General features: G+C 55.7%; 2 protein-coding genes and 1 long non-coding RNA gene across 8 annotated transcripts; 2 read left to right on the plus strand and 1 right to left on the minus strand.

Moving 5' to 3' along the window:
- Window positions 1–4,310: 4,310 nt before the first annotated feature.
- On the plus strand, window positions 4,311–53,078 carry TMEM184B (transmembrane protein 184B). Of its 5 annotated transcripts, none has more exons than XM_047786268.1 (11): window positions 4,336–4,461; window positions 28,271–28,518; window positions 29,628–29,732; window positions 30,216–30,381; window positions 42,252–42,342; window positions 42,925–43,000; window positions 45,988–46,079; window positions 46,912–47,081; window positions 47,514–47,708; window positions 49,776–49,796; window positions 50,705–53,078. In XM_047786268.1, exons 2-11 carry the CDS (start codon window positions 28,327–28,329, stop codon window positions 50,944–50,946), a joined length of 1,350 nt encoding a protein of 449 aa, XP_047642224.1. In that variant the 5' UTR covers window positions 4,336–4,461; window positions 28,271–28,326; the 3' UTR covers window positions 50,947–53,078. The 5 variants fall into 5 exon arrangements, with proteins under 5 accessions (XP_047642228.1, XP_047642224.1, XP_047642226.1 ...); XM_047786269.1 differs by lacking the exon at window positions 4,336–4,461 and adding an exon at window positions 10,237–10,260; XM_047786270.1 differs by lacking the exon at window positions 49,776–49,796.
- Window positions 30,388–32,444, plus strand: LOC125130665 (uncharacterized). Its single transcript, XR_007135763.1, has 2 exons — window positions 30,388–32,062; window positions 32,184–32,444. It is a non-coding gene; the product is annotated as an uncharacterized LOC125130665 (long non-coding RNA).
- A 1,454-nt stretch (window positions 53,079–54,532) lies between the features above and the next one.
- MAFF (MAF bZIP transcription factor F) lies at window positions 54,533–67,018 on the minus strand. 2 transcript variants are annotated; one of them, XM_047786273.1, is made up of 3 exons: window positions 66,942–67,018; window positions 56,975–57,040; window positions 54,533–56,387 (listed from the first exon to the last, which is right to left on the minus strand). In XM_047786273.1, exons 1-3 carry the CDS (start codon window positions 66,957–66,959, stop codon window positions 55,923–55,925), a joined length of 549 nt encoding a protein of 182 aa, XP_047642229.1. In that variant the 5' UTR covers window positions 66,960–67,018; the 3' UTR covers window positions 54,533–55,922. The 2 variants fall into 2 exon arrangements, with proteins under 2 accessions (XP_047642229.1, XP_047642230.1); XM_047786274.1 differs by lacking the exon at window positions 66,942–67,018 and adding an exon at window positions 66,718–66,935.
- Window positions 67,019–68,669: the final 1,651 nt, after the last annotated feature.

Genomic DNA, 68,669 nt, shown 5'->3' on the forward strand with positions numbered 1-68,669 from the left:
ATATATATATTTAAGTAAGGGCTGCACCTGCAGTATATGGAAATACCCAGGCAAGGGGTTGAATCAGAGCTGCACCACAGCCACAGCAACGCAGGATCCAGGCCGAACCTGCTACCTACAACACGGCTCACAGCAACGCCAAATCCTTAACCCACTGAGTGAGGCCAGGGATCGAACCCGCATCCTCATGGATCCTAGTCGGGTTCGTTAACCACTGAGCCATGACAGGAACTCCTCATTTAGTATTATTCCTAATTACTTGACTGTGTTATTTGAAATGTGTAAAGACGCTGTTTTTAAAATGAATTTATTTATATTTTTATTTTGGCTGCATCTGCGGCATGTGGAAGTTCTGGGTCGAACCCATGCAACTCAACCCGCAGCAGTGCCAACGCTGGACCCTTAACCTGCCATGCCACCAAGGGAACTCCAAGAGGCTGTTTTAATATACCATGGTATGGATCTACCATAATTTACTTAACTATTCTTTGATGAGCTTCTGATTATTCCTGATATTTTTAAGGGAGAAATTAATTAAAGCAGAATGGGGAGGGAAGAGTGGGGGAGGTGGGGATTAAGAAGGAACCAAAAAATTACATCTGATCTGGCCTTTGAAGGAAGAGTAGAATTCTTCCTTTAGTAACCAGTGAGCAGGGTAAAGCTGACTGGTGGTGGGAACTGTTATAATATTCCAGAAGGAAGGGGACCTGAACCAAGATGGTGGCCCTAGACATGCAAGGGAGAGGAGAGGGAGGTGAGTGGCATCTTCGAGCCAGTGTGAATGGGTATTTGCATGGAGCAGGGAGGCCATGGAAGGGGGTAAATGTTTATCTTCTAAATTAGCTTGGGGAGGAGTTCCTGTCATGGCTCAGTGGTTAATGAATCTGACTAGGAACCATGGGGTTGCAGGTTTGATCCCTGGCCTTGCTCAGTGGGTTAAGGATCTGGCATTGCCGTGAGCTGTGGTGTAGGTTGCAGACTTGGCTCGGATCCATCGTTGCTGTGTCTGTGGCATAGGCCGGCAGCTACAGCGCCAATTAGATCCCTAGCCTGGGAACCTCCATGTTCCGTGAGTGCGGCCCTAGAAAAGACAAAAAAAAAAAAGTTAGCCTGGGGACAGGATGAGGCAAGGCGGGAAGCCACCAACTCAGGCTCCTAGTGCCACCTGCTGCTTACCTGCCATGTCATTCAGGCCAGGTGACTTTCTGTCTTTGAGCCCCTTTCTGGCAACCCAAGCCTAAAAATTCCCACCACCTGCCCCTGCCCCTGCCCCTGCCAGCCTGGGGCCTCTGTAAGTTGAGACCCAAAGAATGCCCCTGTTGAACAGGGGCTGAGAACCGGCATTTGAGTGTGGCTTGGCCTGACTGCTCTGAATGTCAGATGGTGTCTGGTTTCCATGTAAGCATAAGATATGGTGAGATAAATGAGACCAGGACTTTGCCCTGGAGGGGTTCCTGTGTAGAGAGGAAGAGCTAGGAAGTCATGAACAAATGGTGATGATGCAATTGATGATAAGTCTTGTTTGTTCGCTGGGAAAGCCCTGAGCAACTTCCTACCTGGAGCTGGGAAGGAATTTTCCTATAGGACTCTTTCTGGAGGATCTTTATTCATGCTACAAATTTATTTTGAACATGTTCTCTATACTAGCCCTTATACTAAGTACTGCGATTATATCAGGAAAGAAAAAGGACAAAAATCTTTGTTCTTGTAGGGCTTATGTTTTACGGGAGGAAGCGAAATAGTAAATCAGGCAAACTCTGTTATGACAGCAATTAAATGACGTGGGGGACAGCTAGAGCTTGGAGAGGGGGCATCAGGACCGCATGTAGTGGCTTTGGCGATGTTACTCAGGTGATCAGGGCAAGCCTTGCTGAGTGGGGAATATGCGAGCAAACCCTTGCAGAAAGTGAGGGAGGGAGCATTCAGATACCTGAGGGAACAGCAATCCCAGCAGAGGGGACAGCCAATGCAAAGGACTTGAGGCCAACAGTGCTTCATTTGTTCTAGGAACAGCAAAGGGTCAGTGCAGGGGGAAAGAAGGGAAGAGATCAGACAAGGCTGGTTGGGTGGGTGGAATATTAGCTGAAGCAAGTTTCTGCAGGGATTTTTAAGGACCTTGGCTCTTACTTAATGTGAAATGGGCAGCTAGTGGAGGGTTTTGAGCAAAGCAGTGCCATGTTCTGATTTAGGTTTTAAAGTAATCCCTCTGGCTCCTGCATTAAAGTAGACTGGAACAGGGGGCAAGTTTGGAAAAAGGGAAAAAGGTTAGAACATTGCAATAATCCTGGGCCACTTGGGCTGCTAGAACAAATTACCATAGACTGGGTGGCTTATCAACAACAGCCTTTTTTTTTTTTTTTTTTTTTTAAAAGAGCTGTACCTGCGGCATATGGAGGTTCCCAGGCTAGGGGTTGAATTGGAACTGTAGCTGCCAGCCTACACCACAGCCACAGCAATGCCAGATCCGAGCCGCATCTGCAACCTACAGTGAAACTCAAGACAATATCAGATCCTTAACCCACTGAATGAGGCCAGGGATCAAACCCGCATCCTCATGGATATCAGTCAGGTTTCTTAACCTGCTGAGCCGCAAAAGGAACTCCAAAAATAGACGTTTATTTCCTGTTGTTCAGGAGGCTGAAAGTCCAAGATCAGGGTGGCTGTCAGCACGATCAGGTTCTGGTGAGGGCCCTTTTCTAGGTTACAGACTGCGATTCTTATTATATTCTCATGTGGCAGAAAGGCTAGAGTTCCCTGGTGTCTCTCTTTTAAAGACACCAGTCTCATCCATGAAGACTCCACCCATACGACCTAACCACCTCCTAAGGCCCTGACATTGGTGCTTAGGATTTCAACATATGAATGGGGGAAGGGGACACAAACATTCAGTCCCTAACGAGAATATTGCAATAATCATGGATGCGGGGTGATAGCAATGGAGATGAAGTGGAAGTGGTCAGAGTCTAGATCAATTTTGCTGGTAGAGCCAATATAATTTCCTGCTCCAGTGGGTAAGGGGGTGGGAGGAGAGATTCATGGATGACTTGGAGTTTCCTGGTGGCAGAGCTGGTTAAAAATCCAGTGTTGTCATTGCAACAGGTGGGTTCCATCCCTGGCTCAGGGAACTTTCACATGCCACAGGTGCAGCCAAAAGAAAAAGAAAAAACAAAAAACAATCAAAGAAGGAGTTCCCGTCGTGGCTCAGTGGTTAATGAATCCGACTAGGAACCATGAGGTTGTGGGTTCGATCCCTGGCCTTGCTCAGTGGGTTGAGGATCCGGCATTGCCGTGAGCTGAGGTGTAGGTGGTAGATGTGGCTCGGATCCCAAGGCTCTGTGGCTCTGGCGTAGGCTGGCTAGAGCTCTGACTAGACCCCTAGCCTGAGAATCTCCACATGCCGCTTGGGAATCTCCACATGCCTAGGGTGCGGCCCTAGAAAAGACTAAAAGACAAAAACAAACAAACAAACAACAGTCAAAGAAGACTGCAGGAGTTCTGGGCTGGGGCTGAAAGGATGGAGTTGCTAACTGCTGTTGTGAGGCTAAGCAGGTGCAGGTCTCTTCTGCCTTTGAAAGATGGTTCTACTGTGGGCATGTTGAGTAGGGCTTCAGTGGGCCTGTTGAGATCCTCTTGGACCTCAAGTATGAAGTGTTGAGTACACAGTTCGGGGGAGGAGCCTGGGCTAGGGGTAGAAATAAATTTGGGGATCTTGAACACATTAAAGCCAGAACTTGCTTGGATTTTGTCTTTCAGTTAAATCGAGTTGGGTGTGGACCTGGCAAACAGAAATGGGCTAGGTGACTAGAATGCTATCTGAAGAATTTTGCTAGTTAGGCCACCTAGAGCGAGATGGGGCAAGAAAAAGAGCTGCTAAGTGAAGGAGGAAGAAAAACCGCATCCTCAACTTCGCAGTTTCATCTCGCTTTACTGCCCACAGCACCTCTCTATACATTCAGTCCACAATTCCACATGCATCCTTCAGCCGACAACTTGCCGTTAGATCTTGCTTCATCTTCAAACGGGCCCAAATGGAGGCAACTAGCGTTAAAAGAAGTGTAGCGCCATACAGCCAGCGAGTGCCAGGGACAGAGATTGGAGCCCATGACTCTGTCCCTGCACTCCAAGAAGCTCAGGGGCGGGCAGGGTTGGAGGTCGGATGGAGGTGGGGAGGCGACTCTTGGCAGGTCTGGGAGCGGCGGGAGAACCGGGATCCATCCCAGCAGCGAGGGTAGGGGACAGCGGCTCCTTTAAGGCCGGGCGGGTGATCTCAGCCTCGGGTTTGCCGCCCCGCCCTCCCCGGCGGCGCGCTCAGTGCGCAGGCGCGCCGCGGCGGCACTCCGCTGGGCCCCGGACGCGCCGGCGGCGGCGAGACGCCGGGGCTGCGGTGCTGTCCGCTTGCCTCTCCCGCAGAGTCCAGCTGCCGAGCATCGCCCGCCCGCGCCGCCGCCATGGGCTCCTGAGGTACCCCTCCCGCTCGCCCTGCGCTGGAGGCCCTGAGGGGGGCGGCCGAGGGCTCCCGGGGCTGGGGGTGCTGCTCTGTTCTGGAGAGGCCCGTTCTGGGGGCGCCCGACGGGTCGCCTTGGCCGCGGGTCCCCGGTTGGGGAGGGGACTAAGGTGGCCGGCCTAGCCCCGGAAGGAGGGGGCGTCGGGCGGCCCCGCCAGGGCCGCTCTGCGCCCCCTGCTCGCCCTGCGAGGTCGCGGGGCCGCCCGTGGGTGTGCCCTGGCCCCCTCCTCGCCAACGTGGCGGGGCCCGCGCCTGGAGTGTAATCGGACCTGCCCGTGGGGGTGGCTGAGGGAGAGGGGAGGCGGATGGACAGGCCGTTTGCAAGTGGGATTGTGTGCGCCCGGTGGGTGTGCTGGCGCCTGGCACTGCCGAGCGAGCGGGGGAGTCAGCCTTGCCCTGTGCCGGTAGCTGTGATCTGGGATGGTGGCTGGCCTGGCCAGGCCTTTGGGGATGCATGCTTGAAGGTGTACACACGCCTTGTGTACAGGTGGGCAATCCGGAGGGTCCCCCACGGGAACCTGGGGCTCTAAAGATATTTGCTTGGAGAGGGACCACAGAGATGGTTCAGAGTGTGTGCCTCCACCTTGTACCTTTCCTTCCTGAGCACACTGCTGGGGGCTAGTGCTGGTCGACTCCAGGCCAAAGGCAAGGTGATGGGGTTGAGAGGTGGGCATGGGTATCTGTTCCCATCCCTTACCCCTCTGGGGTTGTGCAAGGCCAGACATTACACATGCACACACACCCAGGGAGCTGAGGGGCAAAGCAGGTGTTTGCATGTCTGATACCTGTGTGTGAGGTGAAGGCCATGTATTATTTATCTGACTGCCTGGTACCTTATGTAAGGAAAGAAGCAGCAATCTGTGCCCTGGAGGCCATTGTGCTGCCGAGGCCGCCAGGCAAACAAGCTCACGCACCTGCAGCCGAGGCGCAGGTCTCAGAGGTGTGACTCCTTCACAGGCTATGTATGTGTGCAGCATCCCTGCCTGTCGCCCTTCCTTTTCAGCGTGCTTGGTGGACCCTCTAGATTCTGCACATCAGGACATCTTGCCAGCGGGGGCTGTGTCCATCAGGATGGGGACGGTGGAGCGGGAAGGCCCCAGCAGTCAGACCTATGTGTCCATTTTATCAGGCTTTGGACACAAACCTCTCAGGTTGATGGGGGAATCAAACCTAGAAACAAGTAGTTACAGTGATGTGAAAGCCTATAAAATAGAGGGAATGCAGAGCGGGTTTGGCGCTGGGGAAGGGGGAACAGGGCCAGCAGAGAAGGCTCCAACAGGAGGGGAGAGCCGAGCTGGAGCTGGAAGGGTGACTAGCATTCCACCCAGGGGGAGCCCATGTCTCCTTGTCTGTGTACGTGGCAGGCCCGGATGGAGCTGTCGGTGAACCAGGACCTCTCTCTTGCTGCCCGATCTTACCACCTTGTAACTTACTGAGCATCTACTCCGTGCCAGATGCTCTAAAGATGAATGAGACCTTGTGCCCCGCCTCTGAGGGCTTCCAGTTTGCTGGGGAGATGGACATAGACAGTGACCCCAATCCAAAGATGAGACCCCGGTAGCCAGTATGATAGCCACTGTGCAGGAAAAGGCACTGTCCATCCCTCACCACTCCCCCCACCCCAGACTACAGGCATCCTGGTTCCTTTGTGCAGCCTTTGGGATTCTGGGTGTGTTGTAAGTTGCTTAAGGATTCTGGATGTGTTGGAAGTTGCTTGGGGATTCTGGATGTGTTGGAAGTTGCCCTCACGTGGTAGTGGGTTATACCAGGAAGTCCTTCTAAAGGTCTCCGGGTGGTGGGAAGGAGAGCTTCAAGGCACAGTGGGCGCAAGTGATCTTGTCCTAGTTCAGCGGTGTTGGCCGAGTTCTGTGTCTGGAGGCTGTTTTCTCCTCCTCTGCCTTTGAGGTTTCGCTCCTGGTTTCTGGCGGGGCCAGCCCAGCTCTCTCCCCGAGAGGAGCTCCGTGCTATTTCCAGTCCCTGCTGTGCTCATTTCTCCCGTAAATTCCCTCGAGTGGATGCAGCCTGGGAAGGCAGAGTACGGCTCTTTATTGTTTTGAAACCAAGTAACTGAAAGCCCTTCTCACTGCAGGGCCTGGAGACTGGGGATTGGGTGTGTGAGCAGCTGGGAAAGTCAGCAGCTGGGAGAGCTCTGGGGGGCCTGCCCCTGGACCTTCATGGGCAGTGAGCATTGGCTGAAGACCTACTGTGTGCCCAGCGCGGTGCTGTGTGGTGGGTGGTGTCTTCTCAGAGGCTGTGGTTGCCTGAGGCCGTTCACCATGTAACAGATAGGCCACAGACAGTGCTCTGCTTGTGGTGGAAACAGGGCCAGAGGACAATGGGAACAACAGCTCGTTTATTAAGCACTTACTGTGTGCCAGGCACAGTTCAAAGCACTTGCATGAATTACTGCGTTTCATCCTCCCACCACCCAGGGAGGTGGGGTGGTTACCTTCACCCTTTGCAGAGGCGGCAGCCTAGGAGGGTAGAGCCACGCTGGTCCATGGAGCTGACCTCGGAGCCCATGCTCTTCCCCACTAACCCTGGAGTGTGCCAGGCGTCATCCTAAAAGTGACACATCCTGCGCCGTGAAGGACAGGTCTGCGCTGCCCTGGAGGGAGAGGGCCTTCTGGGCAGAGGTGCGGGGGCCTGAAATACCTCCCGGACGCGGCCGAGGTGGGCCCGGGGCATGAAGACCTTTGAAGGTCCTGCTGAGGAATTTGAACTTGACTCTACTGCAGTCAACAGGGAGCACTGCGAGTTTCCCAAAGGAAGAGGCTCCCTGAGCCGGATGTTACAAGACAGCATGGCCGCGTCGTCTTCCTTTCTTCCCGCAAGTAGCTCCAGGAAGGCTGGGCCTCTCTCCCCTTTGCTTCCCCTCAGGTCACTGGCATCTTTTTTAGTCCCTGCTGCCTTTCCCTTTTATTCTTCCAGCAGCTTCTGGTCTTGACAGCCCTGCGTGACTCAGGGCAGGCCTCCGGAGCCCACTGCTGTAATGGTGTCTGCTCTACCCCAGCCCCGGGCTGGCTGTGGGGTGGCTCCCTGAGCTGGAACCGAGGTTCTTCCTGGCTGTCCTGGGTCTCGCAGGTCCTTGCCGCCTCCTCACACTGTGGATCTGGGTGGGCAGCTGCCTTGCCCAGGTGAGCACTGTTGAGCTTGTCCATCTCCCAGGCCCCTGTGCTCGTCAGTGCTGTAAACACAGGCAGAGGAGACTGGGGACATCGTGGGAACTGGGGCTCAGGGAGCCGGCTCTAACTGCCAGATCCCACATGCGGGGTCATGAAGGGGATGCCCGCCCCACCCGCCTGCTTTGCTGGGTGTTGAGCGGCCAGCTGAGCACCCCGGTTCCTCCTTCCCTGCAGGGCTGGAAGACTAGGGGTCTTCGCACAAGACATCTGTTGAGGCACAGCTGAGGGGGTCCATGTCAGCTGTGGGAGCCCATGGGTGTAGCACATGCGGGGAGGAATCAGAAGACTAATGAATTGGGTGCTTTAGGAGAGGAGGCTGAGAATTCAGGAAGGGGACAGAAGTGGTCATGGGGAGAGCGGGAGGTCAGCTGAGCATTCTAGAGAGAGAATTGGGACTGCGGTTGAAACTTCCCTCTCTTGTTAGCCCTGTGGCCTCGGACACGTTGCTTATCAGGTTCAAATTCCCATACTTTAAACATGGGGGGAGGAGTTCTCTGGTGGCTCAGTGGGTTAAGGATCCAGAGTTGTCACTGCTGGGTTCGAACCCTGGCCTGGGAACTTATGCATGCTCTGGGCCCAGAAAAAAAAAAAAAAAAGTAGCGGGAAGATGATGCCCTTTCCTTCATCTGTAAAAGGGGCGTAATAGTAATATAGCCATCGTGTGGCCGTCACGTCCTGATGTCTCCGTGGAGCTCAGCACAGCCCTGGGCACATAGGACATGCTCAGTAAACACTGGCTTTTGTTAATACCTTACAGCCTGTTTAATTCATTCAAGGAAGAGGTGTTGCCTGTGTGCCTGGGAGTGCAGAGAGCCGAGTCCAGCTGGGGAGGGAGCTGTTCCAGTTGTCCTGGGTGCTCTGAGGGAACACGGGGCTTTCCTTCCTGGGTAGGCACTTGGCTGTCAAGGTGACATTTAAGCTGTCACCGTGTGTAAGGAGAGGAAGCAGGTTCCAGGTAGGGGGAAGCTTTGCATGTGCAAAGCCAAGGGCTGCTGTTCTTTGTCTGCAGAATTGTTTGGCATCTGCGCTCAGCACATAGTAGACCTTGAGTAAATGTTAATTGGATATGATCTTCTCGGCCTCAAAGAGGACAGGAAGGGGGAGAAGTTTGGATGGTCCCCAAGTTTCAGGTTTTCTTTTTTGCCCTCCCCATCTTGTCTGCCGGGTGGGATACAGGGCAGGTACCTTAATGCAGTGCAGCTAAGCTGCCAGTGTTCTTATCAGGGACTTGGCCCCAGCTTTGCCTGAGCCTTGGGAGGGGAGGCGCTGGAATTAGCGTTTGTTCACATTCCTGTTTGCTGCTGTTTTAGTGCATCTGAAACCCTACACTTGGGTTAGAAGGATGACACGGGGCCTCTGTCTGATTGGTCGTTTTTCCAGTCCTGGGTTAATGGTGGCTCATTGTCTCGCATGATGCTATGCACCGAGTAGGTGCTGAAATAGCTTGCCATTTTTTCTTTTTTTTCTTTTTTTTTTTTTGCTTTTTGGGCCGCACTCGTGGCATATGGAGGTTCCCAGGCTAGGGGTCAAATCGGAGCTATAGCTGCCGGCCTACGCCACAGCCACAGCCACAGCCACACACAGCCACATCTGCAACCTACACCACAGCTCACGGCAGTGCTGGATCCTTAACCCACTGAGCAAGATCGAACCCACAACCTCATGGTTCCTAGTCAGATTGGTTTCCACTGTGCCACGTGGGAACTCCTGAAATAGCTTTTGATTAAACAAACTAATGGTTGGGTGGGTTAGTATCATTGCCACTCAGGATAAGGCTGGAATTATTCTTGAGAAGTGACAGGTCAGAGCAGAGTGGTTTACTAGAACTGAGTTTATATCAGGAGCTGACAGGTAAATTAAATGGCCTTGGGTCTGCCCAAGGGAAGGCTCCAGCCGATGGTCTGGAGTCTCAGGCCTGGGCTGGGAGGCAGGAAGCCCCAGGGTCACCTCCTTTCCCTTCTCCTCTGGGGCGGAAACCAGAGAGGGAAGATCCCACCCAGAAAACCTTTGTGCCTAACCTGCGTCACTTCCAGCTCCACCATGTTTAAAAAAAGTCACACACAACTAATTAAGTATTTCACGGAAAGTTTGCAGTGTTGATCTCAGTGTTTCAGCCTGTGAGAAACAGTAGACTTCTCTGCTTTTGAAAACAGTACTTTCTGATTAAATTTGGAACACAAAAGATTGAAGGGTAAGAATAACAATCACCCCAACTTCTAATAACCAAGAAATACTCACTGTTGAAGATTGAGCATCTTTTCCTTCTGGGCGTAACCCCGCATTATCCCATTGTTCACAGAAGGCCGAGTCAGAACCCATGACGCGGAAAAGCTAGCCGTAGATAGGGAAGAATGAGAGACTTCCTGAAACAGAACCCCTCGGGGCTTTATTTCAAGGTGTCCGTGGGAAAGATGTGGTCCCCCCCTGGATGGTGGATGGCACTGTGGCGTGAGGGCAGGCGGCGCGCCGCCCGGCGTCAGAGGGCCTGGTGATGCCCTTGGGCCAGGCACTCGCCCTCCAGTGGGGCTGCTCATCCCCCTCTGCCCACCTCCTGGCTGCCACAGGGCTCCGGTAAGGCTCCAGGGTGGAAAGCCCTGGCCCCTCAGGGGGGCCTGTTTCTTTTTGGAGGGAGAGCAGGTCTTTACAGTCAGGTGAAGACGGGATGGAGAAGGGTAAGTGTGTGTGTGTGTGTGTGTGTGTGTGTGTGTGTGTGTGTGTGTGTGTCCTTTTCCAGCCTGAAATCTGTTTGGTGATCCTCTGAAAGACTCCAGTCTCCTTACTGGGGAACCTTGGTCTGTGGACCCTATTGCTTCTGGCCCTGGGTTGTCCTGGGTGGCTGTCCTTCACCTCAGCAAAGGGGGTGGAGTGAGACCTCTAGAAGTTACCATCTCTGTCGCCCTGAAAGGGATTTTCAGATCAGATAGCCTTCCCATGCTGAGAGAAATGCGTGGAGTTTGGTACCTTTATCGCCCCCGTGCCCCCTGCCGTGGACAGCCTGCCCTCAGGGAGGCCCTGTCCTACTGGCAGGTGGCCGAGCACCTCCGCTCTGCTTTGGTGCCGTTCCCCAAAGCCGTCTGGGTCATCACTTACAGGAAAGCTCCGAGGGAAAGCTAACTAACCCCATGGCTGCTGCTGCTGCAGCCCCGGCAGAGGCTTCTCGTCTCCATCTCTAGCAGCTGTGTTTTTTTATTCCATCTAGAATGAACGGGAAATCTGGGATTCCATCAGCAGTCATTTTGGGTGCCTGCAGGTGCAATGATAGGTGTTGGTGAAGGGATATGTGTGAAAAAATTAATATTAATTAACATTAACATACTAATTAGTACTAATATGACTAATCCTCACCAGAATTGGTGTAGGACTTTGCAGTTTACAAATTACTTTTCACAAATACCGTTTCATTTTATCCTCCCAGTGGCCCTGGAATCTTGGAATTATTGCACCTCTTTCATAGATGGATAGACTGAATTTGCCTAAGATCCTGTGGAAGGAAGCACCTGGGTTTTCGATTTCAAATCCTGGGCCCTCGCTGCTGTGAGTGGCCCCTCCAGCACAGCCATGCCCCCAGGAGCCTGCAGCCCCACTGGGAAGCCCGGCAGGTGGAATTGCTGCTTAGGCGTGGAAAGCACGTTAATGGAGCACCAGGTCGAAGCAGTGGGGGCCCCAGGAGGCAGCAGTCTGTTCTGCTGAGGCTCCCTGGGGACAAGGCAGTTGAACTGGGGGCCCTGACGGTGGCGGGTGGCAGGTGCAGAAGTGGGGAGGCCTTCCAGGTAGTGGGGCCACCTGGAGCACACGCACGGGCAGGTCAGTGGAGGAGCGGAGGGGGCGAACTCCCCCAGAGCACTTGTCGTCAAGGCCTCGCCTCCAGGAAGAGAAGTGCATCTCTACACGAGTTTGTCAGTGGGTTTTAAACAAATAAGGTATGTGAAAATCTAGATGCTCCAAACAGTACATATTTGCTTTACAAAAAAAAAAAAAAAAAAAGGTTGAGGAGTTCCCGTCGTGGCACAGCGGAAATGAATCCAACTAGGAACCGTGATGTTGCAGGTTTGATCCCTAGCCTTACTCAGTAGGTTAAGGATCTGGGGTTGCTGTGGCTGTGGTGTAGGCTGGCAGCTGTAGCTCCGCTTAGACCCCTAGCCTGGGAACCTCCATATGCCACAGGTGCAGCCCTAAAAAAAACAAAAAAAAAGGTTGATACAGGAGTTCCCTTCATGGGGAGTGGAAACAAATCCGACTAGTGTCCACGAGGATGCAGGTTCAATCCCTGCCCTCGCTTAGTGGGTTAAGGAGCCGTGAGCTGTGGTGGAGGCTGCAGATGTGGCTGGGATCTGATGTTGCTGTGGCTGTGACGTAGGCCAGCAGCTACAGCTCTGATTCAATCCCTAGCCTGGGTGCAGCCCTAAAAAGCCCCCCCCCCCCAAAAAATTGAAGCACTGTGCAGTGGTGACAAAAATGTTGGTAGCAGTAAACTCAGTGCACTCGAGTATGCTTTCACTTACAGGAGTTCTTGGCCGTCCAGTGTGCTGGAGCAGGGCACAGGAAATGGGCAGGTTGGCGAGGGGTCTTCCTCTCCCGTGCCGGTTGGTGTGCCAAGAGGTAGCCCCCACTCCACTGGGGGCAGAGGACCGTTTCTTCCATTTGCAGTTTGTGGAGCTGTGTGGGGGTGGGAGGAAGCCGGTCCCTGCCCTGCGGCGTTTGCCCGGCTGTCCTCACTCACAGCGCGGACACCAGGAACCCAGAGGCACGCCTCTGTCCTCTGCCAGCTGCCCGCTTGGTGAGTGACGAGTGAGGTTTAGGTGGCCCTTGCTGTTACGTAACAGGTCCGTGAGGGACACGGCGGTGAGTGTCACGGAGCCTGAGTGTGTCTTGCGTGGCTGTGGTGCCCCTCCAGCTCGTGCAGGGGAAGTGCCAAGAGATGCTTATCGCTCATGCAGGATGGCCAGACTCTACTCCCACCCCCTCCCCGCCAGGCCTGCCTCTAGTGCACAGTCCTGGCCTGTCTGCTCCTCCCCTGGCGCCAGTGCCCAGGGAGACCAATTAAGGCTGGGTGTCATGGAAACTGTAGTCACCGTCCACCCTTCCACCTGCCCTGGGACCAGGGCACCAGAGCCTCTGTGTGCTGGGAAGGGCCAAGGGGCCAAGCAGGCCTGGCCCTTCGTTCACAGGTGAGGAAATGTGAGTTCGTGGACCAGGGCACTGGGCACCTTAGGGCTGATCCAGGTTCAGAGCCATCTCCTGCCCTGTGCTCTCTTAGTCTGCTGAAAATGAGGTTTTCTCTACTGTTTCTTCATCTGGCATCCTTGGAACCACACATTGTCAGTAATTTCCCCAATAATTAAGCTTATTTTTTTTGGATGAGTGATTAAAATGTATCCTGCCTCTTTGGCAACATTTTCAAAATTACAGATGCCTGAAGGCTTTTACCCAGCAGTTGCACTTCTAGGAATTTATCTGACAGAGGAGTTACTGCATATGCAAAATAACTGATTTGCAAGGTTAGTCATTGCCGCCTCATTTTTTAAATGTTTCTGACCACGCCCCCCCCCAAATTCTCCGGGCCACGTTATCAAGCCTGTGCCACAGCAGTGACCTGAGCCACAGCAGTGGCAACACCGATCCTTAACTGCTAGGCCACTGGGGAATTGTGCTGCCTCATTTTTCATAGCAAAAGGTTGGGCGCAACCTGAAGGTCCATCAGCAGGGGGCCAGGAGCCAGTGCAAACCACAGAATACTCTGCTGCCATAAGAAATAAGATGGAGACCCCATGCACAGATACAGAGCCATTGCCAAGATAGACCGCCGTGAAAGAAGTGGGCACGGGGCCGTGCGTCCGTGTGAAAGTGAAGGGAAGTAGTAAGTGCCTTTGCTTCTGCATGTGCTCGGAGCCCCTGGGGAGTCGCAAGAAGCTGGCAATTGGGTGCCCCTGGGTTGGGGCTGGTGCCAGGAGACTGTTCACTGGAGACCCTTCATATCTTTTGAGTGCTGATTCATGTGAATATGTGACTTTTTAAAAAAATTAAAATGTATAAAATCAAGTAAACATGAACCCTAAGGAATGTATCGTCACCTCTTGTCCAATGAAGGAAAGTCAAGGCCACCCCTTCAAGGGCTGGCCATCCTCACTTAGGCCCCTGACCACCAGCTAATCAAAAAACAGGCTTGGGAGTTTCCGTTGTGACTCAGAGGGTTAAGAATCCAACTGGTATCCATGAGGATGCAGGTTTGATCCCTGGCCTCCCTCAGTGGGTTAAGGATCCAGCATTGCTACAAGCTGTGCCAAAGGTCACAGATGCAGCTTGGATCTGGTGTTGCCATGGCTGTGGCTGTGGCCAGCAGCTGCAGTTCTGAATCAACCCTAGCCTGGGAACTTCCATGTGCCACTGGAGTGGCCTTAAAAAAAAAATGCAGGCTTGGGTTTCACAAATGTGGACCAGATGTGGGAGTTTGGGTGTTTCTTGGGAAATCCGGCTCCTAGCCCTGGCCCTGGAGAAATGCAGTCCCCTCCCGTTGGCCCCTCTGAAACACTGCTGTTGTCTGACTCGTCATTTTAAATCCTTGCTCTGATATGCTTATTTCCTGACCCCGGAAGCCTTCAGAGCCTTCCCCACTGACATAAACAAAGCCCTGTCTCAGGCCCTGTTTACCCGGCCTCCCTTGTTGAGCCGCAGTTGACTGGTCTCTTTTTCCTCCCTCTACCTCCTCACCTTCCCACCTCTGTGCCTTTGCTCATGCTCTTCCCTCTGCCTGCTTGCCTTTCCTTCCCTTCATCTCCACGTGCCCACATCCTGTCTGCCTCTCAAGGCCCAGCTCAGTTTCCACCTCTGCACAGCCCTCTGTCCTCCTCTGCTCTTTCTCTGTTCCTCTCCGCTGGCACTTAAGCCTTTTACCTTGGGTCTCAGGTGTCTGACTGGGCTGCAGGCGCCTTTAGGGCAGAGTCCACGTAATGCTCACAGCCCTGGATGTTCCGTGTTCGCTGAGTGGGTGAGTGGTAGCTGCCCTCTTCATGGTGGGGTTGGGAGCCCTGGGGGAGGGGGCAAGGCCTGTTTCACATCCGCCAGCCCCGGTGCCTGGCACGGGGCGGACCCAGCCCCGCCGCAGGAATCACACAGCTCCTGCCCGGGTGCTCGTGTATATTCTTTCCCGCATCTGCACAAGAACTGTCAAGTGCGGTGGCTGTGGGTCACTGTACGGATAAAGGAGCAGAGCAAACATCGTGTCCAGGTCACAGTGAGAAGCAGGATTTGGACACAGATCTGGCTGCCACCCGACTCCTGCATTTGATCGGTTTATTCTCCCCCCTCCCCTAAGTCGTCATACTGATCCCTCAGGGCACTCATTCCCTGTCCCACTGGCCCCGGCAACCTTGTATTTGAGTGTATTTTCTTCCCCACTGGGCTGTAAACTCTTACGGCTTAGAGTCTTGCCTGAGTCTCTTGCCCTTGGACTTGGCACACAGAAGGTGCCCAAAGGCCTACGTATATTAACTTACTACAGTAAAGTACACACACAGATGTGCAGTGCGATGGATTTTTACATCTGTAGATACTCATGTAATCCACTGTCCAGATCAAGCCGCACAATATCCCCAGCCCTCCCTGGAGTTCCCTGGGGGCTCCCTAGGTCCTCCTCCAGGTCACGAACCTCCAAGGTAACCACTTCTCAAACCTCATCACGATGGACTTGTTTTGACCTTGCAAATGGAATCACAGGAAATCCTCTAGTGAGAGCCACTCGGGTTGTGTAGCACAGTCCTTGTCCACCGTGGCATAGAGGTCCTCTGTTTAAACATACGGTTGACCCTCGAACAACATGGCTTTGAGCTGCTGGGTCCGTTTATACATGGGGTTTTTTCAATGAATACATGCAGTACTGCATGACCTACAGCTGGTTGAACCCCGAGATGTGGAATCGCAGCTACAGAGGGCCGACTTTAAGTCATACCTGGATTCTCAACCACTGAGGGTTGGCACCGCTAAGCCAACTGTTTTTCAAGGGTCAGCCACCACTATGTAGTCATTCTGAGAATGGGCATTTGGGTTGTGTCCAGGCTTTTGCTGTCATAAACAGGGCTGCTCTGGGGTCCCAGGGTCAGGGCAGGGTCGGGGGTCTCCGCTTAGCCAGCCTGCTCCCATGGCCAGTGGGACTCTTGAGGTTCAAGGTTTCGCATCCAAAGGGGAGCCGTTTGCCTGGGGAGGGGGGTGTTAGCTGGCTGGGAAGGTTGTCCCATTAGAGGGACACAGCGTCCAGTTAGAAAGGCCGAGCCCTGGCCCATCTGTTCTCAGTTTGGGAGAAAACTGTAAGAATCAAGATTTGGCCTGCTATGGATTGAAAAAAAACAAAAAACAAAAAACGACAGGGCTGCATTAAGCCCTCGCTGAAGGATTTTGGATTACTTTCTTGTTCTCACTTGTGTCAGCACCTACCCTCCACCCAACACCAAGTGAAAGATAGACACAATTGGATGATTTTTCTTTCCTGGTTGAGAGATGCATGGGAATGTGGCCCCGGGAGAAGAGGGACAGATGCCACTAGAGTGGCCACGGCTTGTCTGTGTTGATTGAAGGGGAGCGGAACTAGGAGCCAGGACCCTGCCCCCTCGTGAGGGCATGTGGTCCTCTTTCCAAAGGCCAGCGGGCAGAGCTGCCCAGCCCCTGGCTGCTCTTTGCCTCTGATCCCCTCTGGAGAAGGGCCAGGCTGGGGGTTGCTGACCTGCTCTGATGTGGGTCAACTCCCCCCTCCCCCACCAAAAAAAGCAGCCACCCAGAAGTTCCCAGAGCAGACAGCCCCAGGGGGGACCAGAGGACCTGTCATCCCCAGGCGGCTGCAGTGGGAGCGGTGGCCAGTTCAGATTAACCCAGCTCTAGTCAAGGGCTGCCCAGTGAGCTCAGCAAAGGTGGCAGTTTCTCCACGCAGCTTAAATAAAAGGGCCCAAACCCCTCCCAGGCTGTGTTAATATTCCAGAGACGGGTTGCCCGCCCGGCTCGGCCCATGGGTGTGTGGTGACTGCCCGTGTGAGCACTTCATGGTTGCAGCTCACAAGGCTTTGGATGTGAAACTAATGAATGAAAATATGACCTCAGAAGGTTTAAGAAAGAGCCAACAACCAGAGGCAGGACTGGCCCGGGTCTCGAAGGAGACTGTTGGGAGTGTGCATGTCTGGCCTGGCTGGAGGATGAAATGACTGAAACAGGAGCGGGTTATGCCAGGGGACATGGCGTGTGTGGGCCCTGTTCTCAGCGCCTTCCTACGGTGACTTGTTTATTCCCCGCAGCTCTTGTCAGCGCTAAGCATGTCTGCAATCCCATTTTACAGCTGAGGAAGCTGCAGTGAGGAGAGGTAGCATAACTTGCCCACAGACATAAAGCGAGTAAGGGGCAAGGCTGGAAGTCAAGTCCGGGGGTCTGACTCCAGAGCCCATGGCCCTTTGACAGCGCTTGGGAATCTGGGGACCTGACAGAGTGGCTCAGGCAGCGTGAGGACCCTTTTCCCAGGATTCTGGGCAAGCAGCTTTAGCCCTCCACGCCTCTGTTTTCTCATCTGTAAAGGGATTCTTCGTTTCCTACTGCTGCTGTAACAAGTTGTCAGAAGCTGGAGTTCCCATGGTGGCTCAGCGGGTTAAGAACCTGACATAGTGTTTGTGAGGATGCAGCCTTGCTCAGTGGGTTAAGGATCCAGCATTGCTGCCAGTTGGGACATAGGTTGCAGATGCAGCTCGGATCTGGTGTGGCTGTGGCTGTGGTGTAGGCCAGCAGCTGCAGCTCTGATTCGACCCCTAGTCTGGGAACTTCCATGTCCTGCAGGTGCGGTCTTTAAAAAAAAAAAAGTAAAAAATGTAGTGGCTTAACATGCAAATATGTTACTGTCCAGTTTTGAGGTCAGAAGTCCAGAATGTATTTCACGGGGCTAAAGTCAAGGCGTTGGCAGGGCCACTTTCCTTCTGGAGGCTCAAGGGGAGAATCTATTTCCTTGCCTTTTCCAGCTTCCTCCAACGCCTCTCTTTCTTCCTCCTATAAGGACCCCAGTGATTATATCTGGCCTACTCAGATAATCTGGAATGAAATCTCTTTATCTCAAGATCCTTAACTTAGGAGTTCCCCGGTCGTGGTGCAGCAGAATCAAATCCAATTAGGAACCTTGAGGTTGCAGGTTCGATCCCTGGCTTTGCACACTGGGTTAAGGATCTGGGGTTGCTGTGAGCTGCTGCTTGGATCTGCTGTGGTGTCGGCCGGTGGCTACAGCTCCCATTAGACCCCTAGCTTGGGAGCTTCCATATGCTTTGAGTGTGGCCCTAAAAAGACAAAAAAAAAAAAAAAAAGATCCTTAACTTAATCACACCTGCCACATCCCTTTGGCCGCGTAAGGTAAAATATTCACAGCTTCGGGGTTTAGGATGCGGGCATCTTTGGGAGGCCTTTTTTCAGCTTTCCACACAGGAAATCTGTGGGGGACACAGAACAGCAAAGTGTCCCCCAAGCGAGAAGTGAAACGACCCAGAATGAAATCTGGGCGAGGTGGTGAGATTCTCTGAAATACCTTGTCCCCAAGGCAGGTGGCTGAGTCTGGTGACTATCAACACTCGGCAGCTTTTCTGGAAAAGGTGGGCATCCTCAGAAGGGGCGTCAGCCAGAAGACCTCTCTCCCGGAGAGGGATGGGGTGAGGGCTATATTAGGGGAGGCGAGTGTTTGCTTCACTCCTAATCGTTTTCTGGGGTGTGATATGGTCCATCAGGCCTCGCCGGGGCCTGGAAGCAGGGCCCCCCTCTTCGCTGTGCTCTGATCCTGTGCTTTCAAGCCCTCTTCTGGCAGCTGATAGCAGATGGAGGGGACATTCATAAACTGGCATTCCTCCCTTTTCTTGTGAGCCAGGTTCGCCCGACCCTGGCCCCCGACCCCGTGGAGCCTGGCTTTCCACAGGCGCGAGGTGAGCTCTGTCCAGTGGCACTCGTGCCCGTCTGGGGATGCTCTGACGGCAGAAGACCCACCCCACGTGCTGTCAGAGCGCCTGTCAACTGCAGAGTGCCACGGGTGCCCGTCACTCAGGCTGCGGTGCCCCTCGCCCTCCCCAGCAGCAGCCTGATGCAGGCATCCTGCCCAGGCACACCCCTGGCTCAGTGTCTGTCAGCTTCTCCCCAGAGCTGTCATTCGGCAAGTCCTTTTGCCCACATGGTCCCTGCCCTCATGGAGCCTGACTCAGATCGTTAAGGGAACAAATCTGATCACATGATGGTAAATGCTAGAAAAGACCGGGGGAGACATGCCACGTGCAAACTCCAGCAGGTCCTAGAAGGTGGTCGTTATCAAGGCGGGTGGGCATAAGGTCTGTGGGGGGAGCAAGAGAGCGTGCCAGTCCTGGCGGTTGGCACGGGGGTGTGGAGAGTGTCGTGAGTTTTAGAGTTGGAAGGAACTGCAAAGGGAACCTTCATTCCGTTGCCTCCTTGTGCAGCCAAAGCCGGATGAGCACTGACCACGTCCAGGCTCTGACGTAGGTGCTGGGATCACAGCTGCGCATAAGACGTGACCTCTGATCTCTGCCGGCTCCAGGCTGCTTGGGAAGAAGTCAGGGAAGAGTGAGCCACCCTGCAGAGGCTCCTCCATCACTGTTCCTGCCCCAGGAGACTTCTTGTCCTGTTTGGTTGGGAGCTTCCTTATTCTGGAAGCAACTAGAACATTGCTAGACTGTGCCAGTTGGTAAAAGCATCTGTCTTGGCAGACTCACCTTCCTGTTGCTCATACCAGGTGGACCGGGCTGTGTCCTGATGGAGCTTGCAGGATAAGTCCCTTTGCCCTCGTTGCCACGTTGCAGGATGTGCGTGAGACGGTGTGACTCAGCCTCCATCCTCTGCCCTCACCCGGCCCGTCCTCCCTCCAGCCACACATCCAGGTCCTTCAGTGGTGCTCCGGATGGTGGGGAGGGGGCCACGTGACAGAAATCGGGCAGTGTGCAGCACATGGCTTAATGCCGGGCCTTCAGTCAGTCCTTTGATTGACTGATTCTTCCTTTCCAGATCCCTGCTGTGTGTCTGGCACGGTGTCAGGCCTGGAGATGGAGCATGCGGGTGTGGGAGGCGGGAGCGCTGTCAGAACCAACCTCGTGGAGGGAGCTCGGGGCGGCTGGGCGGGGTGGGCCGGCGCGCCGTGGTTTTAGGATGACTCGTGAGAGACAGTTGTCACGTGCCACCAGGACCAGGTTGAGGGAGGGTGCGTTGGCACAGGGCTACTTGGGGAGCAGGCAGGGAGGGCGGTTGGGACCCAGCCGCCCAGGGCCGTGGGCCCCGCGGAGGAGTCAGGACTGCATCCACTGTCAGAGCCTGCCCTGTTCTCAGAAGGTTTCAGGTCAGGAGGGAGGTGCTCATGTTTGCAAACAGGTGAAAAGAAGAAAGCGCACTTGACTCCTGCTTCCCGGAGCATCCGCTCCCGGCAGCTCGGGAGGATGGTCCAGGCCCACCTCCTTTCTCCACCTTTCTGGAATCCAGAACGCTCGAAATCCCAGAGGTTCTTCCTAAGTCTGCAGCAAACTAATTTTGTGGCAAAAATCTGACCTGAATTGATGCGAGACTAATTACGGTCTTTAAAAATATCTCACCTTCTCTGCGGAAACACTATGTGTTTGATTTCGGGGTGCTGCTCAGACCTCTCTGAGAGTGTTACTGCTTAAGCACTGTACACATCACCGTAATTCTTCCTCAAATCTGAAAACCCGAATTCCCAAACCCATGTGGCCCACGGGCCCTGGCTATAGCACGGCGCACCCAAGAAACAGATTCACAGATAGCCACGTCGCCTGCCCAGGCACAGCTGGGTGCCAACACCAAGATTCCAGCTCAGTTGCCTTGACTCGGTGAAGCCCTGGACCAAGGGCAGACTGTGGCCTGGCCTCTTCCCAGGTGTGGAGCCACCTCGCTGGTAGGTGGGCCGCTGGGAGAGAAGTGGAACCAAGCCTTGACTGCTTTGGGTCTGCTTCAGCCTGGGATTGAGCAGGTGGGAGGACAGAGGCAGAGACATGGCAGAGAAAGTCAGCAGCTGGGTCACCAACTGGTTTCCCCACCGCTGACAGCACCTTCAGGCTTTCCTCACCCTCACACCCCTATCAGTAGAGGAACTCTTGGGGGCATGCACCCCAACATCTGGATATTGATGCAGTTACTCTGTACCTGTACTACCTTCCTGGGACACTGTGTGTATCATAAAATTTACACCAAAAATAGAAACCTGAGGTTGGGACTTCCCGTCGTGGCACAGCGGAAACGAATCTGATGAGGGACCATGACGTTGGGGGTTCGATCCCTGGCCTCACTCAGTGGGTTAAGGATCTGGTGTTGCCGTGAGCCGTGGTGTAGGTCGCAGACGCAACTCGGATCTAGCGTTGCTGTGACTGTGGTGTAGGCCAGCAGCTGTAGCTCCGATCAGACCCCTAGCCTGGGAACCTCCATATGCCGAGGATGCGCCCTAAAAAGCAAAAAGAAAGGAAGGAAGGAAGAAAGAAAGAAACCCAAGGATGGGTTAAAGATGTAATGGTTTTTTAAAAGTTAAAAAAAAATTGTTAATGGTACAAAAACCTTCTGGCTTCATATACTTATTTTGTGCTTTAATGTTCTGTGAGAGCAGTTTGTTTAGATACTTGGTTTTAAGGGCCGCCCTCCCTGAAAAAGATCCCTGCCTGGGACACGTAGCTGCACACAGAGGAAACGCATCATTGGCTTTCTTTCTAAATCGGGTTACTCATTTTTCCAGCCCATCCACTGCGTGCGCAGAGGATTTGTTTGGCTGGTACATTTCCATCCTCCCCGATGCCAATCAGATGTTTTTGTAAACTAAATGGAAAGTATTTTAAAGTTCTTAACACGAGTCCAGAACCCACTCAAATGCTTTGGAAATTTTTAAACAGATTAGAAGATTCTGTTACGTAGGTTTTAGGAGCTCAGATATGAGAGTGTTGGCAAATTACAGACATACTGTTTTTGATGACAAAATCCTACAACAGAAGAAACAGGAATATACTTTTCCAGAAAGCTCTGCCCTACCTGAGGTTTTTTTCTTCAAAGAGCAATTTCTTTTGCATCCCCTGATAACATGCCTTTCCTGTGAAGGGACATTTAAACATCCTTAAAGATGCTTTGAAAACATAGCTGGGAAGCAGCCATTGACCATAGGAAAAAATGGGCCCATTTGAAACTGGTTTTTTTTTTTTTTTTTTGGTAAAACAAAGATGTGTTGAGCTCTGTTTTGACAAATCTTTTCGATTGCTTTTCTTATTTGCTTTTTCTCTCTTGTCAGATAACCATAAATCTGTGATAGATAATTTCCTGAGTCACTGCCCATCTCATTACAATTTTGGTGGAAAATTCTCCTGTTCTACAGTCTAAAGCTTTTTATTATGGAAAATTTCTAGCACAAAAGTAAAGCACATTGTGGAATGTGTTTCTGCCTGTCAGTCACTCAGCTTCAGCAGTTAGCAACACTTTGCAGTCTTGCTGCATCTGTCCCTCTCCCCTTTTTTATTTTTTTAAATTTAATTCATTCGTTCATTCATTTTTTGGTTGTACCTGCAGCCAGAGTTCCTGGGTCAGGGATGGCACCTGAGCCACAGCAGTGACAACACTGGATCTTGAACCTACTGAGCCACCAGGGAACTCCCCACTCCCCCTTTTTAAAGAGTAAAATCCCAGATGTGATGTTTCTTCTCACCCTTAAGTAGTTCAGGATGCATCTCTACTTGAGGACCCCTTTTTTTTTTCCGTCCTTCCCCCCCGCCACCCAGCCCCCGCACCTGCGGCATATGAATTCCATGGATTCCTAGGTTCCATTTGGTTGCTGAGTAGCTGTCCGTGGTTTGGATGTACCAGAGTTGAACCTTTCGCATGTTGAAGGACATTTAGATTGTTTTCAGGTTTTGCTCCTTACAAACACATTTGCCTAGAGTTCCTGTTGTGGTGCATCAGAAACAAATCTGACTAGTATCCATGAGGTTGCGGGTTTGATCCCTGGCCTCGCTCAGTGGGTTAAGGATCTGGCATTGCCGTGAGCTGCGGTGTAGGTCGTGGACACAGCTCAGATCCCTCGTCGCTGTGGCTGTGGTGTAGGCTGGCAGCTATAGCTCTGATTGGACCCCTAGCCTGGGAACCTCCATATGCGGGTGTGGCCCTAAGAAGCAAAAATAAATAAATAAACAAAACACATTTGTGTTTGTGAACACTCGTGTATAGTTTTTTTTCCCCCTTTTTTTGCCCCCTCCCCTTCCCCCTGTGGCCTATGGAAGTTCCTGGGTCAGGGATCAAATCTGAGCCAGAGCTGTGACCTACACCACAGCTGCAGCCAACGCCAGATCCTTAACCCACTGTCCCGGGCCAAGAATTGAACTGGCACCTCCACAGAGCAAGCTGGATCGTCACCCCATTGCACCACGGCAGTAGTTCCACAAATATGTTTTTGCGGAGCATATATTTTCATTTCTCTAGGATAAATGTCTAAGAGTGATTACTGGGTTGTATGATAAGTGTATGTTAGCTTTATAAGAAACTGCCAAACTCTTTTCCAGCGTGACTCTACCATTTTATACTCCTATCAGGTTTGTGTGTGAGATTCGTTTCATTGCATCCTCACCAGCATTTAATGCCACTGTTTTGTATTTTTAGGTGGGTACTAATATCTTATTGTGTTTTTAGTTTCATTTCCCTAATTGCCAGTGTTGAACAGCTGTTTATGTGTTGGCGGTGGTCCTTCTTGAGTGAAATCTCTCTTCATGTCTTTTGTACATTTTCTGATTGAATTTTTTTTCTTCTTCTTTAGGGCTGCGTGTGCAGCATATAGAGGTTCCCAGGCTAGGGGTTGAATTGGAGCTGCAGCTGCCAGCCTACGCCACAGCCACAGCAACACCAGATCCTTAACCCACTGAGTGAAGCCAGGAATTGAACCTGCATCCTCATGAATGCTAGTCAGATTCATTACCACTGAGCCACAACAGGAAAAAAACGCCCCCTTTTTTTTTTAACTCCTGAGCTTTGAGCATTCTTGCTATACGGTGTATTCTAGATGCTGGTCATTTGTTGGATACGTGGATTGCAAATATTTTGTTCTCCTGTGTGGCTTGTCTTTTCATCCTCTTCACAGAGTCACAGCGTGAAAGTTTTTACTTTTGGTGAAGTCCAGCTTATCAGTTTTTCCTTTTATGGATCATACTTTTGCTTGCAAGTCTAAGAACACTGCCTAGGAGTTCCCGTCGTGGCACAGCGGGTTAAGAATCTGACTGCAGCAGCTCAGGTCACTGCGGAGGTGCAGATTGAACAGATTTGATCACCGGCTCAGTGGCCTAAAGGATCTGATGTAGGTCACAGCAGCGGCTCAGATTCAGTCCCTGGCCCAGGAACTTCCATATGCTGTGGGTGTGGCCATTGAAAAAATTTTGAAAAAGAACACTTTGCCTAGCCCTAGATTTCAAAGATTTTTCTCTTGTGTCTTCAGAAGTTTTATAGCCTCAAATTGGATTGTGATGATCATTGTACAACTATAAATGTAATAAATTCAGTGAGTAATAAAAAAAAATTTTTTTAATTTTAAAAAGTTTTATAGCCTTTTACATTTAAACCCATGATCCATTCGGAATTAATTTTTGTATATAGTATACAGGTTTAGGTTCAGGATCCTCTTTTTTTTTTTTTTTTTGGCCTCTGGGTATCCAGTTGTTCCAGCATTGTTTATTGAAAAGATTATTCTTCCTCCATTAATAAGGACTTCATATTTACATACCTACCATGCCATTATCACGCCTAGCAAAACTGGCAAGAATTCCTGTGTACTCTCTATTTCACAGATGTCTCCTTTTAATTGTTGATTTGTTAGCATCAGGATTCAGTAAGGTCCACGCATTGCCTTAAGCTATAACGTCTCCTCAGCCTCTTGTTCCATAACCGTCCCTCAGCCACCTTTGTCTCTAAGTCACCAATTTGTGGGAGCAACCAAGTCACTGGTCTTGCAGGCTGCCCCGTGGTTTGGCTCCGGCTGCTGCTTCCTCATGGCATCATTTCGTCTGTTCCCCTCTGTGTGTCCTGGGTCCTGGTGGTTAGCGCTAGGTCACTTTTTGGGTCAGATCCTTCCCAGGGTGGTGCTCTCTGCTTGAAACTGCCAGCTGCCCCTTTTAAGTGACGTTGACTTAGACTGTGGGTTCAGAGGGTACGACCTTTTCCATCCCTCGTCAGGTTCCCCATCAGCCTCTCACCTGCTCGTTCTATCATCCCTGGATGATCCAGATCTCTGTCCATTATTTGTGTTAGGAGTTGCAAAATGGTCATTTTGGGGTTGTGTCTCCCCTTATTAATGGGACTTGTAGCAAGTAGAACACTCCCTCGTCAATTATGTCGTTCCCCCCAAAGATTACGGATGAAGCAACTGAAGCTCTGAGAGATGAGGTCAAGCCAGCAGGTGGTGGCGTCTGGTGGGAACCCAGCTTGGTGACTTCGCGGCTGGAGCCTGATTATGCTCCATAAAGTCCTTGTCCCTTCGAAGCGGTCCCTGACCCTCTCCCCAGCCTCGGCCCAGGCACTGGGTGCCTCCTCAGGTCTCCCTTGGTGCCCGGCACTAAGATGTAGGTAATGTTTCTTACTGTGGAGTTGCCGTGACAAAAAATATGAGTTCGTGTTGGGGTTTGTCAACAGTGAGGGCCGCCCGAGGGGGAGTGAATGGTGTGTAAATCACAGGGCCCCGGCGTGGAAATGTGGCCAGCGTGGCTCAGGCCACGGAGGCGCTCGCCAAGGCTGTGGCTTCCGCTCCTGGGAAGCACCTTCCTTCCTTTCCTGCAAGAAGGGTCAGGGCCCTGCTGGGATGGCCGTGACCCCTGTCCTAGGAGGGGCTGCAGAGCCAGAGGGCAGCTCATCCACGTCCCCACTTGATGGATAGACAGTAGGCTCCCAAAATGTTCTAGGACCTGGTTTAAGTCCAGACAAAACAGCGTTTGACACCCCAGCCCTTGCTCAGAAGGAGAAGATCGGGGGGGGTGTTTGTCCTTCCTGTACCCCCCCATTTCCCCGTGTTTATTCATTTCATTTGGGATGATAGACAAAGAAGATGATTTACAACCCAAATCTTCTTTTTTAGGAAATATTTCTGGCACTGGTTTTCAATTTTGCAACCATACTTGCAGGAGCTATTCTTAGACTCATCACTGTGTCTCTTTTTCAAAGCTCCACCAGGCTGTATATAGACACCTTCTCCAGTTTTGAGTTTCTTTATATAGATGCTTTCTCCACTTTTGAGTTTTTAAGTCTAGAAAACACGCTCTTGGTCGATGTGTTCGAGATCATTTATTTTTACAGGAAAATAGAATGATAAAGGGCTCTCCTAGGGTAGAAACTTAGAGCTGAGAGCAAACATGGCTCAGACGGGGGCAGAGGGCACTGGAGAGGGGGCAGGGGTGGGGGTGGGGGAGACAGGGGGCAAAGAGGGTATCAGCTCAGACTTGGAGGGGATAGGAGGGGTCATCTGGGCGGACCTCAGGGTTCAGGCTGAGATGGTTGGGTTTGGGGGTTTGGCTGTTTTCTGGGCCCACTGAACCTGTGCAGGCACGTGGCTGGTTGGGGTGGAGCTGAGACTCGAGCTCCGCCCACAGCTCTTTGCACCTGTTTGCATCAGCGGTTGGCTTTTCTCCTGGCCCGTTGCAGGTTAGTCTTCTAGGGCCTTTGCCGCAGGGAGACTCCATGACCCCAGGATGTTGTTGCCCAGCCTGTCAACAGGTGGCAGCACTGAGAGGGACTTCCATCAGAGCCATGGGTCTCTGAAGCCCATAGATGCAGGAGTGGCCAGCCCTCCCAAGAGCAATTCCAGGTGGTCCCGCCTGAATCGCTTTGCTCTTTGAAAGCGGCTGCAGCCCCCGGCCTGGCCTGGGTCCCTGTTTGTACCCTTGCCAGGTGAACCCTAACATCAGCTCTTCCTTGCAACATCAGTGTTCCTTTCCAGTGGAAAACCACTAATGTAGTGCCCCAGGTACTGAAGGTGCCACCAGGAAGTGTGGGGCCGACATGAGAGCCCACCTGGGGTAACAGCACAGGATCCTGGAGCGCAGTCTGTGTCCTTCCCACTTCCACCTTTACTTTCCCACCTGGAATCTTCCTTTATGCCAACTTTCTCAGCTCTGTTGCTTCTCTCTGAAGTACCTCAAATTCCTTTTGAAATAAAGAATGCAAATCAAGGGATAATAAAATAAACGTTATAAATGGCCTTGGTGCTGGGGATTCACAGATGGAAATGTGGTCTTGCCTCAAAGAGTAGAGGGTCTTAGGAGGATAAACATGAGCAAGTGACAGAGCTGCGTGTTACACAGAACAGCAGAGGCAGCAAAATGCATGGAAGGACCTGATCAGAGCAAGTGAACGGGGCAGGCTTTTAGGAAGATGGATGCATGAGCTCAATTAAAAGTCAGCCAGTTTGGAATTCCGGTCGTGGCTCAGTGGTCAACAAATCCGACTGGATTTGATCCCTGACCTTGCTCGTGGGTTAAGGGTCCGGTGTTGCCGTAAGCTGTGGTGTAGGTCACAGACGTGGTTCGGATCCTGTGTTGCTGTGGCTCTGGTGTAGGCTGGCAGCTACATCTCCGATTAGACCCCTAGCCTGGGAACCTCCATATGCTGCAGGAGCAGCCCCAGAAAAGGCAAAAGGCAAAAAAAAAAAAAAGGCAGGCAGTTTGAAGCGGGGGGAGGGCCACAAAGTCTCCAAAACTGCACAGCTGGATGGTGAGGAATGGCTGCCAGCTGTTAGGGAGACTGGGGGAAAATGGCGAAGAAGAGACACAGGCCCTCAGAGGAGATGCCTCAGCACTAAAGTGATCTTGCTAGACTAGGAGGTGTAAAGATGGGCGGAGCCAGCAGGTAACTTCTGAACACCTGCCTTGTGCCTGCACCGTTCCAGCTGCCAGAGGGCCAGTCTTGAGCAGAACGGAGCGCCTGCCCCCAGGGAGATGATGTCTGGTGCAGGAGGCAGTTAACAAACACATGAATAGTGTCTCATTTGTCAGGTGCAGTCGGGTGTAAGGAGGGCTCTGGAGAGGGACAGAGCAGAGCAGAGTGGTGGGAGCACCTGCGCTGAGGGAGGGCTTGGCACGTTTGAGCGGGCGGTCAGGGCAGAGACCTAAGGACGTGCGGGAGCGAGCTCTGTGATTGCGTAGAGACAGCCCGTGCAAAGGCCCTGCGGTAGGATCGGGCTTGGCCTGTTCAAGGAGCAGCAGGAGGCCAGTGTGCTGGAGTGGAGGATTGAGATGGAAATTAAGATCGGGCAGTCTTATGGGCCTCTGTAAGGACAGCAGCTTATCCTCCCCTGGAGATGGGAGCTGTTGGAGGGTTTTGAGTAGAGGAGAGGCCCAGTCCGACTGATGCCTTAGGAGGCGTGAGAATGGCAGGGTCAAGGGTCAAGGGCAGAAGCAGAGAGATGGTCAGGAGCCAGTCCATTAAGCCAGGGGAGACGTTCTGGGGGCTGGAGTGAGGTGTGGTCAAGGTCCGGTCACATTTTGAAGGTGGGTGTCGAGCCCTGGAGGGTTCCTCCTGACACCACCATTGATGCTGGAGGGAGGCTCACATCGTGCTTCCTTCTGTCTAGGCCCGCTCGTCGCCTGCTCTGAGGTTCTCTCAGGGAGCCCCCTGCTTCTGGGCACCATGACCGTGAGGGGGGCCGTGCTGGCCCCGGATCCAGCCTCGCCCACCACAGCAGCAGCCTCGCCCGGCATCTCCGTGATCCCCGAGGGCAGCCCCACGGCCATGGAGCAGCCCGTGTTCCTGATGACAACCGCCGCTCAGGCCATCTCCGGCTTCTTCGTTTGGACAGCCCTGCTCATCACCTGCCACCAGGTATCCAGGCCAGGGAGGAGCCCCAGCCCTCTAGGGGGGTCCTGAGAGCTTTCTTGTCCAATAGAGAATCAGTTAGACCAGGTCAAGCTATGCTGGAGTAATAAGCAAGCCCCAAATCTCGGGGGCTTCAACCAGGAGAATCAGTTTCTCTCTCTTTTTTTTTTTTTAAAGTTTTTTCGTCTTTATTTAGGGCTGCACCTGGGACACATGGAAGTTCCCAGGCTAGGGGTCATATCGGAGCTGCAGCTGCCAGCCTACACCACAGCCACAGCAACCCCAGATCTGAGGCACGTCTGTGACCTACGCCACAGCTAGGGCAATGCCAGATCCTTAGCCCACTGAGCGAGGCCGAGGATCTGCGTCCTCATGGATACTGGTCAGGTTCTTAACCTGAGGAGCCAGAATGGGAACTCCAAGAATCATTCTTGCTCAGCCTGCTCAGTGCAGGTCAGGTTCCTTTTTGTGGCTCCAGCATCGTGCAGCTTCGAGACATCGTCTGTCTGACAACTGCGTGTCAGGAAGGGTGTGTGCGGAAGGCACTCTGGGCATTTAACCTTCTCAACCAGCAATGGCCCTTGTCATTTCTGCTTACCTTCCGTGGGCCAGACCTGGTCATGCGACCAGCCTAAGCTGTAGGGGAGCCTGGAAACTGAGGAGGAACACAGGATGGCAGTGGCCCCTTGGTAGATGAGAACACTGACACCCAGCGAGGGAGGACGGAGGGAGAACTTGCCTAGTCACGAACAAGTTGGTGGCAGAGCTGGGACACAAGTCAAGTCTCCCATCCCCCGTCGCCATCCCCGGGGAAGCTGCCTGAGGAAGCGGGTTTGAGGGTTGCCTAGTGAAGAGGGGAGGCTGAGCGTTCAGGTCCCAGCGTTCCCCTTCCCTTCTAGAACCCTAGTGCTTCCAAGGCGGTTGGCTCCCAGCAGATGGGGAATTCTGTTCTCCTCCCAAGCCCAGGGCTTGGCTGGGCCAAGCATGAAATCATGGGAGCCGGGACAAGAGACTCTGGCTGTGGGACTGTGCAGCGTGGCTAGAGCAGTTCTTGGCATTTGTGCGTAGCTTTATTTTTACCCCTGCTTTCTAAAAACTACATTTCAACTTCCCAGGGAGGCAGGCAGCGCTGCCTCTGCTCAGCAGATGGGAAAATGAGACACAGGATGAGGACATCACTGCGGACCCTCAGCCAGGAAGAACTTCCACCTTCTGTGGAAGTGAGGGGCCCTCCTGTCTCTCCCCGTACACCCTGCGTCAGCTAAGGGCCGGGGTGGGCGGGCGACCACCTGGATGCCGGTGTTCTAGCTCCACGCCCCAGGGCCCAGGTGTTTAGAGAGGCCGGGTGGCGGGGGACACACACATGCACGCGAACAGCCCCTGCACCACGCGCCTGCGGTTCCCAGACCTGGCTGTGCACCCGGGTCCCCAGGGAGCTTGTCACGGCTGCGGCTCCCCAGCCTGGCCCTGATTCATCTGCTCTTGTGGCCCGCGTCTGTGAGGTGGCTGCAAGCTCCACGCTCCCCTTGATTTGATGCTCACAGCAGCCTCGCGGTGGACGTTGTGTCGTTGCACTTTGCCGAGGGGCCGCTGACAAGGCTCGTTCCGCGCCCTGGGCCGGGCTCCTCCTCCAGTGGTGCCGAAGGGCCGAGGCGGCTGCGGGCACAGTCAGGGCTCTTGCTGACCCGGCCCTCTGCCCTCAGATCTACATGCACCTGCGCTGCTACAGCTGCCCCAACGAGCAGCGCTACATCGTCCGCATCCTCTTCATCGTGCCCATCTACGCCTTCGACTCCTGGCTCAGCCTCCTCTTCTTCACCAACGACCAGTACTACGTGTACTTCGGCACGGTGCGGGACTGCTACGAGGGTGAGGACGGCGCGGCCCGGGAGGGCTGGGCGGGGAGGGGGCTGCACGCCCCCCTTGTCCGGGAGCCAGGAGCCCCTCTTCCTGGCTTCCTCCCTGGCCTGGGGTGGGCAGGGAGCGGGGGCGAGCATTCGCTCTGGGCAGAGAGGAATCCTAACCTGCGGGCCAGCCGGCAGGTGCCAGGGGCTGTACAGGCGGCAGAGGCCAAGTGGTGAGAGGGTCTGCCCTGGAGGCAGGGACGGGGCAGGTACAGCCCTGCAGGACAGACGGGGTCCCAAGACAGGTCACAGACCATCAGGTATATGGAAGAAGGGCCCTGAATTCAAGATCCCTGCTCTCACGCCCACCCTGCTCATGGTCCTACGTTTTCCTGTTTCCTCCCGGACGCGTACTGCCGCTTTCAGGTAGAGCAGCCAGGTGTGATTTCCTCATGCCAAGGCCAGGCAGCCTTGGTGTCTGAACTGGTGTCTGCTTCCCAGAGGGAGGGCTTTGCCCCGGCCCTGGGCTCTGTGGATGTTGGGGTGCAGCATGCTCATCCCCAAAGAAGCCAGAGCCTGTTTCCATCCCACCTCGAACCTGTGGGTCCCTGAGGACGCACAGGGCACGGGAAATGCCTTTGGACTTGGCAAGGAAACGCAGGCACCCAGTAGGCACAGACTGCACTGCACCAGCCCCTTGGCCACACTGGCCTCCTATCCTGTCCCTGCCAGCCCCCTCTCCAGGGCACATCCATGTCCTCAGTGCCTGAAGAGCTCTCCCACCCACTTCTCCTCCTGCGTCTTGACTCCAGCCTCTCCTCATCATGGCCTTCCCCGTAGCCCCTGTTCCCAGCCCCTGCCCGAATCCCTGCACCCTCACTGCAGTGGGCAGTTTAGCGCAGACAGCGTGCTGCCTGGTTTGCTCTGTCTCCCTCCATCACTGTTGGCTCTGCAAGAGCGAGAATAGACGGGAAGCCCGAGCCAGCAGAGCTGGGCACGTGATGGTGCTCACAGCCTCCGTATTTTTTGAATGAATAAGGGACTTTATTAAACACCTGCCTGGTGCCTTGTGTTCACCCTCTTAGGGCCTCATCGAATTCCCAGGCTGGTGTCCTGGCCCAGCTCTGTCAGGTGCAAACACCGATGGTGGGTGGGGACCTGCTCCAGGCATGACTAGGCCTCCAGTGCCTGATGTTCCTGGAAGCAGTGGGCTCCCCAGGGACACCTCTAGGAACCTGGGGAGCTGTAAAGGCTGGGGCTGGGGCAGGTGGGGCTGAGAACCCTTTGCTGTTCAGTGGCCAGCCTTGCACGGGTGCCTGGGGCAGCCTCTGCCGCTGGTTCCTTCAGGAGCAAAAAGCTGTTCCCCGCCAAAGGGAAGGGGTCTCTCCGTGTAATGGGGGCAGGTATAGGCTCCCTTCTCCCTCAGGCCGTGAGGACTGTGTGCGTGGCAGAAGTGGGCACAGCCAAGGAGCCTCCACACCATCCTGAGTCCTTACCCGTGCCCAAGAAGTGGCAGCAGGTGGTTGGTGCCCGCCCCCCCCCCCCCGAAGCCCTTTTGTTCAGGCCCCGCCCGTCCCAGCCTTCCTCCCCGCCGTGTAAGGTCCTCGGAGGGAGCCCGCTGCTCTGCGAAGCCCATCTCCTAGCAACGCCATCACCCCGTGGCCTCTCCTGCGGAGTTTACAGACAGCATGGCAGCTGCTCTGAAGGTCAGGCTGCCCCGAGTCCACCAGCTCGCCGTGTCTGAGTCGGTGGGCTTGGCCCTGGCCTGGCCCTTTCCTGCACCTCCGCTCTGTCTCAGACCCACTCCCTCTGCACTCTTACCTGCAGGTGCTGGCAGCCGTCTGCAAGGGCTGCCCCTGCAGAAATGGTGACGGGGCGTGTCCCTTAAAATTCAAAAAGAGCCCCCTTCGTTCTCCCCCTTCCTCACTGTCCTCACTGTAGGAAGGGACAGGGATCGACTAGGCTGGAGACCCCTCATTTCAGACCTGGCCGGTCCATCCTCAGGCCAGCTCGGAGCCGGGCTCTCTGCCAGGCGTCACCCAGACATTTACTTTTCTTTTTAATGAAATTAAAGTGATTAAAATTTTACATTCATTCATTCATTCATTAGTTTTAGGGCCACGCCCACGGCACTTGGAAGTTCCCAGACTAGGGTCACATTGGAGCTGCAGCTGCCGGCCTGCACCACAGCCACAGTAATACAGGATCCGAGCCACGTTTTCAACCTACACCACAGCTCACAGCAGTGCCAGATCCTTAACCCACTGAGTGAGGCCAGGGATCGAACCCGTGTCCTCATGGACACTAGTTGGGTTCCTAACTCGCTGAGCCACAATGGGAACTCCAAATTCTACTTTTATTAGAGGAATATGTGAATATGATTGAAACACAAAACTGCCTCAACTCCTCTTCACTCCCAAGATCACCGTACTTTCGACTCTTTAAAATGGTTTCTTTTGGAGTTCCCGTCGTGGCGCAGCGGAAACGAATCTGACTAGGAACCAAGGGGTTGAGGGTTCGATCCCTGGCCTCGCTTAGTGGGTTAAGGATCCGGTGTTGCCGGCTGTATCTCCAGTTGGACACCTAGCCTGGGAACCTCCATGTGTTGCGAGTGTGGTCCTAAAAAGACAAAAAAAAAAAAAAGGTTTCTTTTTCTAGAATAACCTGAAAATATGCTTTTATTGTTGATTCTTGATTTTTTAATTATATTTAGAGTTACATAATGACTTCCTGCTGTAGAAGGTTTGGATTTAGGTAGCTTACCTCCAGCTAACACACACATACATACATGCGTGCACGCACACACACACACACACACACACACACACAGAGTTTTCTTCGTCTTTTTAATATGACTGTCAAAATTATTTCTAAGTCTGCATTCAGTGTGTATGTTATTATTTTTTTCTTTTTTGGCCGCACTGTGGCATATAGAGTTCCTGGGCCAGGGATCAGATCTGAGCCATAGTTGCAGCCTATACCGCAGCTTCAGTAGCACCAGATCTTTTTTTTTCCCTTGCTTTTTAGGGCCACACCTGTGGCATATGGAGGTTCCCAGGTTAGGGGTTGAACTGGAGCTACAGCTGCCGCCCTACGCCACAGCCACAGCAACATCCTATCCACAGCCAAGTCTGCAACCTACACCACAGCTCACGCCAGATCCTTAACCCACTGAGCGAGGCCAGGGATTGAACCCGCAACCTCGTGGTTCCTAGTTGGATTCGTTTCCACTGCACCACGACGGAACTCCAGTAGCACCAGATCTTTAACCCACTGTTCTGAGCTGTGCCCCAGCGCTCTACAGACACCGCTGATCCCGTTGCGCCACAGGGGAAACTCCAAGGTGTGCATTATTACATGTGTGTAAATATTGTTCAGAGCTGAGCCTGACAGTGTCCCAAGACTGCATTTCCTGGTTCATCTTGGATTTTCCTCTGGTTACTGCTTGTCTTGCTTTTTGGTTTGTTCTGTTTATTCCCAAATGCTTCAACTGGATAAAAGAAAGAAGCCCTCCTGTCAGTGCGGTCAGATGCATCAGCTCATCTCCAGGCTGGCTTTTCTGGAGTGGGGATCCTTCCGGAGCCTGGCCCTTGTGCTCCCGTCTGGATTGGCTGCCCTCGAGGCCTCTTGCTGCTCAGCTGTTGTTCCTGGTCTTTCGTTCACTGTCATCCTGGGACTCCTGTCGCCGCTCCTGTCCTGAATCACCTGTTCCCCGGATGCCATCCTTGCCGGGGAACATCTGCTCTCTCTCTGGTTAGCGTACGTCTTCCAGGAGCTCCCTGAGGAGAAAAGGGTGCTTGGTGTCTGTTTTTTTGAAATCTGAAAATCATCTGCAAGTATCTTCATTATATTCTTCTATTTGATTGGTGTTCAGTATGAATATAATTCTGAACTGGAAATCGTTCTCCCTCTGAATTTGAAGGCATGTGTTTCACTGTCTGAGGCTTAGCTTCCAGTGTTGTGTTTTGGAAAGTCTGGTGGATTCGGATCCTTAGTGCCTGCATGTGACCTGCTTTTGCCTTTGTTTTCCCACCAGCTTTTAGGCTCCTGCCTTTATCCCCAGTGTCCTGAAATCTCATGAGAGGTGGTGTGTTCATTGTGCGGGGCCCCTGGTGGGCCCTTTCGGTGTGGAAACAACTCCTGGCCTGAGGTTCTGGGAGATTTTCTCGTTTGTTCCTTTGGAGATGACTCCCCCTTCCCCTCCACTTTATTACCCCTTTCTGGAATTCCTGTCAAGTAGGATGCTGCACTTCTGGATTGAGCCTCAAGTTTTCTTTACAATTTTCCAGCTCTTTTTTGTTCTACTTCCTAGGAGGATGGCTGTGTGTGTTTAATCTTTGGGCTTTTCTTTCTTTCTTTCTTTTTTTTTTTTTGTCTTTCTGTCTTTTCTAGGCCTGCACCCGCGGCACATGGAGGTTCCCAGGCTAGGGGTCTAATCGGAGCTCTAGCCGCCAGCCTACACCACCGCCACAGCAACACGGGATCCGAGCCACGTCTGCGACCTACACCACACACAGCTCGCAGCAACGCTGGATCCTTCACCCACTGAGTGAGGCCAGGAATCGAACCCACACCCTCATAGTTCCTAGTCGGATTTGTTAACCACTGCGCCACGACGGGAACTCCTCTACTGAAGGTTTTATTTCCTTCATCATGTTGTAAAATGTCAGGCGCTCTTCCCTGCTTCGCTGCTCTTTTTTATCCTCGCCTCTTGTTCTTGGCATTGGTTCTTCTCTCTCTGGGAATGTTAATTACAGTTTTCTTCTGTTCCCTGCATTATCTCTGTGTCCTAAGTTCCTTTCCTCTGTTGGCTTTGCTCTTCGACCTTCGGGTTAGAAGCTCTCCTCAAATATCTGGTGTCCTTGGCTCTCTATAATTAAGAAAGGGGGAGTTCCCATCGTGGCGCAGCAGAAACAAATCCGACTAGGAACCATGAGGTTGCAGGTTTGATCCCTGGCCTCACCCAGTGGGTTAAGGATCTGGCATTGCTGTGAGCTGTGGAGTAGGTTGCAGATGAGGCTTGGATCTGGCGTTGCTGTGGCTGTGGTGTAGGCTGGCAGCTATAGCTCCGATTAGACCTCTGGCCTGGGAACCTCCATATGCCACGGCTGCAGCCCTAGAAAAAAAGAAAGAAAGGGGCTTAAAACTGCTGGGCCTCCTCCCACTTCAGTGACAGGACCTGGGGCGTGTCCTCCACCATTTGCATGCAGTGGTGAGACACCAGGCGCTACACGAAGCCTCTTGATTCTGGGCCTGTCTCCCCAGAGAATGGTGTTCTCATCTCCTGCCTGGGAGGTGGGAGCTGAGGGGCTGAGCTCCGGGTGCAGCCGGGACAGGGCCCTGGAATCTCCCCTTCGTAGTTCGACTTCCTCTCTGTGTTTTCTGTAAGTCTCCTCATTGCTGCCCCAGCCAGGCCAGGTTCTGGGAAAACAGAACCATCTCCACGTGTCTTGAAAGGAAAAACCCAAGAGCCCCGCCTGGAGACACGTAGCCAGGCCTCTCGTCCGCACCCTCGAGCCCAGCCGCCGGAACTGCCCGGCGTGCCCAGTGCTGCGGGCTCCTGGGGGGCCTCACTGGCTCCCACCCCTCCCCCGGGTCAGTCCACATCCCTTGTCTGCTGCCTCTGCTGCCGTGTCCTTGTCCGTGAAGGTTTGGCCCTTTCCCTCCATTCGTTCTCATTTCAGGGACCTTTTGGGGGAGGAGGAGGGCAGAGTGGAGATAAACCCTGCACGTTGGGGGTGGAATTTCCATCATCGAGGGAGAAGGGGATGCTTGCCCGAGGTCCCACTGCTCTGTATTTACTGCCTGGCAAAGGGCTGGAAGTCAGAGCCTGGGCTGTGCCACCATGGGGCAGGCAGAGGGTGGAGGTGGGGTCCAGCCCCCTTACCTGCATTTAGTGTTTGACTGTGGTCAGGGAGTGGTCCCCGAAGATGACTCCGAGACAGCCCTGGGGAGCTGTGCGGCCAGAGGGAGGCACCTTCCACAGCTGCTTCGTGCAGACACTGTTGTGTTAGTAACGTTTGTGTGGCACTTCCCAGTTTACTGTATATTTTTCATTACCATTATCTCATCTCACCTCTCATTACCTGGTGGAGTATATATCATTGTCCACATTTTTGCCAATGTGAAAAAAAAAAACCTCACGTCGGCTAAGAAACTCGCCCAAGTTACCTAGAGATTAATGGCCGGAGGCCAGCCCCCACCCTGGGTCTCCTGGGCCCAGAAGCTGCTCTGTGCCAGGCCTGGTGAAGAAACACAGGACCAGTTTCTCCCCTGCAAAGTGTGACCTCGTATTACTGGCAGAGATTTTACATGCATGAAAGAAACCAAGAAGGGGGCTTTATTCACCCAGTTTCAGATTTTGGACAAACTTAGCCTCCTGGAATCTGGTGCAAAGTGGAAGAAACATCCTCCCACGGAGCAACACAGCTGAGGACCACGAAAGGCCCAAAGGCCAGTGTGCTGCCACGAAGACTCGGGCTGGCAGTGGCCCTGGCTGGCCTGGGCTCTGACCAAGCCAGGATTCAGAAGAGCTCAACCGATCTGAATAAAGACAGACATCCAGAAGAAACCAGTAGAAAGAGGGCTCTAAATCAGCCTTCTGAGTGGCAGGAAATAGCCATGAGCAGGGACAGCGAAGGACAGGAAACCATGAGAGAAGAAGAGCAAAGTGCCACGGGAGCAGCTCAGAGTCTGGGGCCCCCTGCCTGCCTGGCTGTCACATGTTGCCTCCGTTGTGGTCCGTGATGATCACCAGTCACTGGCAAAGTGGGAAAGAGTGTTTGGATGCCCCTGTTTACTGAGCAGAGATGGCTTCTCTCCAGAGTGGTCAAAACTGACTTCTCTGGGCTCCTCCACAAGTTAATCTGAAATGTGTCTTTCCACACAGCCGAAGTGTCTCTCTGCAGCGGAGAAGGCTGCGCCACACGGCTGGTGCTGCTGGTGTGCAGAGGAGGTGAGCTTAGGATGATCAGTGAGCTGCGGCCAAGGTCACCTGCAGTGGGGAACTTGAGAGGACCCCAGACCCCGGGGGCTGCCCTTCCTGTCTGGGCAGCTCCTGGTAGGAGAAGATGCCAGTGTCTTGGAGTCAGAAGGGACCCGTAAAGTCATAGCTGCTCAGAACAGCTGTGTCCTTTACAGCTTGTACAGCTTGATGTCTCTGTACAGAGGCTACCCGGCTTCTGATTGCATGCTTCCACTGTCAGGGAGCTCACTACCTTTCATCTCTGAAGAATGCCTGTCAAAAATTGTTTCTTATACTGAAGTCCTAGGGTCTTTCCCTGGGGTGAGTGGGTCCCACCTGACCCTCTGGCCAAAGGTGGCCATGACTTAAATGTGAGAAAATCACCCCTGATGTCTTTTCTCCAGGCCTCACGTCTCCAGTACCTTCTTCCTTTTATCACCGTTTGGGTCCTGGGCCTCTGTTGCATTTCTTGCAAGTTCATTTAAGATTCAGTATCTAGAATGGAGCCAAAAGTTCCAGGGACCTGACTGTCCAGGGTGAGAGAGAGAAAAAAACCCATCCCTTCCCTCATGCCGGGTGCCCCCTGTGTGTCCCTTGGTCACTTGTACGCCGGGGGCCTCCCCCGGGGTCCAGAACCGGAGCCGTGCTCAGAAGCGTGGTCAGGCGACAGTGCTGCTGGCTGAGAACTCCACTCGTAATCGCTTCTGCTGTCCAGGGCCAGCCTGTCTGTGTGTGTCGAGTTGTCCATTTGAAACGGCCGTGCTGGGGTGTGGGGGTGGTGTTTTGCACGGCCCCGTCATTCCCCAGGAGGGGCATTGATGGGTCCAGACGGTCACTGGGTCTTGGTGTGGGCTGGCTGAGTCATCTCGAGATTCTCTTGTTCCCCTTCTCCTGGAGTGCGTGATTGACTCACTAATGATTCTTTAACAGAATCCATCAGCAAATTGGTATTTTACCGACTGGTTGGCCCCAGAACCCTGCTGAAAGGTCAAGAATCCTCAGCTGAGAGAGATGGGTGAAATTTGATGATTGTGACCAGTTGAATGCAGAGCTGGGTGTGGACAGACCAGCTGCCCGACCACGTCATTCAGGACGCATGCTGCGACGCGGGAAAGGATGTGATCTCAGGCAGCAAGCTCTTCCCGGGAGTGGACGGCAGGACTGCCTGGCTGCGGGAGGCTCAGCCCCCTGTGCCTCCTCTGAAGGGGTTTGTCTTTGGTGACCAGAAGTCTGATCATCTTGGGGAAGGTGCAGCTGCCTGGCCTGTGAGCGGGTGAGCTCCTTGAGTGCGGGCTACCCCCCGCGTGCCCGCCCCTCTGAGCCTCACCTGGCACCATGGCCCGTATCCAGCAACTCATTCCTCCCGTGTTGATTGAGTGTGGACGTGCCAGACCCTCTGCTAGTTGTTGGGGGCGGGCCTCAGTGCCTGCGTGCAAGGCGTTTACAGTCTTGAATAGAGTGGGTAGCATGATGGACATTGGGCATGGGCCCAGTGCTCAAAGGAGCCGTTGTCATCCCCGGCTTTGAGATGAGGAACCCGAAGCACAGAGCTCTCAAGAAACGTGCCCGAGACCACACAGCTTCTCAACAGTGGAGCCACAATTCATACCCACACTGTCTGACTCCGGGATCCATGGCTTTCCTGCTACTTCTTGCAGCCTCTTGTGCTGGAAGACTCGGACGGGTCAGCAGAGATTGTGGAGTGTGTGAGCATGGCAACAGGAGAGGGAGGCTGCCCAGGATGAGATGGCATTCAGCTGGGTCTGCCCCTGGGTGGCATTCAGCTGGGTCTGCCCCTGGGATTTAGTAGAGACCAGGTGTGCCTCCGAGGGCAGGCGTGAGAGATGGTGGCCCGGCCTGGGAGCTCGGGAGATAGTTTGATGTGCGTTCTGCTTATAGCGGCTGTGGACGTAACGACCCCGAACACGCTAGTGTCAAACAGCCATTTGTTTTGTTCCTGGATGTTAAGGTCAGGCCTTTGAACTGGACACGCTGGGGACAGCATGGCCCTGCTCTGTGATACCTGGGCCCCCGCTGGAGAACCTGACGGCTGCGGGAGGGCTCATCTGATGTCTGGTTCACGCACGTGTCTGGCAGTTGATGCCGACGTCAGCCGGAGGCCTCCTTTCCTCCCACACGAGCCTCTCCTTGTGGACTCTCCACATGGGCCAGCATGGGCTTCCTCCTGGCCTGGTGGCTGGTCCAAGGGCAAGCGTCTCAAGAGAGAAAACAGCCAGAGGGAAGGGACCTTTTCTAACCCCAGCATCAGATGTCACCAAGCATCGCTTTGCTCTAGTCACCCCAGTTCACTCAGATGCAAGGAGAGGACGAGAATCCTGTCTCAGCAGAGGCGTGTCAGTGTCACAGGATGTGACCACATAGACCACAACATAGCCAGACCCAGATTAGAATGGACACATCCATTCTCCTTGACCTCATGTGGTTTTGGACAGAGGTTATTAATTAGCAGGCTGACATCAGATTTGGCTTGATACCCCCGCGCCCCCGCTTCAGATGCCCCAAAGATTTTTTTTTTTTTTTTTTTGGCTGCCCCTCAGCCTATGGAGTTCCTGGGCCAGGGATCAGATCTGAGCCACAGCTGTAACCTAAGCTGCAGCTGCAGCAACACTGGATCCTTAACCCACCGTGCTGGGCTGGGCCAGGGATCAAATCCAAGTCCCAGGGCTCCCAAGATGCTGCTGATCTCATTGCGCTCCAGTGGGAACTCCGCCCCAAAGTTCTTATCAGCAGAGAGTGATCCGGAGCCCATTCAGTGGAGATTCCTGCAGTCGCCAGACATCCTGAGCTGCTTCCGTGCCAGGCAGGCAGCACACAGGGTCCTCAGCCTCGTCAGGGGACAGCAGGCCCCTGAGGAAGGCAGGCAGATAAACAGTGGCCATGACAGCCAACACGGAGAGTGCTGGCCACTCTTCGGAGCACTGTGCATGCTTCTCGAAACCCCACAACCTCTCAACTCAGGAGGGGCACCTGTTGTCCCCATTTAACAGATGAGGCAACTGAGTCCCAGAGAGGCTCCCAGCAGTGCCCCATTGCAGACCCCTTGCTGTCTGTAGGGAGACAGCGCATAGGTGGTAGGTGCTTGGGGACAGGATTACGCAGGGTGCCGCCTGGGGCTCCTGTTCCCCAGCCCCAGACGTGAGGTCTTAATAGGTTAGAGCAGCTGAGTGGCATCGAGCCCACAAACGTATCCCTTTCCAAGTTGCTGAAGGCCAACTTTGACCTCAAAACATATGGCCAGGATTTTCCGTGCTACAGTTCCAGGCGGTCAAGCGTCTGTGGCGGGTTTGGTGTGTGCCAAGGGCTGGGCCTACTAGGCGGTCACACTGTCAGGGGGGAGGACCGCACAGCGCCCACACATTAATTAGCAGGTTCCATGGGGGAGGACTTCTCAGGGTGGGTGGTGGTGGCCGGGGACTTCTCAGGGTGGGTGGTGTCCGACGGGTTGATGGTTCCAGGAGCGTGAAGTGCACAAGCAGGGAGGGCCCAGTAACCTGCCAAGGGGAAGGGGGCATCTAGCGTTGCTGGGAAGGAAGGAAGCATGAGGGGCGGGCGGGAACCAGACCACCTGTTGAAAGACCTTGAGCCAAGCCAGCGGGGCTGCACTGGGGGCCTCGAAGGCCTTTCTGCTGTGCTGGGATGGCGGGGATCGATGAGAAGGAGCCTCTCCCTTCATCTTCTCAACCCCAACCCCGTTCCTTTTTTTCTTTCGTCTTTTTAGGGCCACACCTGTGGCATGTGGAGGTTCCCAGGCCAAGGCTAGAATCGGAGCTGTTTCAACCCTTAGCCGCAGCCACTCGGGATCCAAGCCACATCTGTGACCTACACCACAGCTCATGGCAACACCAGGTCCTTAACCCACTGAGCAAGACCAGGGATCGAACCGGCGTCCTCGTGGATGCTAGTCAGATTCAAAGTTTCCTCTGAGCCACAACGGGAACCACCCCCCACCCCGACCCTGTTTCGACCCTTCCCTGGGCCTGACTCTGCTGGATGCCGCTGCTCTTGTTGCCCTGCTCCAGGGCCCTGATCGTCCCCCTGCGCCCTTTCCTTCCTGTCATTCTCCCTGCGCTCCTCCTGCTCCTCCACCCCCACCACCCCCTCCAGGCACACCCGTGGGCTTCTAGCGCCCTGCAGGCAACAGCCTTCCTTTTGCTGACCCAGCAGAACTCCGCTGACCAGGGGACCAGTTTCAAATAGTAGTGCTCTATTTATAGCATATGGCATACTTGTACTGTGCCATCCGTGCTGTTGCAGATTTTGTATCCTGGTGGGTGATGTCAAGCCGTGTCCTGATTCGGAACGAGCTGGCCTGGCTTCCCGGTCATGTGCACTCAATTCTGTGCACCTCTTACAGGCTTTGTTAGAGCTTGTGGTGCCCTGCGTGCGAAAGGTGCTGCTACACGCTCTTGAACGCAGTAAGGGTTCTCCTGTCTCACCTGGCTTAGAATGTCTCCTGAGATCCCTCTGGGGGACATTCTGTCATTGTTTTGTCATAAAATTGTGATCTGTAACGCTTAACCAGGAAAGTGCAGAAAACTCAGACATAATTAGAAAGCCAAAACCCGTTGAAGCCCAGCACAGGCACATGGCCAGCTCCCCAAGCCCCCAGAGGCCATCCAGCCTCCCCACACAGTCCTGAATTCGGTGGCACAGCGCCTTTCTTGCTTTTCTTTATGGTGTGACTGGCAGTGTTTGTATGCATCCCTGAACGACGTGCTTTAGCTGCGCCTGGTTTTGATTACAAATGGAATAGTCACTGTGCAGGTCCTTGTGCCCTTGAGGTGTCCCCCCCCCCAACCCATTGCTGCCTGTGACTGTGGTTCTTTCAATTTTGCTGCCATTTAGAATTCTACCGTCTGTTTATCCATCCTGTTGATTGGAGTGGTTTTCTCTGGACACTGTTTTCACAGCCCTGGTCATCTACAATTTCCTGAGCCTGTGCTATGAATACCTCGGAGGGGAAAGTTCCATCATGTCAGAGATCAGAGGGAAGCCCATTGAGTGAGTATGAAGACCCCCTGGAGCCCCCCTCACCACCCCGTTTCCCGGGGCTGCTCTCCCCCGAGCTCTCCCAGCCTCAGCTGGTCCCACAGACCATCTCCGCCCCTGAGCGTGACCTGCTGTGTCTCTCCCACACTTGGGAGCCAGGCCGTCACTGGGACTCTTGGGAGGACCTCTCTGGCTCTTTCTCCTCCTCTCTCTTCCTATCCTTTCTTTTTTTTCCCCCTTATGCCTTTTATTTATTTATTTATTTTCCCACTGTACAGCAAGGGGGTCAGGTTATCCTTACATGTATACGTTACAATTATATCTTCCTATCCTTTCCTGTTTTGCCTGTTTCTCCCTCTTGCAGTTTCAGTGCCTTTCAGGTTGGTTTGTTACCCCAAGGCCAGTGTCGCCCTGCTCTGTACATGCAGATGCTCTGGGCTTGACCTTGGGCTCAAAGACTGCCCTCTGAGCGCCATCCCTACCCCGCCCCCTCTGCCCCTGGCTTGTCCGGATGTGAAGGAGGGTGGTCTCCCCCAGCCCTACATCCCTGAGTCCTTTTTGCTCACCAGCCCCATCTCTGCTCGTCTCTTCCAGGTCCAGCTGTGTGTATGGCACGTGCTGCCTCTGGGGAAAGACTTATTCCATCGGGTTCCTGCGGTTCTGCAAGCAGGTGTGTTACCCCTAGCAACTGCCCTGGTCAAGAGTTGCAGACCAGGGGTCAGGAGCCTGGATCCGTGCCCCGGAGTAGCAGCCGCAGGGGCCGTGCTGCCCCTGGTTGACAGAGTAGCAAAGGCTGGCATAAGGCCGGGAGGACTCTGCCACAGGGTCCACCCTCCTGCGAGCACCCCAAGCCCCACACCCACTCCCCAAACTGTTAGGAATGTAATGCATTGGCAGGGTGTGTTCAGAGGGGCAGCAGCAGGCGTCCTGGAGTGTCCGATGCAGCCCTGGGCAGAAAGGGTCTCCGACCCTTGCTTGCTTTAACCAAGTCGTCGTGGGTGTGAGAGTCCAAAGAAGCACGCTGGGGATTCAGTTTGAAATTTCTCATCAGCTGTGGCTGGAGGCCAGGAGGGTTTCTGCATTATAGAACAGGACAGAGCAGGCCTGTGCAGCCTCTGGCCTCTTCCCCCTTCTCCCACTTGGCCGGCAGTCCAGCAGCTTCCAGTTTCCAGCGCTGCCCTCGCTGTGGTCTGGAGGGGCCAAGGTGGGGGCCGGGGCGGGGGGTGTTGTGCTTAAATGCTTGGGATTGGGTGTCTGTTCCATTTCCAGCTTCTCCTCTGACTGTGTGACCTTGGATAAGTTACGAAACCTCTCTGAGCCTTAGTTTCCTCTTCTGTAAAGTGAGCGTAAGGATGCTTATCTCAAGGGATGGTTTAAGGAACCAGTGAGGGAAAGCCCTTAAGGCAGTTCTGGCTCAGAGCCCGAGGTCTCTTGCTCAGGAGCGAGACCAGGTGCCACACCCAGCAGACCTGACGGAGACTTAGTCTCCTCTGGGGCTCCCCAGGGCCTGTCAGCCCCTCCAGCACCGCCCGCTGCCGCGTCTTCAGGAGGGGAAGTGAAACCCACAATCACTGGGACCGGCTGGAGGGCTGGCCTTTCTGTTCCCTCTGTGCGGGCCCCGCCTGTGGCTCAGGCGGCTCCAGTTCTGCTTCCAGATCTTGCCTCCCTGGGGTGTTTCTAAATATAGGACCTGCAGGGAAGGAGTTAAAACTGTCCCGGGGTCAGGGTGGGGCCTTTCAGAGCCCTTGTTTACCAGTCCTTGGCCCAGCGGTGACTCACTGCCTTCTTTGATGATTTTGTTGTGTATGAGGTTGCTGGAAATGACCCCCAGCCCCATGGGCTTGGACGTTGGAGGTGGCAAGGATGGGTAGTAAAAGGAAGGAACTAGAGAAGCCTCTTAACCCCTTTCCCATGTGAGAGAGGACACTGCCCTTGTCATTGGGGCCAGTCTCGGACTCCTGGAGAGTTTGCCTCTTCTGCTGCTTCAGCTTCTCTGTGCCTCCGTTTCCTCATCTGTACCCTTTGCATGACGATGGCCCTCCTGCAGCAGCCAGCGAGCTGGTCCAGGGCGGCACCAGCCTACGGGCAGCTTGCAGCGCTCACCTGGGGAGTTCTTCTGTGGTGCAGCAGGTTAAGGATCCGGTGTCACTGTAAGCGGCTTGGATCACTGCTGTGATGCGGGTTCCATCCCTGGCCCCAGAACTTCCACATGCCACAGGCATGGCCCCTCCCCCCAAAAAAGTGCTCACTTGGGACAAACTGCAGCCCCTCCTTTTCCCCAAAGTGTGCTGTCGGGCTTCCTCTACAAGGGGGCTGGGGGGTAGGGGGATGGGAGGGGAGCTCACCCCTCTAGGTCCTGTCTCCTCTCAGCAGCCCCCCAGTACAGGTTGCCCAGGGCTCCCCTGCAGACTTCACGCGAGCCCTCTTCAGGGCAGAAAGTGTGGGCTCCACAGTTTACTCTCTGCTCCGGGGTCCTCACCCATTTAGAACCTTAAAACTATTCCCATCTTGGAGTTTCTGTTGTGGCTCAGCAGGTTAACCCAACTAGTATCCATGAGGATGCAGGTTCAATCCCTGGCCTCGCTCAGTGGGTTAAGGATATGGCCTTGCAACAAGTTGCAGCATAGGTCACAGATGTGGCTTGGATCCCACGTGGCTGTGGCTGTGGCTGTGGCTGTGGCTGCCAGCTGCAGCTCCAATTCGACCTCTAGCCTGGGAACCTCCACATGCCGCAGGTGCGGCCCTTAAAAAAAAAAGTCTTTAAAACAAAACTATTCCCATTTTCACTAAAGGGGCCTCGGCTTAGATTTATTGGGTTTCAAGGGAATGGTGCTTTAGTGATTTTCTGGGCCCGTGGGTACCCCTGGCATTTACTGGGGCCTTTGTCAGGCCCTGTGGAACCCTGGCTGAGGGGGTCTTCCAGCCGCCGAGGCCTCTGCTGAGGGCTCGGGGGTGGGAGGCCGCCAGGGAGACCCTGTGCTTTCTTGCTCTTCAGCCCCGCACAGCGACCCTGCAACATGGGGCTGGTTCCATCCATCTGGCACAGGCAGCTGCTCAGAGGCTAAGTGACTGCCCACTTGAGCTTCCGCAGCTGGTCGTTGGCGAGGCCAGAATTTAGACTCAGGTGTCAGGACTTCGGACCTTGTGCTTCGGGCCGTTTCCTATTTTGTGTTCCTGTGGGTCATCTGCTCTGTTCCTAATAAGCCCACAGCTTGGCATAAGCCCCGGAGCCAGGCCTGAGTGGACCGGGAGGCCCTCACCCACCCCTGCTCCCGGTAGAGACAGCGCCCCGCTGCCTCCCATCACCACACTTAACCCTGACCCTGCTCCGCTCTCTGCCCCGGACCTTGGCACGAGCTGCTTCCTCTGCCCGACCCATCTCTCTGGCACTTTCCTTCTGGCCCCTTCTCTGGTGGGTCTCTGTCTCCGGCTCCCCCTCCGTTCTCCCTCTGTGTTCTCCTGGGTTCTCCCACTGCCTCGTCTTGGTAGCATCTCCTGGATTCTGCCTCCCGGCCTCCAGACCGCAGTTCCCTCGGGGGCAGGACCTCAGGCCCCCACCCAGTCCCCCGGCCTCCGGCTCAGGCCCAGCTGGCCAGAGAGGTGCTTGTTCTGTGGTTTCTCTGCTCATCCTTGACTCCTGACCCGCTCCCCCCACAGGCCACCCTGCAGTTCTGCGTGGTCAAGCCGCTCATGGCCGTCAGCACCGTGGTCCTCCAGGCCTTCGGCAAGTACCGGGATGGTGACTTTGAGTAAGCCGCGGGTCCCCTCAGGCAGGGAGGGGCAGGTGTCCTGGCTGAGGGAAGAGGAGGGGCCGCAGACCGGCCCCACCGCCATGTCCTTCCCCTGGGTGGAAGCCCGACCCAGGCCTCCCTCTCGCTTCCCGGCAGCCCTGAGCAGCGAGGCCTGGCTCACGGCACCGTCACACGTGGCCCTGCCTCTGGCCCGCGAGTGAGCACTCAGCGTCTGTCACCTTCATGCACTCACTCCCAGGGGTGGGCCAAAAAGGGACAGTGGCCCTTCCCGGGGCAGAGGGCAAGAGGCCAGAGCCCTGAGAGGCCCGCCCCGAGTCCCCTCTCCTGTGAATCGACACACGCACACATACATCCCCTTGGGGGTTAGTAAGAGTGACCTCGTGTCCGGGCGCTGAGCTTCCACGCACTTTGCACACGCACACTCCCTGTGCCCGACAGGACAGCCCCCAGGGACCGGTGAGCAGAGGCTCAGAGGGGGACAGAACGTGGCTCAAGTGACAAGAGCAAAGCTGAGCTCCCGGTCGTGCTGACACCTGTCATCTGACCATCAGGCCGAGACCCCGCCCCCGAGGACCCCTGGCGTCCTCTGCCAGGAGCGTGGACACCAGAGCTGCAGGCGGCAGGGCCGGCCAGCCTGTGGGGCTCACCCTTGCCCTGCCCCCAGTCCTTCGGTCCCTTTGATCCCCGTGCCCTCTCTTCGTGGAGCACGGCTTGGGGAGCAATGCTGAGAGCCGCGCGGGTTGGCCTGCGGGCAGCGCAAGGGTGGGAGGGAGGCGCCTTGCCCCGCAGAGGGGCCTCGTCCAGCCAGCGCGTGTCCCCCTTCCCGCAGTGTCACCAGCGGCTACCTCTACGTGACCATCATCTACAACATCTCCGTGAGCCTGGCCCTCTACGCCCTCTTCCTCTTCTACTTCGCCACCCGGGAGCTGCTCAGCCCGTACAGCCCCGTCCTCAAGTTCTTCATGGTCAAGTCCGTCATCTTCCTTTCCTTCTGGCAAGGTGAGCCTCCTCCCAGCCCCCGTGAGGCTAGCCCGTGCCTCCCTGTCCCCTAGAGCTTGCCCCCTTCCTCCTGCTCACCGTCCCCAGGGCCCTTAGGGCGATCCTGGCCTGGAGCTCGAAAGGACCTCTGTCCACTGAGCACCTGTGAGCTGCGACCGCTGGGCCCTCAGGGGCCTTCCCCAGGAGCCATGAGCTTGGTGGGACCGCTTCAGGGATAGGGGGGACCCTGCTGTTGTCTCAGCCGGGACCTAGGAGGGTGTGATTTCCCAGAGGCCTCGGCTTATGTCAGCATCCCTGCCCGATAGGAGCAGCCATGGACGCTACTTCCTTCCATCCCCTCTGGGCAGTGTGGCCTTTGGGGAACTGGGTAGAGGGAGGGAGACCAGGAAAGGCGTCCATTCTGGGGCCAGACGCCCGCGCCTCCCCTTCCAGGCATGCTCCTGGCCATCCTGGAGAAGTGCGGGGCCATCCCCAAGATCCACTCGGCCCGCGTGTCCGTGGGCGAGGGCACCGTGGCCGCTGGCTACCAGGACTTCATCATCTGCGTGGAGATGTTCTTCGCAGCCCTGGCCCTGCGGCACGCCTTCACCTACAAGGTCTATGCCGACAAGAGGCTGGACGCACAAGGTGGGAGCCGGGTCCCAGGGATGACCTCCGGGGGGAGGGGCGCTCCCTGGCCCCGCCCCCAGATCCCTCCAGCCTTCCAGGGTCCTGCAGGTGCTGATGGGTAGGGAAGGGGCTGCAGAGGGTGATGATGCCCTGCCACCTGTCACAAGGTGTCAGGGGCCATGGCGCTCCCGGAAGCTAGACCATCTGTATCTTGCAGCATGTCAGGTGCATGGAGACCCCGAGATGCTGTACATGGCACAGCATCCTCATAGGAAGGTCAAGACAAAGACCGTAGCATTAGCAAGTTCTCAGGCATTCCTGACATCAAACACCGTTATCCATTTTGTCCTAGAATTCCCTCGTCTCTAAAATTCTTTTTTTTTTTTCCAAACCCGATTACTTCTAAGAAACAGACTCAGATGGTAGCAGCTTTTAACAGCTTTCTTTTTACACCTGCGGATCTTCCCTTTGTCAGACCAGCGGTTGGCAACCCAGTGTATATCGAATGCCCTAGAGAGTCGTAAAAGTCCGTGCTGTCCAGGCACCCCCCCCCCACCCCCGCCCCGAGTGGAGACTCTGCAGGGATTGGCCCGGGTTGGGGCCCCTGGCAGCTCCTCAGGCAGTTCTAACGTGGGGGCTGGAGAAGCAGGGGCTGGGGTCTGCAGAAGCAGGGGCTGGGGCCTGCCTCTGGCCGCTGCTCCGCGAAGGGGATGCGGAAGGCGGATGAGAAGGAGGGGGCGGAGGAGGGGGCAGGGGCACCCAGGGGATGGGCCGCTGCCCGCTGCCTTCCTGCATGGCTGGGGGCGGGTCCCTCTTGGCCAGGCCCCCCACCTGTGCACACCCAAGGCTCCAGGGAGCAGTGTGCTGGGTGGAGCACAGAAGTGATAGCCTGGCCTGTGCAGGGCTCCCCTCCCGCCACCGCCCCCCACCTCCCTACCAGCCTCTCAGGTCCCACCTAACGTGCCATGGTCTTTGGCTGGATGGGAAGAGGCCTTGAAATACTCGCGACTGCTGGAGGCCACGTGTGGACTGAACCGCCTTCCAGGCCTATCGTCTCTGGGGCACCTGACTGTGCTCTGCAGACGCGCTTGCTGGCTGGGTGCTCCATACTCTTTCCGGTTTTGATTGCGCACTTAGCGCCAGGCGCTGTGATGCCAGGCACTGCGCTGCCAGGACTCACCCCTGCTGGCTGGTGGCCCACCTGCTTCCTGCCAGGCCCCCAGTTGGAAGGATCTGGCCCACACCCACACAGCATTGAGGACGATGGCCCTTCAACCTGGTACTGACAGCCCGTACCCTTGCAAAAGATGCCCTTGTGCCTGAGCCTGAGGCCATGGCCGAGAACCCTTTCTACAGCCTTAAGGTTTAACATGGCCTAAGGCGCCTTTCTGCGCTGGTGGCCCTGCAGAGGCTCTCGTCGGACCCTGGGTTGTCTTCCCACCCGGTGCCCCCTGGACACATCCACCCCCAGAGAGAAACAGCGTGGCCAGGCAGCCGGCTGTAGGGACGCCCACTCAGCCTGCCCAGGAAAGCTGCTGCCTGCCCTCGCCCACTGCCGTGCTGGTCCCGGGCTGTGGTTCACCCGTTAACCCCTAACCGTGGCACCCAACCCCTCTCAGCCCCAGTGAGGGTTAGGTACAGAGCCAGCTCGGCAGTGTGGTCTGTACAGGTCACCCACCCCCTCCTCTGTGTCCCCCTCTGTGAAGGAAGCGTTGTGAGGTTTGTAAAGCACGTTGCTCAGTAGTTCCAGCCAAGCGGGAAGAGAAGCAGTGCCAGGGGGTCCCTACTTAGGTTCAGAGGTTGAACTCCCACCACTATCCTGGGTGTCCACTCTTTGTCCCCCACCAGAAGAAAACGGGAGCCCCCAGGAGGAGTCTTCTAGATGGACACAGCCCCGGGCCCTGAGGGGGCACTGGGGCCGCCTGGGTGCTGGGCAGGGCCTGGGGCGGGGCGGGCCGGGTGCTGCGGGGCCGGCTGCGGTGGTGGCGCGAGGTGTTCACTCGCCTGTCTCTTGTCTTCTCTATTTCTCTGGCTCCTCTCCCCCTCCCCCTGCCCTGCTTTTGCCCCGGGTTTGGCCGTGGGCAGTGCCGACATATGGCCCTTACGGTAGGTTCTGCTCTCAGTCTGCACGTCTGTCCTGCACGCCCGTCCTGGCCCCTGTCACCAGCATGCGTCTCTCCCTAGCTCCTTCTCTGTGTCCCCATCTCTTCCCCCACAGGCCCCGCTGGGTGGCAGAACCCAGAGCACCTGCTTGCCCGAGGGCCGCCCTCCACAGAGCTTGCCTGCTTCTATCCTGGTCTCTCGTTGTTCTGGAAAAGAACCTCGGGCGCAGTGCTTACTGAGGGGAAATTGGGGCCTTGCGTTTTGTTCCGTGGCAGAACGTGAAGGTAGAAAGAGCACACGAGTCTGGCCTGGGTGGGGCTGGAATCCGCCTCCCCCCTTAACATCACGATTTTGGGGCTTGCACCCTTTCTGCCCCCCAGAGCCTGTGGGGACGATTCGTTAGGGAGTGAGGAGGAAGGACCTCAAGGCATGTGGCCCCCACCCTCTCAGGGCGAAGATGTCAGCTCCGCTCCGTGGGTCCAGGCAGGTCCCTGGCCCACTGCCCAGAGTGAAGGGGAGCATCCTGCAGGCGAGGGGGGCGTGGGCTGGTGCCTGTGGGCCCTGCGCCCCCTTCCCCCCACTTCCTGTCTTCATTTCCCAGGCCGGGGCCTGTCTCCCCCCCAACTCCCTTCCCAGCCACCAACGTTCCCCCGGTGTCTGCTTACCCTCTCCCTTCGGCAGTGCGCTCCACTCTGCACCCCAGCCAAAGGACCTGTTTCTTTGTTTGTCCTGTCTCGCGTCTGGGACCCCATTCTATGTCCCAGGAAGGGTTGGTTAGATGACACAGCCTGGTGGCCGGGGATTCGGTTCCCAGACCAGGGGACCAGGGGCGGAGGCCAGGCTGCCTTCCCCCGTCCTGCCCCACCACTGCCCCGGCCCCTCACCCCCACCTGCTGCCTCCTGCCCTGCAGGCCGCTGCGCCCCCATGAAGAGCATCTCGAGCAGCCTCAAGGAGACCATGAACCCGCACGACATCGTGCAGGACGCCATCCACAACTTCTCGCCCGCCTACCAGCAATACACACAGCAGTCCACCCTGGAGCCCGGGCCCACCTGGCGCGGGGGCGCCCATGGCCTCTCACGCTCCCACAGCCTCAGCGGTGCCCGCGACAACGAGAAGACTCTCCTGCTCAGCTCTGATGACGAGTTCTAGGCGTTGCCAGTGGGGAAGGATGGGCGCCTCGGCCCAGGGCAGGGCCTGCCCCACCTCCAGCCTCACGTCCAGGCCGGGAGGCGGGCAGGCACAGCTTCGGCATCGCCCTTTAATTTATTGGACCAGAAACACATATCGCTTCCAGAGGATCTGCCCAGGGGACAGCCCAGGCTCACCCAGGAGCCTTCAGGAATATTTATACAAGGCCGTGGCTCTACCACCTGGGCGAGGGGCAGGGGACACTGGGAGCCACTCCTGTGCCCTTGCAGCTCTCCCCGTGGTGGTGGCCTGTTGGGACCAGCCGTGCCCGGGCCAGACACGTGTGCTGTGGACCAGCGAGCGGCTGCAGCCTTCCCAGCCCACCACCCCCAGACTTCCAGCGACACCCCCCCGCCCCCGCCCGACACCGTGCAATACTTCTGACCTGGGCTCTTCCCCGCTTGCTCCCTGCCCATCCCCCTTTGTCTGACGCCTCACCCTGGGCAGGAGGAAGGAGGAGGGGACGTGGATGCTCTCTGTGGACCCCCCTCCTGACCCAGGCCTGCCTGGCATGCTGCAAGGATCAGAGCCAGACCCCCAGAGCCCTGGGTCCCACCTCGGAAGGGGGCTCAGATGCGTCTGAGCTCCTGAGTGTCCCCTCTGTGGCTGCCCCTTCTGCTTGCCTCATGCCCCGGCTCCCGGCCTACTCCTGGCCAGCCGCCCACACTGCCCTCCCACTTGGGGTCCTTCTTGAGAGCATCTTGGGTGGAGCCCATGCTTTCCCGGCTGCTCAGAGGATCAGGGGCTCCCACCCCTCCTGCCCAGGCTGAGCCATCAGCACCTCTGCTGGATCCTGGTCTCTCCCTGGGCCTTCTCCCTCCTGTGTCGGGGGAGGCTCTGGGTCTCCGCATTTCAGACTAGCTTCCCGAGGAGCACGGTCCTGCTGGAGGGAGGATGGGGATGGGGCACGTGGCGGGGAGCCGGGAGACGGGGGACTCCTCTCTCTGGTCCTGTATCTGCCCAGGGCCGGGTGTCCCGCCTCGTCTGGCCCCACAGCCCGTCTCTTCTGTGCCTTAGTCACATATGAAAGCTCCCCCTCCCCAGGCCCTCAGTCTGTCCCAGACACTCCCTGGGGGCTCCCTGCCGGCCCGGCCCGCAGAGGATCCTGCAATGCTGGGCCAAGTGCCCTGGGACAGGCCTCAGCTATGATCCCTCCCTTCGCCCACCTCCATGCCCATCTACCTGGAGTCTCCCAGGGCCAGAGCCCCCAGACAGGCCAGGCTGACACTGGCCCCTGCCTTGGGAGGCGCCTTGTGGTGGCACAGTGCGAGTGTATTCAGGCTGTGCCTCCATGGCGCGAACCCCAGAGAGCACCGGGTTTGGGCTGCAGTAGCCTGGGGGGTGGGGGGGTGGGGAGCAGGGCCCGCCCTGCCCTCTGGCATCAGAGCTTTCCTTTCAGTCACCCCTGGGCTGAACTGTGCTGAGGGTCAGGTGGGGGATGCCTCCCAGTCTGCCCGGGCCTCCTCTGGCCTTTGTGACCCAGCCAGCCCCCCGGGGGACGGGGAACAGTGGCCTGCATGACTGGTACCCTAGGCCAGCTTTCGGGCCCCTGGCTGGTGGGCCAGGCCACCTGATACCAAGCTGGCCTGGAAGGTGCGGGCTCTCCGAGGAGAACCCCCAGCCCGCCCCTGCCATTCGCTTTCATGTTCCTCTGATTCTCCTTCCAGGCCAAAGTGTGCTGCTGCCCCCCTGCCCCCTGGTCCTTGCCTGCCCCGGTACCTGCCCGCTAGCATGGTGGGTGGGGGAGGTGGGGGCTCCACGGCAGGGAGCTAGCAGCCCCTGGGGAGACCAGGGCTGGGAACTCGTGCCTCCTTCCTAGGATGCGTAACCTACCGTGTCTTTTTTTTTTTTTTGTAATTTTTTTCCCCCAATAGAGTAGCTCTTTGTACATAAAAAATACTTGAAAAATTAATTGTATGATGTATGAGAAGACAGAGTCCCCTAGTTTTGTATCTCGTGTATGACTGCCATGAGTTCCACCAGAAAGCCGCTCTATTTTGGTCTCTGTGACATTTTAAACGCGTGACAGAAGTGAGCAAATAAAGTGAGAAAGAAATATATATATGAGATAATATAGATTGTATTGAAATCTCCTCTGCCTGTGGGTGAGGTTTTTTCCCTTCCTCTTCCGTGCCTCCCGTGTGTTAGGGGGGGGAGTGGGTTTGGTGGTCGTGGGCAAGGGCGTCCCGGGAAACCTCCTTCCTTCTGGGATACAGGTATAGGCGGTGGGACGATTCGCGTTGCCAGAGACAAAAACGGGGATCCAGGTCCCCATTGGGTAAAGCGTTTCCCCCTCCCCCGGCCAGTGGGACCCGCCCTCAGGCAGCCCCTCCCCTGGCGTGTCTCCCAGGGCTTTGAAGAGATTCCCCCGGAATCCTCCCTCCTCCCAAGCAGGCCTCCTGCCTGCCTGAGCCCACCCGCCCCCCGGGACCCTAGGCACCTTACCCTTTGGGTCAGTGGGCATGCGCCAGACACCTGGCCCCCTCCTGCCGCCACTGCGTGCCTGCCCGGGGCCTGGCCTGCGCTGACAGGACGCTCAGGAATGCGGCGTGGGCGGGGGAAGTTCCCGCCGCCCGGCCACCTCCACTGGGCCCTCCTGAAGCTTCCTGTTGCCCTTTCCACAGGCCTGAGCTCAGCGTCTCAGGATCAGGACCCTGGGCCCTGACCTGAGACGGGAGAAGGGCCCACGGACCAAGCCAACCCATGGGGTTTGGCCCGTCCCCAGCTTTCAGATCCTGCCCCTTGGACAGCAACAACTTTCTTCCAGCCCCGCCATCCTTCCATCCCGAGCCACATGGAAATCGTCACCGCACCCAGCTTCTCTCTGCGTGTCAAAGCTCACAGCTGCTGTGGCTCCCAGGGCTTGTCACACCCGGGCCCTTAGAGTACTTGACCTGCACAGATGGGTAAACTGAGGCTGCAGGAAGCTAAGTCATCAAAGGCCGTGCAGCTAGAGAGAAACACACCTCGATTCAAACCCTGATGTCCCGGATCCACAAACCCCAGAATGCCCTTCTTCCTCGGGGTGCCCACGAGGGCTGGGCATGGGGTTGAATTGAGTTTGGGGCCTCGGATGAGATATAGGTTGTGTTTTAGGCCTGCCTCCTTGTGCCTTCTGGAACATGAGGAAAATATGTTTTCCTTGGCTGTACAAAGTCAGGCCTCAATGTGAAAGTGCTGGAAAGATTACTCTTAAATGGGGGAATTTTCCTCTGTGGGCGGGACTGTTTATTTGCTGATGGGATGCCCAGGGCATTTAACTCTGCATTTCATTGTCCTCTGGGCCTTGCCTTCCCAGGAAGCTCCTTGGCTTCAGGTAACTGGATGGAAAGACGGAGGGGTTTATGGTCCCCCCACCCCTCACTCCACCCCCCCACCCCCCACCTCCCAGCCCCAGCCCCGCCCCCAGCCCAGGTGCAGGAGCTGCTAACAGGGCAGTCTCTTATCTGCAACTTGGGGCCAGCCTTCCCACCCAGCAGAGGGTCCTGCTTGAGGTTGAAAGCACCCCCCTCCCCCCAAAAAACATAGACCAGGACATACACTTCTAAACTGTGGAAAAAGAGAACTTGACTTTATTCAGAAAGTCTACAAAATACAGAAGGCGGATAACTCGCTTACTGTAAGTCGGAAAAATAAATAAAATCTAGGGACCGGGCAATTTTTTTAAAAGTTTTTGATTGCTTTTGTCAGCCGGCTTTCCCTAAATATAAGATAAAATGTGATTTATTTGCAGATATAAAACACAAAGTCCAGCACAGGACCGCACACCACTTTTCCCAGGCAGTGGGTGCTAGGGCTCTGGCTGGGGGAGAATAACTTAGATTTGTGTAATAAATAAACAGCAGGGACAGGAAGCTCTATAGTGGGCGTGGGGCTAGGGCCCAGCCTTCCCAGGAGAATGGCAATCAATGGCAGGGGTCAGCCCCAAGCCCACAGCAGACCCTCACAGGAGGACCGGTGGGACCCTTTCCTTTTAAGGACCCCTATCCCAGGCTGCAGGGCAGTTGGATCTGTCTTCTCATCTCCCCACGTGCCACTATGATCACCTCCTTGGTCCCCTTTCTCTCTGGCTGGCCAGCTCCCTGGCTGCAGCCAGAGCCCAGGATTGAGCCAGGCCAGCTACTTCCCTCTCTTCCATCTGCATCACCTTCTCTCTCCTTCTGCTTCTCTTCCCCTGCCTCACAAAGAGCCGTCTCTCAAGCCAGGGAGGCCCTGGCACCACCTTTTTCAGATGCTGCCCACTGTCTCCCCCTGCCCTGCCCCCGGCCGACCATGGCAGGAATCTCAGGGCAGCAGCAGGAAGCCGTGGCTTTTAGTTCTAGCTCAACCACTAAGCATGTATGGCCTTGGGCATTGTCATGTCCACTGGAGGCTTGTCTTCCCATCTGTTAACTGGACTTCACTAGGCAATTTCTAAAGACACTTTGGAGGGCCAGGCATCCAGGACCAAAGCAGAGGTGGGAGCATCCGCGTCCCAGCTGGACAGCTCCGCAAGACACAGATGGGGCTGTATCCTGGGAGGGTGAAGAGGGGCCGCTGGCGCAAGCTGAGCAGTTACAAAATGAGGGGTGGCCCTCTTCCCCCTGATGGCCCTTTTCTAATCGGCTCTGTAGCCCATCCTCCCAAACCAAGAAGGATGAAGTTTCTGCCAAAAAAGACCTCACTCAGACCCTGACCTCACCCAACCTCCTATCTCACCAGAGCTGCCCTTCCCCAGGGCCATCAAGTCCCAGTTTCAGGGACCACACGAGGAAGACAGGCTCGGGGGAGGGAACGTGTGTTCATTTCGAGGACTGGTGGCTGCAGAGAAATGGCTGCAGAGAAATGGGAGAGAGAATGAGCTTAGGCACTTTCTTAGGGAAGGCAGCTGGGGTCGGAAGGGCGTGGTTTGGAGGGTGGGCGTGGGCAGGGCGCGCGGGGGCGGGGCTCAGTGGACACTAGGAGCAGGCGGCGGGGGCGGGCCCGGGGGCGGGCCCGGGGGCGGGGGCGGGGCCCGGCCCCGGACTCGGGGCGGATTTGACGATGGTGATGACGCTGGCTGGCGCCACGAGCGCGGCCGGCCCTCGGGCCGCTGCCACTGAGCGCGCGAAGCCCTGCAGCGCCTCGCACTTGCCGCGCAGCGCGTCGAGCTCCAAGCGCATGGCGGCGTTCTCGCGCGCCAGCTTGTCCACCTCGCGCTCCAGCTCCGACTTCTGCTTCTGCAGCTCCTCCTTCTGGCACACACGCTTCACGCGGCAGCTGGCGGCGTAGCCGCGGTTCTTGAGTGTGCGGCGCCGCTGTTTGAGCCGGGTCACCTCCTCCGCCGAGAGTCCGCGCAGGTGCCGGTTCAGCTCCCGCACTGACAGCCCCATCAACGCCTCGTCTGACAGGTGCGGTGTGTTCTCGCTCAGCTCGCGCTTGATCTGCGGGCAGCAGGTTGGGCATAGGGGGAGACTAAGGCCCAGGGTCCACCACGGGCCTGTGGTCCGTGAGCCCTGGCCTTGGAGGGCAGCAGAGGCTCTGGACGACTCCCCCTCCACCGCTAGTGTTCCCCCTTCGCCCCAGGAACACTGAGATGGTAGCTGGACTTGCTCCAAGACTCCGAAGGGGAGCAGAAATCCCGAAAGGGTAAATCTAAAACGGGCCAAACCGGGATCTGAACACAAAAGAGCCACCCCAGAACTCAGCCAGGATTCTAACCCAGTGAGGGGGCCACACTCAGCCCCAGAAACCCAGGGAAGTACCTTTGAAGGCCTACAGCCCCGTGGACATTGTCCTCATGGAGAAGCAGGGCCTGAGAGGACAGTGACCCCCCCCTGGGTGCACACAGCCTATGGCCAGAGCCCAAGCCTCCTGCTTCCCCGCCCAGGGCCCTTCCAATGGCTTCCTGAATGCCTGATGCCTGCAGAGCCCTTCTTGGGGATTCCACGAACTGAAGGGGAAGCTGGGATGGGAGCTCAGCCTGGGCAAGGAGGGAGAGGACCAGAGACAATGAGGGCTGCCTTCTCACCTTCAGGGCTTTGCTGGATAAGGGATCCACAGACATGTTTGCAAAAGGTGCCCTCCCGGCTGAGACCTAGGAGAGAGAAGAGGCCAAGGTCAGTTTTGTTTTGTTTTTTTTTTTTCACTTAGAACAAAATCCAAACTCACTATCTTGGTATTCAAGGCCCCTGCTCTCTCAGAACTCATCTCATACCACTTTCCTCTGTCCCAGTGGTCCGGGCACATTGGCCTCATTAAATGGTTCATTCCAGCCTCAGAGCCTTTGCACTTGCTGTTCTCTTTCCTGTCCTCTTTCCTTTTTTTCCTTTTTTCTTTTTTTTTCTCTTTCGCTACCCCGAAGCACATGGAGTTTCCGGGCCAGGGATTGAATATGAGCCTCACTTGCAACTTATGCCACAGCTGTGGCAACGCTGGATCCTTAACCCACTGTGCCAGGCCAGGGGTTGAACATGTGTCCCTGCGGCTGCACGGCCACCATGGATCCCCTTGCACCACAGCAGGAACTCCACTGTTCTCTTCCCTTTTATCTCCCCATAGACTCTTCAACATTGGGTCTTTGCTCAATGCCACCTCTTCAAAGAGGTCTGACTATCTGGTGAGAAAACCCTTTGTGCCATGTCACAGAGCCCACATGAAGCCCACATGAAGGTCACCCCTTCTGTAGTCATTGCGATGACTTGTTTGTGGTCTGTCTCTTGCTTTCACCCCTTCTCCTCCAAAATGTGAGTCCATGAGGGTCAAGGACCTGCCTGTCCTACCACTGCCTAAGTAAGTGCTGGCACATAGTAGGTGCTCACAAATATATATGCACCAGTGGACCCCTCTCTCCCCCATCCATTCTTCCACCTGGGAATTTTATTTATTTATTTATTTATTTATTTATTTATTTTCTTTTTTTGGTCATACCCATGGCATATGGAAGTTCCCAGGCCAGGAATCAAATTTGAGCCGGAGCTTCAGCCTGCACCACAGCTGCAAGCAACGCTGCACTGGGCTGGGGATCAAACTGGTGCCTCCACAGAGACAGGCTGGGTCATGAACCTACTGCACCACAGCAGGAACTCCACAGTTTTATTTTTTTAAATTTTTCATTCAAGTATAACCCACATTCAGGAGTTCCCATTGTGGCTCAGCAGAAACTAATCTGACTAGTATCCACGAGGATGCGGGTTCTATCCTGGCCTCATTTAGGGGTTAAGGATGCAGCCTTGCCATGAGCTGTGGTGTAGGTCACAGACGTGGCTCGGGTCCCACGTTGCTGTGGCTGTGGTGTAGGCCAGCAGCTGGAGCTCTGATTCAACCCCTGGCCTGGGAACCTCTGGATGCCGCAGGTGCAGCCCTAAAAAGACAAAAACAAAAACACAGCCAGTAATCCTCTCTGTCTCCAGCTGACCTGCCCGTCTCCCCTGAAAGTGCTCGGAGAGGCAGTGTCCTGTCAATTCTCTTTAGCAACACCCAGCTTGACAGAGAGCAGCAGGGAGTAAAACCCGGTCTGCAGCCCGGCGCCTGGAGCTGTCTGTGGGGGCGGCCTCTCAGCCTCAGCTCACCGTCCCTGCCGGCCCGAGGGTCTCTCGGAGACACTGGAGAAACGGCGAGTGGCTGGGCTTTGGCACCAGACCACTGGGGCCTTTCGGAGGTGGTCCCCCTCTGTAGCTGTGGGACCCCGGCAGATCAGTTAACCTCTCTGTGCCTCTGTTTCCCCCTGGGTGACACAGGGTAGCTGTCTGTTATGTCAGATCCTTTACTCCTCCCGCAGGACCCTCCCATGGCTCCCATCTCACTCGGATCAGAGCCCAAATCACCACAGTGGCCCACGAGGCACCGCACCACGTGACCTCAGCAAACGCCCACCTCCTTGCTGCTCCTCAGACACACCACGCATGCTCCCCCTCCGGGCCTCACTGTCCCCTTTTCCATGGCATTCTCTTCCTGAGACGGCCACCAGCGTTCCTTCAGATCTCTCTTCAAATGTCATGGTCTCCTTCAATTTAGAATTCCCAGCCCTTGGAGTTCCCGTTGGGGCGCAACGGGTTCAGAGCCTGGCATAGTGCCTGAGAGGACGCAGGTTCGATCCCTGGCCTCGCTCATTGGGTGAAGAATCCGGCATTGCTGCAGCTGCGGTGTAAGTTGCCGATGCAGCTCAGATGCAGTGGCTGTGGCTGTGGCTGTGGTGTAGGCCAGCAGCTGCAGCTCCGATTCAATCCCCGGCCCTTATGCAATGGGTGTGGCCATAAAAAAAAAAAAAAAATCCCCAGCCCTTGAAACTCTCTCCCTCCCTCCCCTCCCCCGCCACCCCCCTTCCCTGCTTCATGTGTCTCTGTAGCATCTCTCCGCGTGTAGAACTATTATCACCCACATAGGTTTTCCGTATTTGTTCAGTGTCTGTGTCCGCATTAGAATGCCAGCTCACAACAGCGGGGCTCTTGTCCTGCCCATGGCTGTATCCCCAGTGTTCAGAGCAGCGCCTGGCACATAGTAGATGCTCAGGTTGCTGAATTCTCAGTGTGACTCAGGCCAAGGTGGGGACAGTCCAGGGCTTCTCAGGAGCCCCCCAGCAGCTCCCAGCCCACACAGCCCAGAGAGAAGCAAGGAGTTGGGCAGGAAAGGGAAGCTGGCGTTTCCAGAGCTTCCCTGACACAGGCAGCCACCCTGGCCCTTGGGCTGGGAGGACCCCTTCAGAGCCACCCAAGCCTCTTGTGGTTTAGCTGGGGGAAACTGAGGCCCCCAGAGTCCCGAGTCAGGACCCTAACTTTTCACAGATACTACCTGGAGGCCCTCATACACCGCCCGCACCCGTCCTATCCTTCCATACGGGCCTCTTAAACAGCCACCTACCCCCAACACAAACACACACACACACACACACACACACACACACACACATGCTGGCCTCCGCGCATGCTCCACCGTGTGAATCTGACCATGTCACCACCCAGGCGCACACCCTCCATGGCTCCCTACCATTCTGGGGACAGAGTCCAGGCCCAACCGCATGGCACCCTGAGCTCTTTTTCCACCTCTGCCTGCCTCCGCCTCCATTCTGCCCTCCAGCCATGAGGAATTTCTTTCACTTCCTCTCACCCCATGCTTTCTTGCCGCCTCAAACCTCATGACACATCGCCCCCCACCCCCGCTTCATCCGGCAGACTCCTACTCCTCAGCCTTCTGCCCTGGGCATAGACACCTCCTCCTGCAGGAAGCCCTCCCTGACTCCATCCACCCCAGCAGTCCTCCCTTACGGTATAGCGGTCTGTTTCCTGTCTTCCTACCAGACAGGGAGCTTCATAGGCAGGAACCAGGCTGAGGCAGCTCTGGTGCCGAGGCTGCCAGTACAAGGGCTGCCAGAGAGCAGGTGCCAGTGAGGGGTGGATGGGGGATGGGGGGGGGGTCTATGACACTGTCCCTCACCCAGCTTGTCGGGGCCTGAACCGAGTGCCAAGGCCAAGCCCTACTGAATACCCCTGAGAGAAACACCTCGTGGCCCCGCTTCTGCTTCTCGCTTCTTTCCATCTGCCTCCCTGCTTCTGCATGGCAGGGATGGCACACAGACCAGGAAGGGGAGAAGGGAGCAGAGGGGATTCTATCCTTGTGTCTGACCCCTGGGGCGGGGGGACAAGGAGAGGAGCAGGGGATTCAGGGTCAAGTCTGGGTTTGAGTCCCACCTGTTTTCTCGGGGCTCTGTGCCTGGGGGCCAGCCGCTCCACCTCTCTCGGTCTCTGCTTTCCCATCTCCAGGATGGGAGCCTGCTCTGCAGGGGTTTAGTGGAACCAAGTGGTACAAACCAGAGAGAGAGCACCTGGGCAGTTGTCACAACTGCTGAGTCTGTCCAGGAGGGTCGGGCCTGCAGCCATTCCTAGGACCTCGCTTTGACTCAGCATCCCCAGGCTGGCCGGGCCCACACAGGAAAAGTCCTGAGAGACCATCTGGCCCCTGCCTCTTCTCGTCCTTCAAGGGGAGAAGGAGACCAGAGAGGGGCATCTCTTGCCTGAAGTCACACAGCAGGTGAATGGCTGACTCCCCCCAGGTCGGAGGAATTGTCAACACTTGTAAAGGCCCCTTTCACACCATCCTCACCCTGATTCTCCTGACAACCCTGTGAGATAATAGCCAGAGAAGTCAATACAGTAGTCCAGAGTCACACAGCAAACAGGGGGTGGAGCCCGGGACTGAGGCCACACTGAGCCATGTGTCTCCTCCCATTGTGGCCCTTACAGGGCACCCTTTCTGGGCTCTGATTCCCCACCCCTGTGAAGAGGAAGACTCGCCAGTCTCCAAGGATGCCCGGCTCAGATGTCCTAGGATTTGCGTGCAGTCTGCTAGGAATATGCAAATAACATACAGATATCTAGGTCCCCCCTGCCGGCTCTTCAGGGAGCTGGGGTGTTAGGTGACACCCAGGCAGTCTGGGCTACACAGCCTGATGGGAGAGGGAAAGCCCCTTTTTACAAAGGTTCACTAAGCCTGCTGGGTGCTGAGCACTGGGTGCTGTGGCTAAGACAGAACCTTGGAGCACAGCCTCTGGAACAAGTCATTTTTCCTCGCTGAACCTCAGTTTCCTCACTTACAAAGTGGGGACCATCCTAATAGTATCGGCGGGTAAAATACAAGAGGCTGGAGCTCCCTCTGTGGCACAATGGGACCTGCAGCATCTCTGTAGTGCCAGGCTGCAGGTTCCATCCCTGCCAGGCAGGCACTGTGGGTTAAAAGATCCTGAGATGCTGGAGCTGAGGCACAAGTCACAGCTGTGACTTGCATCTGATCCCTGGCCCGGGAATTCCATCTGCCACAGGGCAGCCAAAAAAGAAAAGAAACAAAAACACAACAAAAGAAAAACAAAACAAGAGGCGTAGACAAGCTCAGAAGAGACAAATGGTTGACCTCACCGTCGCCTCTCCCTTTGCTGCCGACACTGATGCCAGTGATCCTTCGCAGCACTTTTTCCCACCGAGTCTGGACATGGCCCCTGAATCTTTGTCAACACAGACCTCCGCAGTGGGCCACGCCTATTCTATATAATCGCTAAAGGTTTCACCCCCTCTGCTGGCTGCGATTCTAAGTCCTTTGGGGGCCGTCCTCTGTCTCCTCCTGTCCTAGCCCTCAGCCCCTTCAAGCACATGCTGGATGTCAGCTGAGACACCCATGTTTGCTCAGGAATGTCCTAGCTCAGCAAAGTCGGGCCATCACACTGGGACGGTCACCAGAAGGGGGGAACTTCCTGATACCCTCAGGCTTTTCAGCCTCCAACTTGCGGGGCTGTCGGCCAAGGGGCCCGGGCCCTCCACTGGCTCTCAGACCTTGGACCTGAGTCAGCAGCTGATCCATCCTCCTTGTTGTGTAACGGAGGCAACCAAGCAGCTGTTAGGTGGTAGTGGTGGGAGTCCCGACCTCCCTGGCTCAGGGCTCTTTCCTCAATGCCAGGCACCTCCCCCCCAACCCCCCCCCCACCCCTGCCCCCGCTTCTTCCCTTCCTCTTTCTGAGGCCCGCAGAGCTGCCCTCCAGGGTCCGCAGGTTCCTAACATTCCTTTGGAGGCACAGAGAGTCAATTTACTCTTGGGGGATTGACAGCTGCCTCGCCCAATCAGCAGCCACCTCCCTGGCCTCCAGTCCACTCAGAGGCTCCCTGCAGACCGCCCACCCGCTGGCCTGGGCTCCTCTCTGGCTGCTGAGCCATTTTGCTTCCTCTGTGAGGACAGAGGGAAAAAATGTGTTTTCCTGGGCTTTGGCAGCCTGCGCCGGTGGAGCCTCCTCCCTACTGGGAGGGGAGCAAAGCTGGGAGAATCCAGCACTGCAGGGAAGTAGGAGCCGCCCCGGGGTCCAGCTCTGGTTCTGCCACCCGCTCACACTTGCTGTGTGACTTCAGGTCTGTCACTCCCTCTCTCTGGGCCCAACACGCCAAACCTCCAAGCCTAAGGTAACTCCTAGCACTGACAGTCTTAGAGTTTAGAGTGTCTGATCCTGACCCAGAATGGAGCTCCAAGACCACCAGCAGAGTACAGGTCCTGGAGGAAGGGAGAGGAAATCAGGGAGGGCTTCCTGGGGGCAGAGGTGTGAGACCACCCATGCAGAGACTACCAGACTTGACCATCCTTCTGCCCCACGTGCATAGCCAGGGACTACTTCCTCTTTTAGCTGAACCATGATCAAAGCCACCTCCTCACTGGCCTCTAGCCTTGCCTGCCTCCACCACCGGCCCCACCTTCTGTCCTCCCCCAAGAGCTAGCAGAGGGGTCATTACAGATCTACAAACGTAACCATGTGCGGCCCATTCAAAACCCAGTGGAGTTCCCTGCTGGCTCAGTGGGAACTGAGCCTTGTCACTGTTGTGGCTTGGGTCACTGCCATGGTGTGGCCCTGGTCCCTGGTCCCAGGAACTTCCATATGCCATATGCACAGACAAACAAACAAACAAAAATGGGAGTTCCTGTCGTGCTCAACAGAAACGAATCTGACTAGCATCCTAGAGGATGTAGGTTCAATCCCTGGCCTCGCTCAGTGGGTTAAGGATCCAGCATTGCTGTGGCTGTGGTGTAGGCCAGCAGCTACAGCTCCAATTCGACCCCGAGCCTGGGAACTTCCATATGCCACAAAGTGCAATCCGAAAAGGACAAAAAAAGCAAAACAAACCAAAAAAAAAAAAAAACCACTAAACACCAAAAAGCAAAACCCCATGATGCAGGTCTCCCCTCTAGCCCGTGTGGTGGGGCTTTCAGGTCTCCCCGTGTTCTCTCCCCACTTTCTCTCAGGATCCTCATGCTGACAACAAATGAGCGAGAAGACAGCAAACTCTACCATTCCCGCACATTTCCCAAAAGGACACGGGGCGGGGGGGGGGGGGGAGTCACCTGGGCCCTGAAGGATCTGCTCGTTTTGGGGAGACTGCTTCAAGAATCTTACATCCCATGTCCAGGCTTCTTGCTTCTCTGGGGTTCCCAGGCCTTTTCTCTAGGCGTTGGGGAGCTCTACCAGACACAGACCCAGCGCTCCTTCACTCATTCAATCAGCAAACATCCAAGAAGCACCTACTCTGTAGGTGCCAGGCTCGGTGTGAGCCCTGAAGGCCCAAAGTTGCATCGAAGCCTCTGGCCCTCAAGGGCTTCACAGATAATCATCACTTGATCTGGCTCACTGGTCACCTCCTCAGGGAAGCCTTCCTTGATTGCTCTGGCTAAGTCAGAGCTCTGTTATATCCTTTCAAACCACAGTGGCTGCCGTCTCATACTACGCATCTCAGCTGTGGTTTTGCATTTAGTTTGGTGCCTCTTCCTTGATCTTTGTCTCCCTCCCTTGACTGTAAGCTCCCAGAGGGCAGGCTCTGGATCTGATGTGTTCACCATCTGATCCCCAGCATGTAGTCCTTGATGGGCTCCATGGCAACTGCAGGACCCCAAAAAAGGGTCAGGACTAGAGTTCCCTTGTGGCCTAGCGGTTAAGGATCTGGCCTTGTCACTGCTGTGGTTCGGGTCATTATGAGTTTGCTCCCTGGCCTGGGAACTTCTCCATGCTGTGGGTGTGGCCTAAATAAATAAATAAAACTGGCAGGACTGAGGGAGGTTCAGGGGCCCAGGGAACCCAGATTGGGTCCCGGGCCCTCCTGATGGCCCCGGGGGTGGGGGGTGGGGTGATTGAGACGGAGTTGAAACCTTTCAGTACCACCTTTCCATCTATGAGGAGTCAACCACCACTTCCTCTCGTTCCCTGATCCCTAGCCCTACTCAGGGATGCTTCTTGCCCAGCTTTGAGGATGGGACTGCCCAAGTCCCGTGTTCCAGGTGGCCACCTCCCTTACTCGAACCCCACATATTACTGGACATCCCTGGCCTCAGCCTGGGGCTGGTGGCTCTGCTTTCTTTCCCACAATTTCCCCAGAAAATAGGCTGTGTGCAGACTACCATACCTCCCTTGTTCCACCCTTATCCTACCATCTTGGATGTCACCTAGTCCCTCTGCGGATGGGGACACCGAGATTCCCGGCTGTAATAGCCACTCAAAGATTCTAAATTAAAGATACTCTTGTTTCTTCTCCAGCAAGCTCAATGCCCTCCCCGCCCTCAAGATTCCATAGCCCTGGAGTTCCCGTCGTGGCTCAGTGGTTAACGAATCCGACTAGGAACCATAAGGTTGCGGTTTCGATCCCTGGCCTTGCTCAGTGGGTTAGAGATCCGGCTTTGCCGTGAGCTGTGGTTTAAGTCACAGATGTGGCTCGGATCCCAAGTTGCTATGGTGTAGGCTCCGATTAGACCCCCTAGCCTGGGAACCTCCATATGCCGTGGGAGCAGCCCTAGAAAAGGCAAAAAGACAAAAAAAAAAAAAAAGATTCTATAGCCCTATGGCGGGGAGGACAGGGAGGGCAGAATAGAACCAAGGAATATCCTGATCTTCAGCCTTTCCCTCCCGCATCCAACAGCGGGAGGGGGAGTGGCCAGGTCTGGCCCCACCCCCTCAAATTAACCCTTCAAGTACCAAGACCAGCGGTCCCACTGCCTATTGACCCTGCCTGTCCCAGGTCCTCAGCTAGCTCCTCAGGTCCAGCCATCAGCAAGTAGGTCTGTCTGACTAGCCCCACCTGTGAACTGAAACCACCAGGAGGCCAGAAACCAGCTCCACCCCAACCTTAGGTTCTCACCCTCCCTGACCCAGCAGGTACAACCTCTAGAGCCCAGACCAGTCAGAGCAATAGCCACCAAAGGGAGGAAGCCTGGTATCTCTTTCTACCTCCAACCTTCCCTGTGGGTTTTTCTGGCCCTTCCTGTTTCTCCTGAGGCTGAGGTGTTGGGCAACCCTGGGGATGAAGGAGAGTCTCGAAGGGAGGTTCTGTCTTTCCCAGGCAGCCGGAAAACCTGGGCACAAGGACCTGGGTGCCAGTCCACATTGTTGCCAGACCCACCAGGGTGCTGGGCCCAGGAGTGGCTCCCTCACCCCGTCCCGCAGCTGAGCCTGGTGGCATCTTTCATGTTTCACCCCACCCTGTGGCTGAAGGCGCCGGCTCTGGGCGGGGGACAAATATCTCCGTCACATGGTCGTGGCCCTGGGAAACTCCAGGGAGAGCAAGGGCCCGGCTGCCGCCGGTCAGTAGGAAGGGGACAGAATTCCCGGACCCCTTGTAACTATGGACTGGGCCGCTTCCCTCGCTCCGTTCTTACTCCGTGTTTATTCCAGCGGGCACACTCTCTCCGAGGTATAGTCGGCTGGTACACAGGCCCCAGGGTCCTCACCCGCCTGAGAGCGCCCGGACACACACAATCTCTCTCTCTCCCCCACCCCACTCCCTCCAAGGTACGCAGCACACGCACCGGGCAGGATACCCAGAACGCTGGCCAGGAAACACACACGCACGCCCGCCCTTCGGACGTAAACAAACCGCGCACGCACCGCCCGCGGGCACCAGTCCAGGGACTGTTCTCACAGAGTCACGTACTTGCACTCACCGCCCCCCGCCCCGCCTGGGCGGACGCTGACGCTCGCTGGCCCGCGCTGCCCCTTCCTGCCCGGCTTCTCCGCCGGGGGGCCCGCGCCCCCAAAAGGGGCCCGTCCCCCCGGACCGGCCAAACTTGCTTCGGCCGCGTCACGGTCCCACCGGACCTCTGCCTCCCGCCCCTCTCTCCCCATGCCAGCCGTCCCAGCGAGGTGTCTGCGGGAGCACGGACGGAATGGACCCCTGCGCTCTGCCCCAGGCACGTTCCGGGGTCGCGGAGACCTCGCCGCTTCGGGGCGCCGCGCGCCCGTCCGGCTTCGGAACCCGCGACTCTCACCCGACTCTCGGCCTGCTTCGCCTGGCGTCCCGGGCACGCGTGGGTCCCGCTGCCGTCCCAGCTGCTGTCCTGGCCCGAACCCTGCTCCGTCTCCCCTTTGGTCCCAAGCGCAGGTCGCTTTGAGCCCAGCTCCAGCGAGAGCCGCGCGGAGTTTTGTTGTGGGGCGGGCAGCGCTGGGGGCCGCGCAGAGTTGTAAGGCGAGCTTCCCGGAATTACTCACTCACAGGATTCCTTTCATTCATAAAAACCCAGTCATGCGCTGACGTCACCGCGCCGGCCGCCCCCCAGCCCCTGGAGCGGCCTCCCGGCTCCTCAGCCCCGCCCCCACCAGCTCCTCCCCGGCAAGACCCCGCCCACACCCAGGCCCCGCCCCTTGGAGTCTCAATCCCGGTTAAAGAGCTGGCTGGGGGTGTTCACGTGACACCTCACCAGAGCTGCGCGGGTGAAGGTGTCATTTGTCTCATTTTACAGTCGACAGTCCTGGGCCTCTTCTCCTTTCGACCTACACACTCTGCCTTAATGATCTCATCTGGCCTCGTGGTTTTAAATGCCATCTATAAGCTCTGGAGCCCCAAATTTGTATTTCCAGAGCAAACAGCTTCTCTAAATTCCAGGCTGAATCCAACTGCCCACTCAGCTCGGACATGTGGGTACCAGATGGGGACTGCATATACCCAGAATCCCACTCCTGAGCATCAACCTTACCTCAGCATCCTACACCCCCAGTTTCCACCATCTCAGCTGTTCTAGCCCAGACCCAGGAGTCTTGCTCCACCCCTTTCTCCTTCCTCCTCACTTCCCCCCAGTCAGGCTGGCTCTACCTCCAACACTACCTGCATCTGACCCCACCTCTGGTCCTACTACCTGATCCAGAGACCATCAACTTACCTGGACAATAGCCACAGCCCCCTGAGAGCTTCCTCGCTTTGCCCCTACAGGTCTTCTTCACATCTCAGACCATGTTCTTCTCAAAATGAAAAAATGAGACTGTTTCACACACTCCCACCCTCTGGCTGAACACCCTCAAAAGTTCCCCTTTGCATTTAGGATATAAACTCGACTCCTTCCCTTGGCCCCCAGCCATCTGGCCTCTCCCCAGCTCTGCAGCCTCACCTCCTGTCACCTTCCTGGCACCACTACTCTTCAGCCACACCGCCCTTCTTACTGTTCTTCAAACACACCAAGCTCATTCCTGCCACAGGTCCTTTGCACTTGCTCTTTCCTCTTCTGTTCACTGCCTGGCTCTTTCTCATCTTTCAGGTCAGCTCAGATGTCACTGCCTCAGAGAGACCTTTCCTGAAAGCCCCCACCTCTGAAATTTTTTTTTTTATTTTTTATTTTTGTTAGGGTCACACCCATGGCATATAGAGGTTCCCAGGCTAGGGGTCCAATGGGAGCTATAGCTGCCAGCTGACACCGCAGCCACAGCAACGTGGGATTGGAGCCGTGTCTGCAACCTACACCACAGCTCATGGCAATGCCAGATCCTTAACCCACTGAGAGAGGCCAGGGATCGAACCCTTGTCCTCATGGTTCCTAGTCGGATTTGTTAACCACTGAGATGACGAGAACCCCTGAAATTCGTTTTTATATTAACTTAATATCTCCATGGGGTATTATCTTGCTTATTTGCTTATTGTTCAGGTCTGTCTTCAATCAGAATGCAAGTTTCATGTAAGTAGACCCTTGTCTATCTTGCTGACCACTGCATGTCCTGTGCCTAGCACAGTAAGCCCTCAATAAATGCACGTTGAAGAAATAAATGAGTGACAGTCCAGAGAGGTAAAGTGACTTTCCAAAGGCACCCAGCCCGGAAGTGCAAGACTGGAATTTGAATCCAAGACTGACTAATTCCTGGTCCAGACATTTGGGGCTGTGCCCCAAAATGTGAGGGATGTATTTAGGGCCTGGAGCTCCGCCCCAAAGAGGTGGCTTTGGGGGCAAAACAGGGG

This window comes from Phacochoerus africanus, chromosome 7 (genome assembly GCF_016906955.1).
Source record: "Phacochoerus africanus isolate WHEZ1 chromosome 7, ROS_Pafr_v1, whole genome shotgun sequence".
Taxonomy (NCBI): domain Eukaryota; kingdom Metazoa; phylum Chordata; class Mammalia; order Artiodactyla; family Suidae; genus Phacochoerus; species Phacochoerus africanus.

Bases quoted from the DNA above. Each gene is read 5' to 3' on its own strand.
- TMEM184B (XM_047786268.1), top strand. From the start codon at position 28,327: ATGACCGTGAGGGGGGCCGTGCTGGCCCCGGATCCAGCCTCGCCCACC. The intron at 29,733-30,215 runs GTGAGGGGCCCT...CTCTGCCCTCAG, and splicing joins AACTTCCACCTTCTGTGGAA to ATCTACATGCACCTGCGCTG. The intron at 47,082-47,513 runs GTGAGCCTCCTC...CTCCCCTTCCAG, and splicing joins CTTCCTTTCCTTCTGGCAAG to GCATGCTCCTGGCCATCCTG.
- MAFF (XM_047786273.1), bottom strand. The intron at 56,388-56,974 runs GTGAGAAGGCAG...TGCTGCCCGCAG, and splicing joins TATCCAGCAAAGCCCTGAAG to ATCAAGCGCGAGCTGAGCGA.